The sequence below is a fragment of the Phocoena phocoena genome, chromosome 17, assembly GCF_963924675.1.
Source record: "Phocoena phocoena chromosome 17, mPhoPho1.1, whole genome shotgun sequence".
Lineage (NCBI taxonomy): Eukaryota > Metazoa > Chordata > Mammalia > Artiodactyla > Phocoenidae > Phocoena > Phocoena phocoena.
In genome coordinates, this window is record NC_089235.1 from 53,823,885 (window position 1) to 53,895,973 (window position 72,089).

The following is a 72,089-nucleotide window of genomic DNA, read 5'->3' on the forward strand; positions in this document are numbered from 1 at the left end:
CTCTCGCCCTGTCAAAACTCACCCTTCCCCCTCCCCATATCCTCAAGTCCGTTCTCCAGTAGGTCTGCGTCTTTATTCCTGTCTTACCCCTAGGCTCTTCATGACATTTTTTTTTCCTTAAATTCCATATATATGTGTTAGCATACGGTATTTGTCTTTTTCTTTCTGACTTACTTCACTCTGTATGACAGACTCTAGGTCTATCCATCTCATTACAAGTAGCTCAATTTCATTTCTTTTTAAGGCTGAGTAATATTCCATTGTGTATATGTGCCACATCTTCTTTATCCATTCATCCGATGATGGGCGCGTAGGTTGTTTCCATCTCTGGGCTATTGTAAATAGAGCTGCAATGAACATTTTGGTACATGACTCTTTTTGAATTTTGGTTTTCTCAGGGTATATGCCCAGTAGTGGGATTGCTGGGTCATATGGTAATTCTATTTGTAGTTTTTTAAGGAACCTCCATACTGTTCTCCATAGTGGCTGAACCAATTCACATTCCCACCAGCAGTGCAAGAGTATCCCCTTTTCTCCACACCCTCTCCAGCATTTATTGTTTCTAGATTTTTTGATGATGGCCATTCTGACTGGTGTGAGATGATATCTCATTGTAGTTTTGATTTGCATTTCTCTAATGATTAATGATGTTGAGCATTCTTTCATGTGTTTGTTGGCATTCTGTATATGAGAATGGTGAAGGGCTTTTTCAAATAATAAAATATTTTAATTAACAAATGTCTATGAAAGGAGACATTACTCTCCCATTCTGGCCTGAAATGATGGGAACATTATCAATGTCTTCATTTGTTTCCACTCTCTGTATCAAATCAGTCACCAAGTTTTGCTGATTCTTCATAATATTTTCTTCCTTTCAATTCCCACAATGTATTAAGGTTTCAAACAACACAAATTTATCATCTTACAGTTGTGGACGTCAGAAGTCTGCAGTGGGTCTTACTGGGCTAAAACAGAGGTGTCAGAGGGTTACGTTCCTTCTGGAGGCTCTGGGGAAGAGTCAGCTTTCTTTAATTTTCCCCTTTCTAGTGGCTGTTTAGATTCTTTGGCTCATGGCTCATTCTTCTCTCTTATAGCCAGCAAGTAAGATGTTTAAATCTCTCTCCTGACCTTGATAGTCCTACCTCCTTTCACTTTTATAAGGAACCCTGTAGGGCGACCCGAATTATCCAGAATAATCTCCCTATCTCAAGATGTGTAATTTAAACATCTGCAAAGTTCTTTTTGCCACATAAGGTAACACGTCCATTAGACATGGACATCATTGGGGGCCTTTATCCTAGAGTCCACCATCTGACCCCAAACATTCACATTTTTACCACATGCAAAATGCATTCACTCTATTGCAACATCCCTAAAAGTCTCAACTCGTTACAGCATCAACTCAAAGTTCACCATCTAAATTATCAGATGAGAAGTTCCAAAGCTCGTTACCTAAAGCATCTGAATCAGGTAGAGGTCTGTTTATGACGATTTAAGCATTCTCTAAGAAAGCATACTCTTTTCCTCAGTGCTCTTATCAGCAGTTGTTAACATTCATATTTCTACTAACAGTCTGTTCAAGGCAAACTAGGCTTTTAAAATCATGCTCCTCAGAATTCTTCCAGCTTCTTACCATTGCTTAATTGTAAAGGCACTTCCACATTTGTAGGTACTTTTTACCGCAGCATCCCACTTCTGGGTATCAACATCTATATTAGTTTCCTATTGTTGTCATAGCAAATTACCACTAATTTAGTGGATTAAAACAACACATCTTTATTATCTTACAGTCACCACTATTACTTTACATCATAATCTTACTACATCCTTCTTAGATTACTGAATAAGTGTTCTTCCAACTACTCATTTTGCCTCTGCATTTAAAAAAAATTTTTCACTGCCACCATCAACAAAAACAGCAGCAGTAATGATAAAAACCGTTGAAACTATTGGGAGCTCATAATGTGCCAGACAGCCTTCTAAGTGTTTTATATAGATTTTCTAATCTGTTCCATACAATGGCCTTATATAGTAAATAATATTCATATATCACTTTATAGTTAAAGAAATCGAGGCAAACCAAGATCAAGGAATTTGCCCAAATCATCTGCTTTGTAGGTGTGTGAAAGACGTTCCCTGCCTTATCAGAAAACAAAGGATGCTAAGGCCACCAAGCCATCAGTCACTACCACCAATGGTGTACCACCCCCAGCAGTGCAGCCTGAGGGAAAGAACAGGCTACTGGCCCTAGATAGATAGTTAAGGTGCATGTCAAAGGAATGATTTCAATGAGCCCAGACTTTTGTATCTTCCCTTATACATAGACAAGAAATAAATTCGTTCACTCGTGGTATCTGGTTTTCTTTAATTAACAATAATCTTTTGACGTTCCAACTACCTTGGTCTTTGTTGCAAAAACCCTATATATCCTGGGCCCTCCCTTACCTCTTTGGAGCAGTCCCTCAGAACTATTTGAGAGGCTGTCTTCTGGGCTTAAGGCCTCAGAACATCTGCCAAATTTTAGGTTGTGCATTTTTTTCAGTCGACAGGTGGATGAATACCTAGTTCCCTACAAAAAGGGTTGTCTTCCTGAAACACAGCTTTCAACTCTCAACTCAAATATTATTATTGTTTTCCTTTAAAATAAAATCCAAATTAAGCTATAATATTGACCAAATTTTGGTCATTACGCTCAACTCCAGTCCTATTTATTTGCTGTTCTCTAAACATCTTACTCTTCCACCTCTGTGTTTTTGTCTTTTTGTATTTCTTACTTCAGAAGATATTCCTTAAGCTTTCTTTACCTTCAGTCTCCATTTAAACCCCTTCTCCTTGTGACCTATTCTATCAGGTCCCACAACAGTTTATACCTCTACCATTCACTTGGCCAACAGCTATGCCTATTTTTTGATTTTTAAAAATACACCATAGGTTTATTTCTTCTTTTTATTGCCATATAAATATTACAAGTCTTTTATTTTTCCCAATAGAGTATATATTTGTTAAGGATTAACAGAGTGTACTACCTAACTAACATTAAATAACCATTTGGAGTTGGTGTGTGTGTGTGTGTGTAGGTAAAAATTCAAAAATCTTGCTTTAGAATAACAACCAAAGGATACAGCATGACGGTTCTACAGCACTAAGTAATTTGTGTCTTCATTTCCTGTAGTTTATTTTTATAGATGCCATACACTGAATCGTTGTAAGAATCTTGTAAATTGAAGTTGACTGTTGCCATCTCTAACATTATTTTCTCCATCACAGAACTGTTCTGATTTGCCTTTCATAACAGCATGCAGTTCAGTAAGGCTCATAGGGTATCAATAGGGAAATAAAAATATTTTTGGCATTAGAGAAAGTCATTTAAATTAATCTTCCACAGAATATAACATGAAATTTCATTCAGTGCCCTTTAGAGCAGTGATTCTCTAATCATGGCCATGACCTTTCATTAAACGTTTTCTGCATTCACCAATAGCTGACATAATTCCATCAATGTCTAAAGGTGATTTAAGAAAGAAAATAAATTGCACATGTAAAGTCTGTAAGCTGATAAATGTTAGACTCCAAAGTGCGGGTTTGAACTTTTGTTCTTAATCTTTGTGTGAAAGAATAACATGTGCTAGAAGACATAAATTCATGTAAGACTTCTTTCAAGGAACATGCTTTTGTAGAGAGATACATGTTTACCTAATTACTTAAAATACGTTACAGTTTTTTAAGCATTATTATACAGATACAAATAAATGATCCTCAGGGTTCCAGCAAGAAAGCAGAAGGGAATAAAAATTGGATATTCAAAAGAGTTTAATAAAGGGTGATTTACAAATTTGTGAGTGGTTTGTAGAGAAAGGGCAAGGTAGAACTGTTACCACCTTTGGCTTAAAGAGACGGAGGGAGGAATTGGTCAGTGAAACTCAGAGGAGTTTCAAATTTAATTTTAAAGAAAATTTTCTCTTAATATGTGACACAGATAGACTCCAGCAAAGGAGCTGGCGGAATAAATATTCTACTTCTCCTCCTCCTTCCCTCTGTTCTCCTACCATTATTTCATGTTGGCTGACCCCAATTGCATTCAGAGGCAAGAGAGCCCATCCAGGTAGCTCTGGTGTGCAGGCGCAGTAGAGAAGGGCAGCATATGAAAGGCACTAGATAGCTGCTAATTTCCCTTCCCTTTACTTTTTTTTTTTTTTTTTGAACCACCTCATGGAATTATTGATTCTGAATAGCCCTGACATTGTTACTGATCTGATGTGGAACACACTATAACATCCATGTCAATTGTAAAACCTGTACGACATCCAGCATTTACAATTTAATTCAGGCTCATTTTTTAGTTTGAGTCTAAGGTTGAGGGAAATGAAACCCCAGCATCAGAATCAACAAAGGATCATTTTAAATATTAACAACCCCGAAGCTATCATCAAGTAGTTAATAGAGTTAACTACAAAAATTAAATTCAGGGAAGATAGAGGTTATTATTAAAAGGTACACTACCTTGTCTGAAAAAGAAAGAAAAACAAGCAAGAATGACTGATGTTTTGTAGGACACTCTGTGCTAAAGTTCACCATCTCAGGCTTCCCTGGTGGCACAGTGGTTAAGAATCTGCCTGCCAGTGCAGGGGACATGGGTTCGAGCCCTGGTCAGGGAAGATCCCACATGCTGCGGAGCCACTAAGCCAGTGCACCACAACTACTGAGCCTGCACTCTAGAGCCCGTGAGCCACAACTACTGAGCCTGCGTGCCACAACTACTGAAGCTCGTGTGCCTAGAGTCTGTGCTCCACAAGAGAAGCCACTGCAATGAGAAGCCCGTGCACCGCAACGAAGAGTAACCCCCACTCACTGCAACTAGAGAAAACCCACATGCACCAGCAAAGACCCAAACAGCCCAAAATTAATTAATTTAAATAAATAAATAAATAAAATTCGCTGTCTCAATTCATAGACCATGATGAGCACGACATCACTGGGCAGACCCTGATGACTCCTTGGATGATGTTGTGTAGTTGCCCTGGATACTGCCTTCTAAGGGCACACAAGGGAAAGAGTTGTAGTCCTACTGTGCTCTCACTTTCTTTTGAGCAGTTAGCTGAATTTTAAGTAGGACACGTTCAACGTGCTGTCATGATCTGGCTTTTTTGCAGTTCACCTGACTTACCAAAGACTGATTTTCTAAAGAAAAAGTGTCATTATAAAATATAGTCATTACCTCTATTTTCTTAGCTACCAATAGACTTTATGCAGTAAATACTTTATAATATATTCTTAGAGACACATTTTTTTGTAGATGAAATGTCTCAGATTTGATGTTAAATTCATTTGGCTAGAAGCTGCACAAGGCAGTGTTATTTTTAAAGATGGTTAATTTTTAACTTTTCCTGCTGAGAATAAAAGTACTTGAATATGTTTATAGTAGTTGTATTTTGCATCAAGTGTTTTAAATATACTATCAAATTTTTAATTTTGTGTAATAGACTATTTCTATGTGTGTTCTAAATACTATATTCCTCTTTGAGAAATTATAGCTTTGTGTTAACTAAAAATATGGGCTATCTGGCTTGATTATTATTCTTTGTTTAATCAAGAAATGAATTTAAGGTATCCATGTTCTCTTGCATTTAAATAATCACTGAGAAACTGACTAGACCTAAAAATTTAAATTGTATTTTCCATGGCCTTATGCTTACATGTCCCCTCTCTTGGAGAGTGTCACAAACTAACAAGTCTGCTATTTGTGGGTCCATCATCTTAAAAAGTTTGCAGGCAGATATGATCTTAACCCTATTTTATTGCTTTGGATTTTTATAAAAACATACTTCATGTTCATGTTTTGTGCCATCTGTAGTGCCTTAAGCTTATTTAGGCATTTATAGTTTGAGAGAATACACTGAATACAAGTTGACTTCTAAACTGCCTTCATTCTAAAAAAAGACAAAGAACATACAGTAGAGAAGGTCAGTATTGCTATTCCATGTGAAGTGTTATTCTAGTCAAAGTCATAGTTTTGAAATTAAATGCTACTTCAGGCTTCACAGCTCACCGGATATTTCTGTGAACAAAACAGGACAATTACAAGCTGCTATTATGGCAGTGTAAGGCTGCATCAATACAACTTTTTAAGAGAAAGTGACACAGGTCAAAGACCCTGGTGGCAAATGCATGTTAGTGGTATTGACTTCTTGTTTAGTACTGTCCTATATATGGCTTGAAATGAGTAACCCAGATGCAACAGACTATGACAAATTCTCAAGTCTCACAGACACCTCATTCCATAATTTGTGTCTGTCAACTCTGATGGTCCTTGATGTTTCTTTCATAAGGACCCTCTGATGTCAATGTAGTAGGTAAGACTTTGAGAATTAGAGTATTAGGATGTAAGCTATTCAGGCCTTGGGATGATGTGCTTGGAAGATGAAATACTTCAGTTTCACAAGAATCATAAACTGGGACTCATAAACAGAAAGAGAACAGGTATAGATCAAGTCCAAATGAATAAACATCCATATAAAGAGGAAACAGGGAAAAACATGAGGGCTGCCGCCCTTCTTAGCCATTTGCTCTAAAGTGTCTGAAAACTTCATCTTTAATGAAGAATTTAAAATTCTATATAATTATTAAAATTGTAATATTTAACTAGATAATTATGTATGGGTTTTTTTTTTTTTTTTTTTTTTTTTTTTTTTTTTTTTTTTTTATGCGTTACGCGGGCCTCTCACTGTCGTGGCCTCTCCCGTTGCGGAGGACAGGCTCCGGACGCGCAGGCTCAGCGGCCATGGCTCACGGGCCCAGCCGCTCCGCGGCATGTGGGATCTTCCCAGACCGGGGCACGAACCCGTGTCCCCTGCATCGGCAGGCGGACTCTCAACCACTGCGCCACCAGGGAAGCCCTATGTATGGGTTTTATAGTGCAAGTCCAAAGTGGTTTGCTCCTGAAGAATGAAAAAAAAAGTACACGTTTTTGAAGACCTAAACTAAAGTAGTGTTCACTTTATAAAATTCTCTACTTTAGAATTGTACTTACTTCTGATATATCTTATTTTCTAGAATGCTCTTCAGATTCTTTTTCTCTGTTCTTCTTCCTCAGCTGATCCTTTGCATTATGTGATTTTCCGTAATTTAAACTAATGCAATGGCTTATTTAAAGGAGGCTATTTGTTATGAGATAATTCAAAAATACTTAAAAACATAATAAATGGTAGAATAAGGTTGATATACCCATCACCTATATCCAAAAATATTCTTAATATTTTGATATTTGTCATATATTTTATATAATATATTCTATATATTGTGTATAAACTTTTTACAGAATCACTTGATAATGTATTACAAAAATGGTGATGATTCATCCATAAGTACTTTAACGACTCGCAACATAAAGTGATTCATTTATATAATCATACATTTATGATAGTTTAATAAAATATTTTCTTTATACTATTATTTTAATATATTTGAGCCTCAGTATTATTTTAATATAGTGTGATTTCTATTTAGTACTTGAATACTATGGCAATAAGGTACAGATGGTGAGCTGTTAATATATGTGGGATTCTAGAAGAGTTTATTTAACTCAAATTATTTATATTCCTTAAAGCAAATAATTGTCACCCTTTAAGTCTCAGACATGAGAAACTGAAAATAACAACTGAACTTGAGCTAGTCTATTACTTAACATTCAATGTACTTGGCAAGCTAGGATGAAAAGTGATTGAACTGAGGCACCATAGTTAGAATCCTGGCTCAGTCTTCCGTATATTAGGATGATAACAATAGCAGTGACCTCACCAAGCTTGCTCCAGCTTTAAGGCCTTGAAAATCCATTTATTCTGCCTAGAATGAACAAGATGATGACCATGATGATGACGGTGGTGGTGATATCTAACACTAAAATAGTGTTTGCCACGTTCAAGTACTAATCAAATCTCCCCTTTTTATAGATTAAGTTATTTAGTAATCATAACTCTTAGGTAGGTATTACTATTATTTCCATTTTATAGAAATTAATGAAGATGACATTAAATGACATTAATCACAGCTGGTATATGCGAGAGCCAGTTTTCAAACACAAAAAGTGTATATCCTGTATTTATTTATATTCTTTTCCCTTCACTGTTTCTCACAACTGCAAAAAAGTCATTCTGCTGACTTTTTATCATTCAAAGGTCAGCTAAAATATCACTGACTCAGAGACACTTCCTTTATCAACCAGTCTGAACTGGCCTATCACTCTTTCTACTTCCATTACCACTGATTCCATTATCTTCTTTTTTTGATCCTTTATAGCACTCATCATTGTTTAAATCTATCTATCTATCTATCTATCTATCTATCTATCTATCTATCTATCTATCTACCTACCTACCTACCTACCTACCTACTTATCCACTCCTCTGCTCCAGATTGTAAACTTGAGCAAACAAAAATTCTCAGTCTTTTTCAGCATCCTATTTCCGGTACCAGTGACTGGCACATTACAGATAGTTTTAGTAAATAGATGTTCAGGAATCTATATAATTAAATAAGTAGTTGCTATATTTGTAAATTGGATTTTTGTGAGGATTGCATAGCATGGAACATTTAAAAACCATGGGATTTAGAGTTAGCCAAAACTAGGTTTGAGTTTCAGCTCTATCACTTTCCAGATGCATGATATTTTACTAACTATTGAAATTCTTTAAGCTTATTTAACTCTTCAGAATATGAGGCAGTAGGATAGAAATGAGGTCATGCCCGGACTCCAGTCATTATTCTCATGACCTTAGGCAGCTGTTGAGTGGTTTTAAGCAGAGGAGTGTAATAATCTGACTTGCATCTTAAAATGATCAACCTGGCTGTAATGTAGTGAAGTAGATTTTAAAAGAGACATGTTGGTAACTTGGGCAAGGTGATGACAATGGAGACAGAGGCGAAGGACAGATAGTTGAGAAGGAGAATCAGAATTTGGATGGGATTTTGGGGTGAGATGGAGGTGTCATGGATAGCTCCTAGATTTCTGACTTGTGAGACTAGGTGAATTGTGGTACGATCTAGTGAACGTTAGAAAATAATTTTGGTTGTGGAAGAAAGTGTTTATGAATTAACTTAATGTCATGTTGAAGTTGAAGTTTCTTGAAACAGCCAAGGGAAGCTCTTCATTTACAGTCCTTCCACTGCAATGAGTATTTAATAAATGTTATTATTTTCATGTTTCCCCCACTTTGACTTTTTTTTTTTTTTTTTTTTTTTTTTTTTGCGGTACACGGGCCTCTCACTGTTGTGGCTTCTCCCGTTGCGGAGCACAGGCTCCGGATGCGCAGGCTCAGCGGCCATGGCTCACACGCCCAGCCGCTCCGTGGCATGTGGGATCTTCCCAGATCGGGGCACGAACCCGTGTCCCCTGCATCGGCAGGCAGACTCTCAACCACTGCGCCACCAGGGAAGTCCTGACCTTTTTTATAGAAGAAGGTTTACTTATAATTTGCAAATACTCTCCATTAGTAAAACCTTGAGATACGTTCTTAAGAATTCTCATGCCCTCCAAGCTATTGTTACTCTTCATTAAATCTCAATATGGACGTCCAGTTGATTTGGTATCCTCCTAAGGACACTTGTGTTCACTTGTATAAACTGTCTATTTAGTTGGATCTCTGATATAATACCTATTCTTTCTTCTCATCAAAGACCTTGATATTTTCTTCTAGTCACTGACTTATGCTCTGTTTCAGCTCAGGTAATGCAGTGGTGCTACGAATTAATCAAACTATAATGATTACTTCTGTTCAAAAATTCTGGGCTATAATACTTTACCCACCAGGGCAAAGAAAGTGGTCAGAGCTTAAAGATCAATTGTATCCTGAGTTAAAGTGTGTAAATTCTCCTGGATGTTGGAACTTTATGTGCTGGCTTGGTTTCACAGCTAAAATAAACCATAGATCCTCTAGTCCAAGCTCATCATGCCCCGAGATTTTTCCATCAGCCTATCATGAAGGCTGCTTTCTTCCTGGTGAAGCCTCCATATACTCTGTCTTATATAGTTGATAATAAAAGAATAACAAAAAGAACTCTACCTCTAAATTAATAGAGTTCCTGGTATGTAGTGTAATTGAATGATTGCAGCCAGATAAAACTGTAAATTACTCTGCAAGAAAATTACAGAATTTCACATATCTCCAGTTTAAGATTTGCAGGCACAGTATTGAACGTGCAGGGAGAGGATCATCATATTAGCACTTCTAAATATCAGTGATTAAAATAGTGGCTCAAGGGCTTCCCTGGTGGCGCAGTGGTTGAGAGTCTGCCTGCCGATGCAGGGAACATGGGTTCGTGCCCCGGTCCGGGAAGATCCCACATGCCGCGAAGCAGCTGGGCCCGTGAGCCATGGCCGCTGAGCCTGCGCGTCCGGAGCCTGTGCTCCGCAACGGGAGAGGCCACAACAGTGAGAGGCCCGTGTACTGCAAAAAAAAAAAAGTGGCTCAACCTTATAAATATGATGGATACAATTATAAAATTTCCCTTTAGGGCCTTTCTTAGATAAGCAGTTTTGAGTATGAACAAATTCTTGTTATGTGAGAGTGAAGGAGCTGACTTTTTTTCATACAATGTATTGATCAAGGCCCTCATTGGATGACTTTTGATAGGAATTAACTGGAATAGCAGATAATAGCAAGGGGGTGGAGGTCTGACAGCCTGATTCTAGCTTCGAAAAACTAAACAAGGTGGTTGATACTTAGTCTTCCATGGCCAATTACTGATGAATAAAGCATTATCACTAAAAAGGGACCAACTTAAGGTACAATCACAGCAACTCCCATTACTGTACATCTCATTACGGCATAAAAAGAAAAGTTTTTACTTAAACAAAATAATATTTTTCTTTGAGATTCACATAAAGGAAGTAATAGATTTCCTAAAATTCTGATCTTCAGAGGAATGTATTTGGTATATCATAAATTGCTATAACATTCAAAACTCACTTCGAGAGACATGCAAGTTCCATATGCAATATGTAAAACTTGAGTTTATGTATTATTGAATTGGCTGAGAAGTTCCTGTCAATATGCCCCAGCTTTTACTTTTAAAAGAACTAAAGATAAAATTATAATGCTTTGGACTTTTAATTATAAAGGATCTGGAATTTCAGTAATGTACATTCCAGTTTCGTTGTGAAGTTGGCCTACTGATTCATTTTCTTATTAATGAGGTACCATCCAATTACCTATACTATTCCTTTGAAAATAGGATTTTTTTTTTTTTTTTTTTTTGCAGTACGCAGGCCTCTCACTGTTGTGGCCTCTCCCGTTGCAGAGCACAGGCTCCGGATGCGCAGGCTCAGCGGCCATGGCTCACGGGCCCAGCCGCTCCGCGGCATGTGGGATCTTCCTGGACCGGGGCATGAACCCGTGTTCCCTGCATCGGCAAGCGGACTCTCAACCACTGTGCCACCAGGGGAGCCCTGAAAATAGGATTTTTAAGGTACTTTTCAAATATATAAGAACCAATATTCTCTGTGCTATTTTTTCTGCACTTCAGTTGACCCTGGATGACATACGCTCTTTCTTTCTTTGACAAAGTTATCCATTTTCCAAGACTTTGATAAGAAAAAGGCAGAACAACTCTTTTGTCATCTTGTTTCATTAGCAGCCAAATCAAATATGTTCATTGATATTTACAGGGATAATTATATTTTAAAATAATACTTTCTTTTTAAACTAATGCTATTAACTTTAGGGCAAAGGTCTCATACACATGCACGTATATGCAGTCAGATAAGCCTGAATAACTGCATCTTTGGGGAAAAGGATGAATTACTGGAAATAAGTACTGGATTTGGAGTTAGGGTACCTGGAGTCCAGTCCTGATTCTACCATCATCTGGTGGTACTTTGCAGCCTTATGAATATTAGGTTCTCAATGTCAAAATAGAGATGGTATTTAGTTATCAGTTGTCTTTCAGCTCTGATAATATATGTAACTGTGGTAGATTTAACACATTTCTCTGTACATACATTGATTGATACACTGTACACAGTTATTGTTTGTATATATGTTTATAAATATAGACTTCAATAAAGAGAAACTCCTTTATGTCCAAAAGAAAAATACAAAAAAAAACCCAAATGGGAAAATGAACAATGAACATAAATAAGCAAGTCAAGGAAGAGAAAAATTGGATGGTTAACAAGTGTATTGAAAATGAACGTTTATACTCATTACAGAGAAATGCAAATTGAAAAGTAATAAGTCAAGATAAAGAAAAGTAGAAGGGGGATGAAGGGCAGAGACTATGACAGTTGAAATGCTACACACTGGCTCTTGCAAATATTAGATTTGCTAAATTTTTTGATCAGCCACACTGGCTATTCTCATTCTGAATTAGAGAAAAATATCTCTGTTTTTGGATGCTTTACTGTCAACTCTTCTTTTTCTTAAACTTTAAACATTCATCACCTATTATGCCTACCATTATCACCCTGATTTCTTTAAGGCAATTGTTTCTTTGGGTATATTTCTTTTACAGTCTTAAGCTAGAATTTTACCAAAGCATAGCAGACAGGCTAAAGGACAGAATGAGGAACAGACTTCCTGGGTTCACACCTTCACTTGCCACTTAATACCTGGGTAACTTTGGTGAATTCTTAATATCTTTGTGTCTCGATGTTCTTATTTGTAAAATGGAAATGGTAATACTAAAGATACCTCATAAAGTTATGATTAGGATTAAGTGAGTTAAACATGACAAGTACTAAAAAAAGATTTGCTATATAATTAAAAAGCTCCTAGTAAAGGGACTATTGTTACTGAGAACATTGTGCAAAACTGTTTCTCAGATTCAGAGAAAACTCTTGTGTTCCAAACCCTCAAAAATTCACATTTTCAAACTTTACATGTTTTCAGGTTCAACTATTTAGATATATGTGAATATAATCAACTGTTATTTTTCAAGAGCTAATTGTATGTCAAATATTATGGTATGTACTTTCATACATGCATTAAATTAATTACACAAGGAGGCAGTTAGACTGAGGTGCCTCTAATGCCATGCTGGGCTACTTAAGCAAACTGAAATCTAAGCCTGTAACTGCCTTAAATTTAAAAATTGAAACCTAAGGACAATCAATCACAAACGGTCAACTAGGCTTTAAGCTGCAGCCAATCAATAATTTCCTTGCTTTGCTTCTGCCTTTGTCCTATAAAGTCTTTCCTGAGCCACAGTTGGTGGAATGCTCCTAAACACTGCCAGTTTGGTGCTGCCTGATTCAAATTGATTTTTGCTTACAAAAACTCTTAAAAATGTTTAATGTGGCTCAGTTTATCTTTTAAGACATGTTATCTCAATAATCTCCAAAATAAGTGTTATACCATATTGCTCATGAAAACATGGAGCCTCAAAAAGGTAAATTATTTCACAGTGTGTGATAAATATATTACCACTAAGCAGAATCAGAAAGAAGAGGACAAGAACAACAAGAAAAGGAAAAGGAGAGCAAGAGGAGGAACAGGAAACACTGGAAGGAGAAGGAGAGGAGGGGGAGGGGAAGGGAGAGGAGGGGAGGATGACAAGAGGAAGAGGAAGACTATGCAGAAGATAAGAAGAGACAGAAATGTCCATTACCTAAACAGATGGATAAAACAGTAATAGAACAGAATGGATGTGCCTGCAGAAATACACAGAATCATGTTGACTGATCTCTGCTTCATGCAGAAAAATGCGGCTCTTCTGCTGCCCAGTGATCCCATCACACGGTACCCTGCTTTCCCTGGGACTTTATTCCCTCTCAGAAAAGCTTTGTCCTGAGAAATGAAGTGACATTAAAAGTGGCTTTCAAAAGCACTCTGTCTTCAATCAATTCAAAGAAAGTATGAGCTGAAACCTCCCTTACATTTAGTATCTGAGAAGAGAATAACATTAATCTATGTCTTCCCTTAAGGTTTTCTTGCTTTTCTTAAAATTCAGTACACCACTTGAAATGGAGCTATTCCACAACAGATTGATTTAATACAGTAGCCTTTTTTCTTAATAGCCTTTTATTGGTCCATTTATTCTGAGACTGTTCAACAAAACTTTTACCTGCCTGTAATTTAGTGTGAATGTCATTTAGAGTAATTACATATCCAGCTGGCTGCCATTTAGGACCAGAAAATAGATTCATTTTTTTCCCCTGAATTTTCTGTAACATATGCAATACCAGTAAATAAAATGATTAAAATATCTACACAGAAGAAAATATCACTATATGATTTACTTAAATTGACAAAAATTTAATGGAAATATTATTCTGGCTGCCACTCCACCCTTATTACAACTCATGGTTAGCAAGTTTAGAGAATAGAGTTATTCTGTACAATATTTCCAATACAACTCCTGGAGGCATTTAAAACTAGCCTAGATGAAGTATTACAAAGTATATTGAAGAGGATGATTTTGCACAGGCATGGAGATTTATTTAGATTCAATATATCTTTTTTTTTCTATCATTGCTCCTAATTTTTAAAGGACAATAGTACAAATTATAATGTGCCTGTTCTTTTCTTATTACATGATTTTTAGTTACTAAGAGCTGCATATTTAGGAAAGTGAGAGAGAGAAGAATGTGGATACATACCTTGAAATTAGACTACTTGTCTCTTAAGTAAGTTCTTGGGCAATTCCTAGTTCTTGAACTTCATGCCTTCTGCTCTTTGCCCTCCTCCCCAGTCCATTCAAATACAGCCTAAGGGAAAGTGGACAACTTCAAACCTAGGAATTAAGGCTCTACATTACATTACTAAGGGAATTTAGGTGAAAGGTGCAGAGGAGGGCAGACACACATGGTAGTCTCCCTTCAAAGTGGATACAGATATTCCTCGCTTTCCACTGTAGCCCAGAACTATAAAAATGAATGTATATGTTGAAACCATGCAAAGCAATCTTAATAAGCCGCAGGAAAAATTATGATTTTTCTGTGATCCTTAAATATTTTTGTTACAACATTAAAGACTTTCTTACAATCTGTTATAAATTTATAGGGAATGAAAAAAAATAGTGAAACTAATATTTACTACACTGTGTTCTAAAACATTAGAGACATTGACAAAGTATGTGTTAAAAATGTATGAGGAGTAGTTTGGACAGTTCTTGCCTTTTTCTTCTTGTGGACTAACTTACAATATGGAACCTGCATCCCTTCTATGCCTTGACAAATTGTCATATTCCTTTCATAGTTTGATTCAACTTCCAATATTTTATCTTTTTGTGCTTGAATACTGTGAAATATGCCCATGAATTCCTTTAATGTGGAAGTTGGTGGTTTTTTTTTTGCTGTTTGTTTTTGTTTTTGGCCACTGTCATCTCCTCTGGGAAATTTTCTTTCTCTTCTTTCCTTCTCTCTTTCTTTCTTTCTTTTTTGCATCGCAACCACTTTCCTCATTTAAGTTGATAAGTTTACCTTCACTCAGTTCCTCTAGCTTCATATCTGGAGTCTCTCTAATTGCAGTAATGTCAACATTCCCAAGATCAGTAACTCAATTTACTTTTAAGTTTTATTTTACTTTTGGTAAATTTTTGTTTCTTTTCTTCATTTTCATCTTTATTCACTAACTCTCTCTTTGGATTATTCATTTTTGCATAGTTTTATATATATGTATCACTGGGAGACAAAGAGGCAATGCAACAATATGCTTAGCTGTCTGTGCATGAACCGAATCCATATGTGCAATGAACAACCACCAAAGTGATCTGAAAGAAATGATGTAATTGGTCAATAATTATGATGCATATCTGTTACTTAAGCAGTGCTTTTTGGAACAAAGATCTAGCAGCAAAGTTTGTACTTTATGCAATTACAGTTAGCACACCATGATAATGAAAATTTAAACCATCTTATTGTGAGGACTGTGTTATTTATAAACAGTGGTAACTAAAATTCATGCATACTGGAATTGTGCAAATCAAGGACTAACTTGGTATATTGCTGCTATGCTTAAAATTGCCTCTGTCACCTTCATTCTTATAGTTATCTTTTATTGAATCCCTATTGTGTGCCAGGTGTTGCTTGGCTCTTGCCAAGATTTATTCCATTTAATTCTCACATGAATCTATATGTATATAATATCTATTTTGCTGATGAGAAAACTGGGCTATAATTACTTGAGAGATTTTTCTCAGGCTATTCAGAAAGTGGCACAGACAGCCAGAACGAGACCAATCTGATTTCAAAGCTGACTGTAGCTTGAATTTCACTTCATTAATTTTTTTTTTTTTACATTTGGTCAACCATTGTTTCCTATACCCTGAGCTTTCTTGAACCTTTTATAAATTCAACTAAAGCTTCTGAGATAATTCCTCTTGGGATAAGAAGTTTCACTTATTTGCCATCTGTCTTGTGAAGAAGTATAGTAGTACTCTTCATAACCAATATCATTTATTAAGGTTCAAATGTAATTATGTTTTATTAAAGCTTACTCTAGTACTAGTCATTCTGATTCTCCAAGCCAATGCTACAAAGAAATAGATGTGTTTTATCACAAAACATCTAACTTGGACTATTATGAGGGAGTGATCAATGATTCTCTAGAATCTGAAGTCCACTGAAATTAAATTATTTGGTTCTATTCTGTGTACTGCCAGTGTAGAACACATAAGGGTACAGAACTCAGATGAGCTTTGGTTTAAACAAGGCACTGAGTCACAGTGGTGGTTCTGTCCTAAACAAAGCTTTCTCAGGCAGGAATTTCAATAATACACTTATTAGTTATATAATTCTAGCCAAGAAAATAGAGTATCAGAATTAATAGAACATTTCCATGTCCTGTATCACCCTGTTTGTCTTTTTGTGTTGGTTCAACATTTATAAACAATACACTATATATATATATATATATATATACACACACACACACACACACACACACACACACACACACACACATATACACATATATATTTTCAAAGTCCAAAATGAACTTCATATTAGCTAGGGCAAGCACATTTTTACAACTCGTGATATTTATTAATATATGTTATTTATTTTTTGGTAAATTCTGTTTAAATGTCAACTTTCATTTGAAACAATAAGAAAATGTTAAATGTATCAATATAATAATGTAAAACCAATCTGGAATGTTTTATGATATCTGAGATTAAAAATATCCATCTTCCCTAAATGCCGGTTGCTTTTTCTAGTACTGAATTAATATCTGTATGATTTAATTTAAGTTACTGAGGCTGTGCAGCCCCTCAGACCTAGTGGGGACCTCACAGGAATCCCTGTCACCCAACCAGTCACTGAGCTCACCCAGTGTGGTACATTCAATGACAGTCTCAGAAAGAGTTGCCTCTGACTAAGTTACAGAGATGATAGAGGAATTTTGTTTCCTAGGTCATTGTTCTTGAAGAGGTTATTCTGGGGGATGAAGTGTATGAAATGAGATTCAACAAAAGAGAAAACTTGAGAATGCTTTTAAAACACTCAAACAAAATCTCTTAGTTTCTTAAAAGCAATCTAATCAATGTCTATGAAGTGATTATATCACTGTGTGGGAAGGTCTTCCCTGAAATATCCTTAGTTTTGTACTTATAGTGCTATGTTAAACTGTCAACATATATCTCCTGATATTTGCTGTCACACTTAGTGGAACAAGGTAGTCATCTTATACCAAGTTAATGTGTTCTTTGATAATATGCCCATTTTCAGGGCTTCCACATAGTATATGTCCCTGCAATTAAGTTGATTTCTTTATTATAATCTATACCTGTTTTATTTCTATAAAATTGTAAGCCACCTTACTTTGAAGCACTATCATCATAAGGAATGAAGTGCTTGGGTAATTTCATATTTTGAGTCCATAATAGGGTCTCTTGACCTGGGTAGAATGTGTGGGAGGTCTGTAGTTGCACTTCAGGGCACCTGGGTTCTCCCTGTAATTGCATACACATTGCCGTGTGCCTTTATGCCTGTTCCCAGAGAGAGCTTTCACCTGGTTATCAAAAAGACTCAGAAGGACTGTTCTTACAGGCCTTAATTTTATTCTTGACCTTAATTTTTCTTTTACTCTTAGCAGCACAGTCCGCATCATTGATCCAATTGCTGGTCTTCCATAATCAACTCTGGCCACCACAGTCACCATAGTACTGTTCCCTCTGGTGACATTTGTAGGCTCTGCCCTAGAAATGCTGGCTCAGTCTTGCCTGGATCTCAGTTTCCATTTCTGCCTACTCCTTTGGCAGATCTTTGTTTGCATCCTGGCCTGCCCTCACGTGGGTCTAGGCATTTTTGCTTGGCTACAAGTTAAAAAACAAACAAACAAACAAAAAAAACTTTGCTCTGTCAGCCTCAAGTTTTATATAGTTTGGCTATATTTGCAGTTTTTTTTTAAAAAAATACAAGCATATTTTGTATTTATATTTCAAAGTTCTTTAGGTCTTTAAAAGATAATTTAAAAGAAGAAATCTGAAAAGGAAGCAGAGAGACAAAAAATCTTCATGTTAGGGGAAAAAATCCGTGTTTGTGCTCCTGGTAGAATGTGAGTGAACACCAGTGAGTTGCTCATTCTGCATTATTGGCACATGAATAAAACTGAGCCTTTCTTCTGTTGATCAAGTGAGGGAGTTCGTGAGAGAGATGAAATTTCTGTTTAATTACCTTTCCCAAAACTAAAGCATCCTAGAACTGATAAGAACTCTTAACTATATTTCTTCCTGTGGTAGTAGCTTTATTTTCAGAGCATTGGGATGTTTTCTTCAGTCATTTCCCTTAAATATGTTGCATATTTAAAACCTCAGGCTGCAAATTTTCAAAAATGTTACCCCACGGAGCTCCTCTCTGGCTAACCACCTCGCGCTTCTCATGTTCAAGACTCAAATTGTTTTTCAGTAAGATTGGCCAAATTGAAGTGATTTCACTTTGCCAAATTGCTGTTGTTGATTGGCTCCTGATGTCAGCATGACTTCTCATTCCTATGGAAACAATACGCTCTTGCTATAATCCTTGTTCAATCTCTCAGCTACCCTGATGAAAAACTGCTGTTTTTCTGGATAACCAATAAGTGGGATTTCACTGTTATATCCTAGCAGGGGAAATTAGTTGATCTCTTCTGCCCTTTTGGTTTTACCAGTTAGCAGAAATTTGAAAGGATCAAGTAAATTAATTTCTCCAGTTGAAACAAAAATTTTCAAAGCTAACTTGTTGAGAGATAACAGAAGGTATTTTAAAATGTCATGATTAAATCCGTCAAAATATACATGGTGTTGTGTCAGACATTATTCAGAATAGGTTAATATAGCAGTTTTCTACAACTTTATAAACTTAAAACCTTGCTAGGAGATAGACATCTGTTTTTAACATAAGGTATTTGTCTTGGTTTTTCTTCTACTATTTTGAACTAACTGTACTTTTGAAAATGTTGATCCTTCTCTGTGTTCAGAGTATTTTAAAATCTAAATGCTCCTTTCTTCCAGTTATGTATGAAAAGAAAGAAATTCCATCTCTTTCCATGCTAACTTGATTCTATTATTATAGTTTTAAAATATAATAGGAACTACTATTATATGATTCAAAAATACCAGACTTGTGCTGAAGTTTTATGTCATACTTACTATAGAATTTAAAAAGTAATGAACTAGAGACATGATACTGAAAAATTCCTTTGGTAATTTTTCTTAATGAAAGATAAATTATTTTAATGCCTACCATTTTATTTATGACCAAAGAATAACATACAAGAATATCAGTTTTTAAAGTTTTTCTACTGGCCAGAAAGGACTGTCAAGTAGTATCACTCACCTGGCTTCTTTAAGCTGACTTTATGATTTATTATCAATGCAGAAAAGCAGGAGAGTTAGAGAACAGAATGCTCACATTTTACCACAAATTCTTTTAAATCTTTTTTTTTAACAGTAAAATGCCATTTTAATAAGGTTCGAAACCGAGAAATACAAAACAACATATCATTTAGGGATACATACATATATGGCGAAACCAAGTTTTTAAGCAAGGGAAAGATACACAAAATTCAGGTTAGCAGTGAGCTCTCAGAAAAGAGGATGATGGCACGAAATATACGGGGAGACACAAAGATATCGACAGAGTTCTACACTGAAATAAGACAGTGGATTCAAGACTGTGTGTTCTATTATTGAGCTCAATATATCAGTTCTATTTCATATATTGTTTGTATTTATCAAATATTATATATAATTATTTTAATTAATGAAAGTAGGTTTAAAAACAGGGTATTTTAATTATGTTTCATCTTATTTTTGGTCCCCTACTCTACTTGATCTATCAAATTTTGTTTGGGGCAAAAAACCAAAATTAAAACTAGAAGTTCTGTTCAAATTGTAATGTTATGGTTTTTTAATTGATTTGACCAGTCAAGCAAATGTGATGCTATTTTTTTCTTTTTTTCTCTTTATTAAGGTATAACTGACAAAAAGTTGTATATACTTAAGGTATTACAGTTTGTGCTTTATATACATACATATTGTGAAGTAATCATCACAAACTAATTAACATACCTGCCATTACATCTGCATTGTAAACACTGGCTATTTAGATATTTGGCTTCAAAGTATAACAGTTTCAGAAATGTCATGAGCATTACTTCTAATGGAATCTAGTATACCAAATTTTTCCTAGTTTTTATCATCTTTTAAAATACACCCATGGAACTAGAACTAGAAGCGACTGTAGAGTTATCTCTACTTTATAAAGGTTTTACAAATGGAGAAATTAAAACTCTGCAAGCACATGGTTCAAATTCTACTGTTAAAGTATCTTAACAGCAGCAGAGCCACTCACTGGATTAGTTTACTCTGTAGTAAACTGTTTCCTTTTGTGATAGATGTTTCATTTTATATATGTGGGTATATCCCAGCTTCTAATGAGTAAAGTAACATTGTGTGTAGGATACCACTAAAGACTTGAAAATGTCTACTTTGATGATAATAATTATCAATATAAAACCACAATAATTATTTTATCTCTTGAACCCATACTATATGCTTGGTGCTATCCTAAGTTCTTTCCATATATTCACTTACAGCTACTCTATGAAGCAGGTACTTCATAGAGTATTAATATACCAATTTTTTTTTTTTTTTTGTGGTACGCGGGCCTCTCACTGTTGTGGCCTCTCCCGTCGTGGAGCACAGGCTCCGGACGCGCAGGCCCAGCGGCCATGGCTCACAGGCCCAGCCGCTCCGCGGCATTGCGGGATCTTCCCGGACCGGGGCACGAACCCATGTCCGCTGCATCGGCAGGCGGACTCTCAACCACTGCGCCACCAGGGAAGCCCCTAATATACCAATTTTACAGATGAAAAACCTGAGCAAGTAACTTGCACTAGGTCATATGCGTACTGAGGTGAATGTAGGATTCAAACCCAGGTAGTCTGACACTAGAGTGCACTCTGCTAACCACTGTGATAATGAAGTGAATTCCTAAGTCAGTTAAGATCTTCTGTATAATCTTAAGTAATTAAAATCACCAACGTTTTGGACTCATCTCTGGAGATTTTTCTTCAGTTGATCTCTGAGCCTGGGCAGCAGTATTTTTAAAAACTCTTTTGAGGAGTTTAATGTACAGCCAGGATTGTGGACCCCTGGGATGGAAAAACACTTCCTATTTTAGTACTGATCTCATTTTAATGTATTTGCTCTCTAGTTTCTCTGTTTTGTGTTCCCTAGCCTTGAAGTTCAAAGTTCAATCTAAAAGTACATGTGAGTAGTTATGGAGACTATGAAAGATAATATGATAAATCCTAATGAAGATAATATTTAAAGGTTCATTTATGCAATGATGTTCTACTAATAATGTATATTAAAGTACAAATATAAATACATAATAATGTGTGTAAAATACAAGTCACCGTTATTCTGCAAAGTAAGTAGTTAGACTGAAATGAATAACTGATTCCAGCTTGGGCCTGAAATTTTCTCTTTTCTGAAATAGTTTTTGAATTAAAGTCATTGAGATCTAGCCTAATTGACCCTACACAACTGAATATCATCTACACTCCAGTTGACTTACTTTAATTTTAATTCTTGTAGATATTATAGAATCAAGGATCCTAAATATATTGACGTTTCCTTGCCTTTTTACTGGTTGGCATGTTGGGACTCCAAAATTACGATCTGGAAATTATTTTAGTCTGAACTTACTATTTTTAGTGCCACTTGATAAACGTCTATGACATTATCAAGTATAACTAATGATGATATAAGGAAAATGCAGGTTTAAACTCAGCAAATGAGAGTAAGGAAATTTTAGATGTTGGAAAAATTTCAAAAAATGATTAGTAAAATTTGTCCCTTTTCAAATGTTTTTGAAGATCTATGACTGTTACTTTAGATCTCCTGTCTGGTCATCTGGTCACCATTTACCCAATAAATAATTTTTGATGTACTGTGCTTTTAAATTTGTTTAGAACAAATACAGGTGGCAGCACATTATGAAAAGAAATGCTCCTCTGTGTGCATGTGTGTGTGTGTTTATATGTGTATGTAGTGATATTACTGTATTGTCAATAAAAGAGTTTAAGTTCTTTTACTTACATGGCCATATATTCTATTTTTACATTCTTTTTTTTTTTTTTTTACTTAATATTCAATATAACCAAGAGCCAATTTACAAAATGGATGATCAAAATTAGGAGTATGGTCCCATCCGGTTCACCTCATAAACCAATGCATCTGGCCCATAAAGTCAAGTAACCAGTAATATTGGAGTCATTAGCACCAGATTGTTACCAGGTAAATTTACCAGGTTTAGAAACGCCAGATAAGGAAAGCTGTACTGGATTTAAATTCTTGACTTTCAGATAGTTCTGTAGCTGTGACTCTGTTAGATACAGCTCAAGTGGGAGCAAGTAAGGGGGATGGGAAAAAGTTACCATGGCTTTGCTGCTTAACCTGAGTACATGTATTACAGTTTTGAAAGGACAGGTTATTCAAATGTGTAGCATCTATCAGAATTAGAGGGAAATATGCATAATGAAAGGCAGAATTTGCTCCTAATTGTACAAATTATATAGAAGCCTGGCATACAATTTTGCATGATTTAAAAAGTTGATGAGGAAACTACCCATTAGGGTACCTCATTAATTCACCTAATGGTATGGGATTATTACCTAAGGCATATTCTTAAGTGTTTTAATAAGTTTAATTTTCCATCATCCAAATGACTATTTTTTTAGTGCTTTCAGTATATGATAGTGTTAAAACCACACTGAAGTTTACTCAATGCTTCTTTCCATTCCTGACTTCTCTGTATTTCACGTCCACACACACTCAAGCTATAATTAAAGTGAAGTTAGAGGTTTCTTAGAGGAGAGGACTCTTCAGCTCACCATTGTTATCTGTCCTTATTACTTACCTGTTGTGAGGCTGAAGGAGGAATTAAATGGTTCTGTGGCTTTTCAAGCTGTGAGAGCAAGGGTGTTGCTTCTTTTTATTTCAGTTTGTTACAGTTTTGACCATCACACTTAAAGAGGATAGCTGGATCATAGTCTAAGTCATATATATTTCAAATAACTGTCTTATATAGATGAAACACATGAAAAAGATAATTCACAGATAAGCAAGAGCTGAAGCTACAATGTTGTACAGTGCTACATGTCGGGAAATCAAATTTTGTCACCAAGGTATCCATTTGAGATTTCATTAGATGAAATGAAAATAACTGGAAGAAAAGCTCAAGAATCTTAAAAAATTATGCCCTACAGAACATCAATCTGAAACCATATCAAAGAAAGTAGATCAAAAAAAGGAGCCTTCCAACACAGTTCTGCAATAATAAACAGAAATTAATTACTCTAAATTAAACTCAACTTTCAAATGTCCTCTATCACTGACAATACAAAGTAAGATTACTTTAGTATTTTGCAAGTTGTTTAAAATCTAGAATTTGATTCTCATAAGTATATTCTATTAATCTAACTCTCCCTTACTTTTATTTTCAACACATATCAAATAAGTTTGATAGAATAGATTTATCAACCAGATAAATAAATAAACTCTTTTTCTTAAATGACAGTACCCAGAATTAATTTAAACAAATGTTAAATTTCAGTGTGAAATCAATAGTCTCATCATCATCTGTGTTTGAGGGTGGGAGGGACCTTAGGAAGTTAAGGTAGCATAATAACTCCCAATTTTGCAGCTGAGAAATTATACTTATAAGTAAAAAATGCCTTTTCTTTTACTCAATAGCTAAATATTAGGAAAACTGGATGCCTAATTATTTGTTTCTTATTTTAATCCTATCTATACTTCATAATTCTGCATCTTTAAAACAGAAATTGGTATTCTACAAATTAAAAGGATGAAACATTTTTGTTTTTCTTTTAATCGTCTGTAATTTTGGAAATTTTTACTAAGCCTTTTAATCACATAATTTAGAAATATGTTTGATAGTATCTCTCTACATCCTTAACTCTTCAAAAGGGCATGCTATTAACACCATTGGTACTCACAGGTAAAAAACTTCTGCAGCTTTATGCATTTTTAAAAAACTTTTCAAAGAAACTCTGGAACTACAACTAGATAAAACTCAAATATTTAACAAACTGGAGACAGAGCCATTATTTGTTTAGTTTGGTTTTCTATCTTTTCCCTCCATCAGCAAAATCACCTGCCATTTAAAAATTTCTCACTATTCTATGTGAGAAATGATAAATTTCTTTTATTTGAAGAACCACATTGAAAAGCCTTTTATTACTTTCAGGTAACTACAGTTAGGTCATTACATATAAAACTAAGGAAATAAAAGATAGCAATGTTTATTTGTTAATTCAGTAGTTCTGCCCTCAATTCTTACTTCAGGATGGGCAAGGCCACTCCACTAATAAACAGAAATTAAAATATAGGTTTTTGTTAAGCCAGAAGCTGTGAAGGTTTCTGAGATTTAACCCTACTTGGAAGATAAGAAGTTAGTTGGCTATAGTTATATATATGGACTGTGGACCAGAGAAAAAGAAGACAGTTCATTACTCAATTACTCATAGTAAAAGCAGCATCCAGAGTATTACCTCATGTTGTTTCCCTGAGTCCCAATCCAGACAGGGTCATTTTTTGAGAACCAGAACTTGTACATGAAGTAAAGTACATTATAAGTGGAGAACTTAGAAATTAAAAACAAAAAACAAAACAAAACACAACTCTGATCTCATATGGGGTTGCTGGTGACCTGCCCATTCTCCTCCCCAGAGAGAGAGAACCTTATCTTTACTCTGGAATAAATCTACTCTGGGGAGGGATGGAAGAGGTCGTTATCTTCACTAACTTGAACCATCTCTGGGGCCAGGGGGTGTCGCTAAGATTTATTGTCATGAAATGTTTGTTTCCTTATACAAACATCCTTAAACTGGAAGTAAGTGATTTTGCTTAGAGGACCAGAACTGCAGAAATGTAAGATATTCTTGGAAAATTGTCTTTATCTCCCAACAGCTGGTCTTGGGATTTTCTAAGTTCTGCATGAGTGTGTTCTCCTCTTAGGTAATGACTTTGCTTTTGTTGGTATCTGCATGAGAGGGTCCTGAAGCCTGACCTGCAGATTAACTACAGCTCTGTGCTTGCTTCCCTTTCCAACCATATGGCCCTGGAGACTCTTCACAATAAATATTTTTTTCTCTCTTTCCACTGTCACTCATTTCATGTTTGCCTTTTTTGCTAGAACGCTACTGTTAGGTAAAGGATGTCTCCCTTTCTAGATCAGCGGAAATTTCTTAACTTTAAGTCTCTCTTTTTTTCATTAACAAGTGAACATTCTTTGCAACCTAAGTGCGTGCATTTTTTTATTCATTCTTTTCTTTTATTAGCAATAACTCAGTGCTAGAAACCATATAATCACTGGATATACTGTAAAAAGATAAATACATTATAACCTGTGGCCTGAGGAGCTTATAGTCTAGTAGGGAAAGTCAAATTTGCAAATAAATGGCAACGTGTTACAAGTATATGCTTGAAATCTATAGTGGTTGAGTCAAGTGAGGTGGATTCAAGTCTACCATATGGGTCAGGAATTCTTCAAAAAGGAAATTAACCTCAAAAGATGAAAGGTGTTGGCCCTTTGTAGGGGAGCTGGGCATTATGAAGTAAAGGGCATTTCAGGCAGAACAGCAATGTGGTCAAAACATGGAGGCAAAACTAAATGTGACATTTGGAGAAGCATGAATAAGTGGGCATTCAGGAAAGCAGGACCTGAAGAGAAGTTAGAGAAGGAATTGTGCTAAAGAAATAGATATACATTACACTATGAGGGCCTTAAGTGCCATACTAAGGCATTTCTATTTCCTTCTTCTTTACAATGTTGTGCTAGTTTCAGGTATACAGCAAGTGATTCAGTTATATATATATATATATATATATTCTTTTTTTACATTCTCTTCCATTATCGATATTACAAGATACTGAGTATATACCTTGTGCTATACAGTAGGTCCTTGTTGGTTATCTATTTTATGTATAGTAGTGTGTATATTTTAATCCCAAACTCCTAATTGGACAGTAGTTTTAAGACTTACTTTCTCGATAGGAAAATTATTTTTTCAATGAAAATTGTCTCAGTTAAATTTTAAAACTACTGCTATAGGTAATAATATGCTTAAAGTGGTGATGGAGGGGAACACTTCATAATAGCTGCATTTCAGAAAGATTAATCTAAGAGTAGAGAATTGACTGAATGGGTATAACTATGGAGAGAGAGATAACTGTAATATTTCAAGTAAAAAATGAAGAGAGCTTAGATTAAGGGGATATTTGTGGGGATAGAAAATATAGATATAAAATATTAAGTATGACTAATTGGATATGGTGAGACAGGTTTTGGCATTGAGGGGACTACATGAGTGTTTATGCTATTCACTGAGACAAGTTTGGCTTTGGATTTGTTTACTTAGGATGACTGTGGTCCATCTGTAAGATGAATATAATAATGACACCTGTCTCTCAGAATTGTGGTGACAGTTAACTAATACATGGTAATACTTCGTGATTGAAAGCTATTACTTTTATGATAGTGATGTTATCACACTCAAGTAGAAATCTGCAGTTGGTAAATGAATAACTATATGTGATACTGGGAAGAGAGATTGTATTGCAATAAAGAATTGAGAACAATCTGCATATGGTAGACAAAGTCTTTCCTGTTTCTTTATAACTGGATTTCATTGCTTCTTTTTTTTAATTCTTAGAACAATTACTTGTCAAAGTCACTTACCTTAAATTATTTTCAAATGAAGTTTTTTGCTGGCAATGGTTGCAGCTAACTCATTTGTAGTCTGTGATTTGAATAAATTGCCCATTTACAAATAGTGTTGAAAATGTTTGGGGGGAGTTTGTTGAGGGGCAGAGAGTATTTACTACTGGATAAGGTCATGGTGTGGTGCAAAGAGTTCGTAGCCAGCATAAATATGCCTAGATTCTATCCTAGCTTAGCCACTAATTGCCAAATAATGGCTGTGGAATGATGTTCATTGCTTTCTTTACATTTTCTAGGTTTTAAGTTTTCTCATGTGCAAAATTAGGTGGGTAAAGCATATCATTTCTAAGGTTTTTTCCAGCTCAATCTAAAAAATCATAGTAGGAGGATGGAACTTTTTGTAAGTTGAAGCATGCAAGGGAAATGGTTTAGGGTGAGTGGAATGATGGATGGGATGTCAGAATTGTAGAAGGGAATGAGCTGATTGAAACATACTCAAGCTAGGACATGGTGAGCACTTTGGCAGCAGTGACCTAAGATCAGACACTAAAGTTGAAACAGATACAAGGGAAATTAAATTTACAAGGTGAAGAACATTTCCAAAATTTAGGACAGGCATTAGGCTTTCTTTCAGTTTGGAGGACAATTAAGACCTGGCAGATGGGCCTGTAGAATTTTCTGGTATTTTCTCAAGACTCCTAAGAAAACAGAGACTTTGAAATATTTTGCTCTTGATAAGTGATTTTTTTCTTTAATTTGAAAATTAGCAAGGTTGTAGCAGGTAAGATTACACTCTTCAGTGTCTCTAATGCTATGATTTGAAAAATAAAGGGAAGAACTAGATAAAAGCATGAGGTGATTTACTGAAAATGGCATGAAAAACATCAACCATATGTTTTTGGAAAACAGAAACAAAACACTTTGGTAAAGAACCTTTCATTTGCACTTTTGCTTCTTTTCAGTGTCAGATGCAGATTGAAATATAAGTCAGCACTCTTGAAAAGCCTGATTAAATAAAGTAATCTCTATATAAACAAATTAATACATAAAGTCATGCTAAATTTTTTGATCTTTATAATGAAATCAGAATGATTTTTTAAAATTTTAATTTAGAATCTCCTCTTTGGTTCATAATGCACATATTAAGCAGTTTCTCATTAATAGGTTGTTTTCAAATTCAAAATGCAGATCAGAAAGGGTCCAGTTCCCATTCTCAGAGCATCTCATGGTACTCAACTTCAGGGAGCACTTAAAAACAAACACATGGGATTATTTTAATTTGGCCTCTCCCTCGAGGAAATGGCAACTATTTTGAAAAGTTCATCACATTCTATTGTTTAGGTGATAAGGTGGTAGCAGGAAAAGCATTCATGGAATATGGGAAGCAATGGGACAGATTCTCTGCTTCTTTTTCCATCCGTCTAAGAGAACAGATCTTCCAGATACAGTGACTACTCTTGCAATCCATACGTGTGTCACGCAAGCTAATCATGACAGCAGTCCTCATATAATGTTCAACCTAGGCAAGGCTCAGTTATTGAGCTAAGGAGAATGCTCAGGCTTGTATATGTCCAAACTCTTATGCTTTTCTCCCTGGGCATAATGTCTATAGGCAAAAAAATTATGTGAATGAAGAGAAAGGGAGGCTATTTCCTAGTTCTAAAGTCATTCTATTGGAAAAGGGGGTGTGCTTTTAGGTTGGAGCTACAGAAGTCTTCAGCGCAAAACAAAAACCTGTCAAAAGGTGAGAAGAGGACCTATAGGAACAGCTGTCCTCTTCCAAAATAATATTTCTTGGCATCATCATGCACTTGAAGAATAAATTCAACAGGAAAATTAAGCTTAAATGGGAGCTCTAGTTGAACATTTATTTGGAGCGTGTGAGCAGTAGGTCAATCTGTAAATTGAAGAACAGGACAGTCAAAATACAAGGGAAAGCTGTGGGGTTTAGAACAACGGTAATCATTTTTAGGGAAATCATTTAGAGAAGTGAAGGTCAAGGTCTAATTGTGTGTGGGCCATTGTTATGACTTTAGTCTGACTTCATCCATGAATCATAGATACAATTTTTCCAAGAGCTGGTAATCTATTGATTAATATTATTCTTTGCAGTGTTCTTTGTTTTTCATGGCTTTTTGATGGGAAATGAAGAGACAGCAAATCAGATAGTGATGGTTAAGAAGCACTCAAGAATTTCAAGTTTAAGTTAATTGTTAAAAATGATTGAAGTGAGGAGAGAATGTTACTTTTGTTCAATGATAACTCATACTAAAATATTAAGCTAGTCATTATTATTCTCAAGGGATGGCTGATTTTAAGATATAATTAGTCTCAAGATTATGTGATTCATTTATTTTAGTTTTCATTTATTTTCCTTAAAAAATGTTGGCATTCTTTTCTTGTGTCTTTTTGTTGTTATATAACGCCCTGAGACATATTTTTCTTACTGTTTGATAAACTTCTGTCAATTTTAATACAATTTACCTAATAGAAATTTGAATTTCTCTACCTTTCCCTGGTGCTCTAACCTCTAGTGAGTGCTCAAGGCAGCTTTCCTGATATTTCAAACCCAAGGAAGAGCAATGCTCTTAGAAACTGGAGGTATTTAGGCACAATGCTAGGATAAAGAGTTCTTAGTTTGATGAGAAAAATGATGAATGAAGTCTCTGCTGTATCAGTCTTCTCTTTTGAATTCACTCTTCTCTTTGGCTTGCTTCTCTGTCTTAGAACTCTATGTAAACTAAGAAGGTTTTAGGTATCCCTCCACCTTTGGGCAGGGTAGGGTATAGGTGAAAGATTCATGATTTAGGCCACATTGATTTGTTACGTCTGTGTAAAATAATTCCTCATGCCATCTCTGATTTGACCAAGTTCACCAGAAAATGGTATTGAGGGTTTGGAGTCAAAAGTTAAGTAATATTTATTTTAGGTATCTTGTCCCCATTCTACTTCCTGTATCTGCCTGTTATAGCAATAGGCAGTTAGTCATGGGTTCAGGGTTTTGGGAGTCCAACTAACTAGTTTTCTATCTCATCATAATTAATTTCCAATGGAAAGATACCATAAAATATGTAAGAAACTCTATGTAAGTATTATATACTTAAATGTAACATGATACTTACATTGGGGTGTGTGTGTGTGTGTGTGTGTGTGTGTGTGTGTATATATGTATGTATGTATGTATCAGGATAAATCAAGTATAAACATCAAATTCGTTATCCAATTTATCCAGCAATTTTTTAGCGTGTGGGAACTTTATGTCAGGTAATGAACTACTACTGGTACTTACGCTGCTGCAGCTGCTATTGTAACTGCTACTATATGCAAACTTCCCATGTGTAAGGTACAGTTTTACACACATTATCTCATTTAAGGCTTCATACAACTTTATGAGGACCATCTTATTGTGTCCTTCTTAAAGATGAGAATCTAGAGGCTCAAAATATTAGATGACATGCCTTATCACACAGTTAATAATTAGCAGAATCAGGGCTTCGTAAGTCTAAAGGTCAGCTGCTTAACTACAATGCTCTACTTCTAGGTTCCCTAGAGAAAAAGAAACACAGTGTAGAAGCCCTGTCCTCAAGAAGTTTATAGTCTAGTGAAGAGAGACTTTATACAAATTCAAATATTCAATAAAGTGTTATTGTATTTGATTAAAGTTTGTTTGGAGTATAGTAACAACACTAAATGAGCTTTCAGGAGTTGAAGTATTGGAACATTTAGACAAAGGCTTACTTAATTCACTACTACTCATTAAGTCACTGTAGGCTGCTTCTTCTGCATTCGGTAGTCCCTCAGTATCCACTGGTGGTCCCAGGACCCTCTGGGTATGCCAAAATCAGCAGATGCTCAACTCCCTTGTATAAAATGCCATGGACAATGAATATAGTCGTTCCTCAGTATCTCTGCCTTTCCATCTATTTCCCACCAACTGATGAAAATTTTGATCCATAGTTGGTTGAATCCACAGATTCAAAACCCACAGATATGGAGGACCAACTGAATATTTATTGAAAAAAAAATCCACGTATAAGTGGACCCATGCAGTTCAAACCCATAGATGTTGAAAGGTCAACTGTGTATGGTAATAGGCAAACATAACACTGTCAGGCATTTGGAGATCAAAAATGCTACCTTAATTTTTGATAAAAGCTTAGAGTAGAGAATAAAGTTCAGGCATATAGCCAAATGGGCTTCTGAATATTGTACCATAGAATAAGAACTACTCACTCAGTGGCAGAGTAGAAGCCAGCAGCTTTCTGGAGGTCTACCCCTGAGGTAGAGGAGAAGATCATGCATTCTTCCTACTGGGTGGCTGTCTCTACAATAAAGAAAGAAAGTGAATGGAGCATACCTGGTGCATTATTTTCCATCAACAATCAGTCAATAAGACCTTCCTTCTCCCATGGGTAAGAATAATTAGAAACGGAAAGAGAAGCCAAAGGTATTATATTAGGTTAGTTCATTTAAAAACATGAGGAACAGAAAGTAAATGTAACTGCTTACATATCGTCCTGGGTTCCCAGCCTGGTTGTCAGTCAGTTATCTGGGTAATGTGACCGGCTTTGCTAGAAGCCCATGACCTCTCTGTCATTTATTCTTATTTTTTATTAAAGTATAATTGACATAAAATATTATATTAGTTTCAGGTGTACAATATAATGATTCAATATTTTTATACATTGTGAAATGTTCACCACAGTAAGTCTTGTTAACACCGGTCACCATACATAGTTACGAAAATTTTTCTTCTTGGGATGAGAACTAAGATTTACTCTCTTAACAGCCTTCAAATATGCAACATGGTATTAGGAACTACCATCACCATGCTGTGCATTACATCTCCATGACTTATTTATTTTATAAATGTAAGTTTGCACTTGGCTCGGTTTTACCGCTTTAGCCCACCGTCACCCCCATCTCTCTGTCTGTCATTTCTAAAGTCACATTCCATTGTGTTACTTGGTTGAAATCCCTTAGGATGCTCATGTTTAACTATTTATGGAGTGTTTAGTGTGTTCTAGGCCCTGTTCTAAACCTGCTATAGACATCTATTAACTCATTTAACTCTCACAAGTTCATAAAGTTGGAGTTATACACTGGTAATATTACCTTACAGATTTTACAGGTAAGGACACTGAGACATAGGGTTGTTAAATAACTCACCCGACGCCAAAATCTAGTATGTGCTAGAACCATAACTGTACTCCAGAAGTCTAGCTCCAGCATTTCATTTTGGATCACTAATGTATATCATGTCTAGGACTAAAAATATTTACCATTGCCTATTTGTACTTCATCTATGTGATTGTCTGGCCCTTCCCCAGGACCACCATTGCTGCCTGTTCTGTCCCATATTGCCATTAGCTCCATTTCCCTCTCCCTACCCTTTCCACTCTGCATGCTTGTGACAAGGTGCCATGGTTGTATATTAAAAAAACCATTGACCAAAACCAGAACCAAAATAAATATTAACAGCAATAAAAAGCAATGAAGGGAACGCATTTAACAAAATAAGCGTAAGATTTGTAAACTAAAAATTACAAAACATTGCTCAGAGAAACTGAAGATCTAAACAATGAAGATACATTCCATATTCATGTATAAAAGACTCAATATTGTAAGGTGAGTGTTCTCCTCAAACTTATCATAAATTCAAAAATCCCTATTGGAATTCAAGCAGGATTTTTCTTTTTGCAGACATGGACAAACAGATTCTAAATTTTATGTGGAAATGCAAACACATAGAATAATCAAAACAATTTTCAAAAAGAAGAATAAAGTTGGAGGACTTTCACTTCTCAATTTCAAAACTTACTATAGAGGTAGAGTTATTAAGATAGTGTGGTGCTGGCATAGGTTAGACATATAGATCAATAGAATAGAATTGAGAGTACAGAAATAAATTCTTATAATTATACTCAATTGATATTTTTAAAATGTATCAAAGGAATTCACCAGGGAAAGGATAGCCTTTCCCAAAAAAATGGAGCAGGAACTGTTGATATCTATACAAAAAATGAACTTATACCCTCACTTTACACCATACACAAAAATTAACTCAAAACTGATCTTAGACTTAAGTAAAGTTCTAAAACACAATAAAAAATTTAGAAGAAAACATAGGAAAAAGTCTTCAATACTTTGTAATAAGCAAATTTTGGGGGGGTACTCTAGCAAAAGCAAGCCTATAAAAAATAAATTAGGCTCCATCAAAATAAAAACGTCCTTTAAAAGACACCAATAAAAAATTAAGAGATAAGCAACCCACTAAGAGGAAATATTTGCAAAACACATATTTGATAAATGATTTGCAGGATATGAACAGACATGTCACCAAAGGAGATATATGAATGGTTAGTAACCAGATGCAAAGATGCTCAACATCATTAGTCATTAGGGAATTACAAATTAAAACCACAATGAAATACCATTTAATGACCAATAAAATGCCCATAATAAATGACAGGCATTAAAACATGTTGGCAAGGATGTGGAGAAACAGGAATCATTGTACATTGCTGGTGGGAATATAAAATGGTGCAACTACTTTAGAATGTATTTGCTCAAGGGAAATGAAAACGTGGGCACATGCACACAAAGACTTGCACATAATGTTCATAGTAACATTGCTCATAATATTAAAAAAACTGGAAGCATCCTAAATGTAGACCAACTACTGGATAAGCAAAATGTGGTCTCCACATAATGAAATGCAAATTCAGCAATGAAAAATAATTAATTCATAGCCCATGCTATACCATGCATGAGCCTCAAAAACTTTATGCTAGGTGAAATAATCTACACACAAAAGGCCACATTTGTATGATTCTATTTATATGCAACGTTCCAAAAGTAAATTTATAGCATCAGAAAGTATATTAGTGGTTTCCTGACACTGGAGGTAGAATGAGGCTTAACTGTAAGTGGTCAGGAGAGATCTTATAGGAGGGATGAAAATATTCTAAAACTGATTTATGATGATGGTTTTGCCACTCAGTAAACTTACGAAAAGTCATTGATTTGTAAATTTTAAATGGGAGAATTTCATGATATGTAAAATATACCTCAATAAAGCTGTTAAAAATTATGAAGAATTCCACCTTGAATTGTGTGAACTTGCTCTCTGGCTAGTGGCCAAGATAATTAAACTGTATTGGCATGCCTGTTAGAACCGTATGAGTTGGGTCAAGTTTTACAATCTATGGTTGTTCTGATTTGCTAAAGAGTAGCTTAATACTGCATGAGAGAGAAGACTGGTGCTTCAGAGTTCTGGCCAAATGGCTTGATGAAAGTTGTAACTGAAGAAAAATACAAAGCAAAACAAAACCAAAAACAGACATTCTAGTTTTCTTTAGGAGCCTTTCTGTATCTGAACTAGTATAACATTATCTCAGTTAGTTTATTTCTACCCTCTCTCTCTTTGAATGAAGTATTTGAGAATTTAAAATAAGCTTTAGATATTTATAAAATAAGCTTTAGTTATTTATAAAATGAGCTTTACAACAGAATCCAAACTGGTCCTTTGGAAGGAAACACAAGGACCACAATATATAGTTTTCATTCATTAAATACTCAGCCTCAAGCTAATGAACAAAATCATTCTTATGAAAAGGAGATTTGGCACAATTTGTCTCTCTAGAAACTTTACTAAAAAAATGTTTAAAATCAATTGTTTGAAAGGATTCTGAGGATCTTCAAAAACAATGTAGGCTACTGTCAACCTGTTAATTATTTTTGGAGATTAATTAACAAATGATTAATTTTCCAAGTGACTTTTCCTAAACCCAGGAAAGCTGTGATTTCTTTATATCTCATACTTTCCACATAATTTTCATGGAAAGAATCTCTGAAGAGCAACACATTTCACTAGCTAGAAAACAAGAGATGGAAAGAAATCAGCCAATGCATATCAAATAAAAATTAAAGTGAGGCAAACATATTGTCTAACCCACAGCAATCAAAATGTATTAGGCATGTAAAACATTTTTGGAAAAATGTCTTGAAAGGGATGTGACCACTCTTTTCAAAAATCTCTTTGTGTTTTTGATGCCTGGTTACATGACTCAGTGGCAGCCATGCTTGAATAGCTGTCAAGCTGACAGTAATTTTTGGGTTACTAGGACCTTAGCATGCTCTTGGGATTAGAAAGTTTCAGTAGGAGACTCACTTGCAGATGAGACAACTGTTGAGATACCAAGGCTAAGAGGGACGTGCCACAGAATAGCTTCATAGCTACTGTGAAGTGTATAAAGCACCTTTCAACAATCCCTTATTATGAAAGATCTGCTTGATTTCCTCCCAAGCCCCTCGTGCCAGAATCCAACAGCCTGGAACTCTCTGAAAGCATCTGCCAGAAATTACATCAGATTCTACGCAGAGAATGCTGAAACATATGAACAGTGCATTTCAGTAGCCAAGAGACAAAAGACAGAAAGGATATAAATATAAATTTAGCAGCTGTCTGCAAGGAAATATCCCTGCATAACTCCTTAGCTGTGGAGAAAGACAGAGACTGAAAGGGAATTTTATTGTTTCTTTATTTACAACACTTGGTCAAGAAACTTTGATTTGCATCAAGGTAGCCACAGTTCAAATATAGTTGAATGAAAAATCAAACCAGCAGAAAAGTAGTAGATTAGAAAGAATGTAAATGGTGATATTGGAAATAGGTACAAGCCAAGTCTGTGTGTGATTCCTTCGACCTGCTAAAACTTTCTGTGCCTTAATTTGTTGATCTGAAAAATAGGGATTCTTTTAACTTAACAATTCAGATGTTGCATGTGTTAGTAATCATTTGTTACAAAGCTTGAGAAACTAATTTTAAATGGAAAATACCAACAGAATTTATTCATGTTTTATGCACAGATGTCAATGTGGAAGAAATGTTCAGAACTGTGAAAAAGTGTCAGACACACTTTAGGTGAATGTTGGGCTACCAGGAAATTTATTTTACTGAATTATAATTTTTTACTCTTCACTTAGCAAGTATTTATGCCCCTTTTCTTGATATTTGGAGAAAATAAAGAAGGATAGTGATTAGTACTGAAATCCAGGAGTATAAAATTTATTTTGTGAAAGTGGAAATGACAAATATATGTGGCAGGCATATTGTACTTTCAACCTGAGGATAAAAACTAACAGCAATAACATCACAGTGCCATCACAGAGTGGTTTAAGGGCCACTAGAATCTATACGTTAAAATAAGGTAGTGAATGTGAAGTCTGGTGCACCAAAGATGTTCGGGAAAGGGTGATTCCCCTCCACCACAGATAGTTCTAAATATATTTGTAGTGTATATTTAGACCAAGAGCATCTTACCAATGTGACTCATCTACCCCTCTTCCCACCTTTCTAACCTTCTTCTCTTCAAGACTTTGAAGAAGGCAAGATGGAAGAAGGGGCAGGAAATTGATGGTCAAGAGTCTTTGGACTTAGCCTTGCTTTAGCTATTGGCATGACATGGCTATTCTCCACAGACCTCATTATTCTTCTAATAGCATCAGCCTCAGTATCCACGAGTTACTCATCTGTGGATTCAACCAACCATGGATGGATTCAGAACTTTCAGGTACAGCTACTGGACTACACCATTTTATATAAGAGACTTGAGTCTACATAGATTTTAGTATCCTGGGGGATCCTGGAACTGATCCCCCATGGATACCGAGGGATGACTGTAGTTTTCTGAAGGATTCCATTAAGCCATAAATTCTTTCTTAACAAAAACCAGGTATTCCTGAGTTAAGGGTATACCTCCTTTTTTCCTCATACTTCAACACTGGCTTGAATGTACTTTGTGAGGCTTTCCATGTATCATTTCTCATAAACCCAATCACTGCCATCTTTATGAGTCTATCAAATTTTGTTCATTCTAACAGAGCATTGCAGATCATCAGACCAGATGTTTACTGCTCTGTCTCTCTAATAGACTGAGCAATTCTTGTTGGGAGAAAATGGTTTCTTCAATTCTGTATTCTCAGTCCTTACCATAGTGCCTATCCTATTCTACAAATATTTGTTGAACAGTGTGGAGGTATAGGAAGAGATACTCATTTCTATAGAGACACAGTCTGTTAACCTCTATTTTTTTTCTCTTTCAATTCTTTTATTGACTTTTTTTTTTAGCTCTACAGAGGTATAATTGACATACAAAAAATTGTACACATTTAATGTATAGGCATACCTTGGAGATAGTGTGGGTTTTGTTCTAGACCACTGAAATAAAGTAAATACTGCCATAAAGTGAGTCACATGAATCTTTTGGTTTTCCAGTGAATATAAAAATTATGTTTACATTATTCTGTAGTCTAACTGTGCAATAACTATGCCTAAAAATGTACATACCTTGATTAAAAACACTTTATTGCTAAAAAATGTTAACCATTATCTAAGCCTTCAGTGAGTTGTAGTAAGACCATCAAAGATCACTGATCACAGATCACCATAACAAATATAATAATAATGAAAAAGTTTGAGGTATTGTGAGAATTATCAAAATGTGACACAGAGACATGAAGTGAGCAAACGCTGTTGGAAAAATGGTGCCAATAGACTTGCTTGACGTGGGGTTGCCACAAATCTTCATTTTGTAAAAAACACAATATCTGTAAAGTGCAATAAAATGAGGTACGCCTGTATACATCATGATGTGTTTGGACATATGCATACACCCATGATACCATCACCACAATAAAGGTACTGAACATATCTGTCACCTCCAAAAAATTCCTGTGCTCACGTGTGTGCATGTTGTGGTTGGAACATGTGACATAGCTATCCTTTTAGCATTTTATTTACTTAAATATTTGTGCCTAAAGCTTTATTGTAACTTTTAAAAATTGAAGTATAGTTGATTTACAATGTGTTAGTTTCAGGTGTACAGCAAAGTGATTCAGTTATATATATATTCTTTTTCAGATTCATTTCCATTATTGTTTATTACAGGATATTGAATATAGCTCCCTGTGCTGTATAGTAGGACCTTGTTTGTCTGTTTTCTGTGTAGCGGCATGTATCTGCTGAGGCCTTCTTAATATTTTAGAATACACGATACTGTATTGTTAACTGTAGGCGCTGCGCTGCACAGCAGGTCTCTAGAACTTATTCATCTTGCATAACTGAAACGCTTAAGTCGTTTTTTCTTACCCCGTTCTGGAGTAAGGATGAGAATAAAGAAATGGATTTTTGTAATAAAAAGAGTCACAAACATTTTGCTGACAAGGGCTCTTGAAACAAAGGAATGTGGCGCAGACAGGTAATCATTTTGCTAATTCATGTTGATTACAACCCATTACTCTATTTCTTTGTCTGAATTTTTGAGTTGCGTATCTCCAGGATCCTGCTTTAACATCAAACAAGACAGAAGCATAATGCTTTCATTTTGCCTTTGGCTTTAATATGAAGCAAAGGCTTTAAAACATCCTCACATGGCAAATTAGCCTACTGTTGTGTATAGCTTTCCTTGTTTTACCAAGTAATCTCTAGTTGCAGGTTTTAGTCAGGCAACAATTTTTGCTTTGATAAAAATCTAACATATAAAATCCATAACAAACAAGTAATTCAACTCCCTCCTTTCCTCCCTTTCCTTCCTTCCTTCTTCCTTCCTTCCTTCCTTCCTTCCTTCCTTCCTTCCTTCCTTCCTTCCTTCCTTCCTTCCCTCCTCCCTTCCCTCCTCCCTTCCTTTCCTCCTTCCTTCTGTTCTTCTCTTTCCTTCTATTCTTCTCTTTCCTTCTTTTCTTCTCTCTTTCCTTCCACCATTCATTCATTAAATATTTATATGTCTGACAGCAAAAGAAAACTCCTTAATTGTTGCTAAATGGATGAAGGAATAAATTTAATCCTTAAAAAAGTTCTAAATGGTAGGTATTATTTCATCCATTTTAACGATATAAACAACAAGGCTCAGATAAGTTTAGTGAACCAAAGTTAACATAGATATTAAAGAAAGAATCTGGACTAAACCCAGCTCTTACTTTTTTCTTAATCCTCTTCTCTTGACAGTTTGCCACACCATCTCACTATCTCCTCTAAAGATGCATAAGACAAGTTGATTTTTCCCCCTAAGAGATCGTTGTCCAAATTTCATTGTAACTATAGTCTTCTTATTAGTTTGCAATTTTTCTATCCTAAGTGATAATATTAGGATTTTAGTGTGTGAAATGTAAATGTACAACTACTATGACATTTTGAGAATTTTAACTATTCAATTTGGGTACTTAGTGCTACATAAGTACATACACCCATGTATGAATGTGTGGGTGCACACAGACACACATGCACACACAGAGAGATTTCTTAATGTGTAGTATTGTCCTCTAGATCCTATTCTACCAATCATGAGTTTGTGTCTGTGTAAAAAGAGGAAAAATCTATAAAATCTCCAAATAGTCTTGCCATTGGTGAACTTCTGAGGTAGCCCTAGGGAAAAGAAAGATGGCATGGGCTGATGAGTGACTGGTAAGCTTGCGGACAACTAGTGCATTGCTTAATAACTCTTACAAATATACAGATATTTGCTAGAGCATACTTTAGAAATAAGTTTTATTTACATACATAATACGTATGAGTGAATATTTTTGAATGCATATATTTCATGCAGAATTGTCATAGGTTTGCTGCTTACCTAAGCTCATTCTAGGCATCTGAATCTTGACTTGAGTTGTCATTTGGAACTACTTGTTTCACATCAATAATTCCTGAAGGAATTATTTTTCATGAGAGCTTATGACAACAAAAGAATATCTTTACAATGGCTCAGCTCACTGAGTGGAGTAACCTATATTTATTGATATTTATTAAGCCATTAATGTTAATAGAACAATCCTTACGTTAACTAGCATACTGTTGGGATTCTTAGCCAGTACATTAGTTAGAACTTTTGGCTGCAAACACAAGAAACCTATTTTCACTAGCTTATGCAAAAATCGGGGCTTTATGAGAAGAGGCATGCTGTGCTCGAACCTAGGGTGGGATGTAGGTGAGGACCAAGAACTATTAAAACCAATAATTTGAATGCAGTCAAGATGACCTTTATTTCACCTAAGCACATTTTGAACATCTGCTTCCTTCTTCTCTCCTTGATTTTGTCGTACACTCCCTGCAAATTAGCTAGCCCACTTTCTGTTCCTGATGGTGGTGGAATAGCAGTCAAGAGTTTGAGGTTCCCATGCTATCTCTTTATCAGTTTCAGTTCCAAATTTTAAGAGAAGGGCTTTATTGGCTTGGTCATATTCCCATCTCTGGACAAACACCTCTGCCAAGGAGTCATATTGTCAATAATCACTTTGTTATTACACCTGTCAATTGTTAACACAAGGCAATTTGGGGTGGACGTATGTTGCAGTGGAGGGGTGGATTTTTATTTCTCCAAACTGTAGGGAGCATCAGGATGTGACGTTATCTACCATAACAGGATTGATCAGATGAATTTTCACTTTTTGGAAAGCCTTTTCCAGGTTTTGTTTTAAATTTTTTTTTTTTTTTTTGCGGTACGCGGGCCTCTCACCGTTGTGGCCTCTCCCGTTGCGGAGCTCAGGCTCCGGACGCGCAGGCTCAGCGGCCATGACTCATGGGCCCAGCCGCTCCGCAGCATGTGGGATCTTCCCCGACCGGGGCACGAACCCGCGTCCCCTGCATCGGCAGGCGGACTCTCAACCACTGCGCCACCAGGGAAGCCTCAGGTTTTGTTTTGTTTTCATTACTTGAAAAAAAGAAGTATTATTATTATGAGAACATGATATTTTATTTTGTGAGTTGCACTACCCCCTCCTTCTGATATCCTCACCCCTAATTTTACCATCACTGCTGATACCTGAGATATTACTGCCTTGCAGTTTCAGGTACAGCAAATTTAGACAAGTTATTCAACTTGTCTGCATAAAAACCCCAGGTAACAAAATGTTTCCATGGCATTGATTTAATTGGTTAATATTTGTGCATCTGTCAAGCACTTTCCCTAGATACTAGTGTGCTCTTTACTCAAGTAACATGATCTACACTCAAGTACACAAGTCAAATTCTGGTACACCTCCCTGCGACTGCTTTTTCCTCTAGGGTCTGACTTCTTCTCTCTGGGAGATCGATCCCTGTTTCACTGCTGTTAGGAATATCAGCAGTGGCTTCGGCAGGTGAGTGGCAGGTAGTCGCTCTAATGTCTGCCAGCTGCGTTTGTGATCAGCTGCAGTGAGAAGGGCCCAAATGTGTTCACAGCTGGCATATACTAACTCCACCACAATAGATATTTAGATCATTTACACACTTACATAGGTATATTATCCATATATAGTCCAAACATACAGTGACTACCTATATATCAATTTAGATATGATAGAAGATTTTCTCAGAAATCCTGTGCTATGTTTATGTGACAGATACGTGTCTACCATTTTAAGAGAGGCACACATGTTGCCTTCTTCTGCATGGCATTAGTCTAGGTGGCAGAGTCCGATTATGTAACAACTGGGCTTACTCTCCCGAAAGAAGGCTACTCTGACAAACCTATTTGCGGTGTGTTCTGGATTGGTGCTCACAGGCAACAAGTTTCCTAGCTGCTCTCCTTTTCTCACCAAAATGACATCAACTGTTAGATGAATGTGTCAGTGGAAATTATGGTGGTTTTCCAGAAGCCTCAGGAAACTCCTTTCATGAATATAAAACACCACTGGCAGAAGTCTAAACCTCTATTTCTTAATAGGAATAGGAATTGTTTGAGAATAAGTGCTATTTGATGCTTTGTAAATTGTGGGCATTTAAAATGGCAAATACCCTCAGAAGCTCTTTTCCTGAAGTTATGGTATACATCTTTCTTACTTTTTGATAAAAGACAAGGCTGACCAAAGTGAGCAATTCAAGGTTCTAATTTTACATGGTCATGTTGGCTTATATGGGACAATTTTGCAAATAACGTACCTTTCACTTTGCCAACATAAACTTACGTGATCAGTTCTAGAAAGATTTATTCTTTCCACAAACTATCTTTTCTATTATGACTCAAACAAGGGTAAAAATGAGCTAGAAGAACTTCAGTTACAATTATGTGAATAAAATAATTAGTATAATAACGTTCACTTTGGAAAGGAAAAAGAAAGGCTTCCTCAGAGAGATAATGGGCATAATACATATAGGAGATAATCCTACTAATAACTATAGGAAAACAGACGGTGAAACATTGGCTATAAAAAGACAGTAATTACCTGTTTTACTAGTCAAGCAGTTCCTTTCTTTGATCACAGGAGAGCACTGTTCATCTATGATACAATTTGTTTTAAAGGAATAACTAGAGCCTTTGTGATGCAGAAGATGTTTGATGTGGCAAATTACATAGCCTTTATTATTGAATCATAGCTATAAAAGAGAAACACATTCTTCTCATAGAGAAAATGGATACATATGTACACAATTTTGTAAGCTGTCAGTGTGTTAGTCTTGAAATCAATTGACAAAGATTCACATATATGAATCTTGGTAGTGAAAGGTGTAAGACCCTAAAAATCCCCAATAATAGGCAAGATGTATTTCCTCTCAAAAAGAGAAGTAATTTACATCATCTTTTGTAATTTGTGTTTCATTTAAGAACTGATCTTAACTAAGCTCAAACCAGCAACATAGTATAAATACTCAGTAAATATGAGTACCCAAAACAACCTGGGAACAGTCCCTGTGGACGTGGTATACACGTTTCTTGGTCAAGAAACGTTATGAGATTGTATTTCAAACTAATCTTTTTCCTTTACAAGAATCAGGGGGATTTAGCAAAAGATGTGATTATTTATTATGAGGATGTTTAGCAAGAGATTTGGTTGTGTCTCACAAGAGCTATGAACAAGGAATGTTATCTTGAGGATTTTTCACATCAATTATATAAGAAAATTATAGTATTTCTAAATCTTTTTCTAAATCTTTTAATTTACAGATGGCAATGCTAACAGTAAATGCTAATTTACTTTAGTGTTTTAAATTTATCATATCAAAAATTCTAGATAGAAACTAACTTGGCGCGTAGAAGCTGGGTTTTTTTTGGTCTTTTTTTTTTTAATCACTTGCTAAACTTGTCCAGATTTATCCTTTGTGATCAGAAGCTTCAGAACCAATCAGGAGATGGCCAGGAGAGTAGCTTGAGGTTAGCAACTCTATCTTTCCTTCTTACCTCCTTAACCTATACACCACCCCCCAGCCCCATTTCTTTCTCCAGCCTGGATTTCCAGTTTCTTGGCCACAAAATTGGTTTTTTCTATACTTAAAGTAGCCAGTGATATTTATTGATAATTCAGCTGACCGAGATGAGTGTCCAAACCTCTCCCCTCTGTACCTGTCCAGGAGCAGGAGAGAGGAATGTTTCCTAGAATTCTCTGGAGTACACCCTTGCAAGTAAACATCACCTAAGGCAATTAGAAAAGATGAAGCTTCTTGCTAATTTGCCATCATCACTGCTGAAGTCTCCATTTTCTGGTCTCTCTCATCCTTTTAAAGAAATGTGTAGTACCAGGCAGTGAGCTTTAAGTAAGTTCCCTCAAGACTAATTTTCCTCAAATATTTTATTAGAAGAAACCCACCTATTTGTGAATTTGGCAGTGCCTAAAGTGTTAATTTTTAAAATTTTAATACAGATGTCTTATCCTGGGTAGGTAAAGTCTGAGAGTAGTACACAGGAAATGTCCACTGAAAACATTTTATATAGCATGAATAAATTAGGCTTCACCTTCATATAAAATCATCTAGAAGAAAAGCAGATAAATAAAAATCCTTAAATAACTTGGTCTACTTTTTTGGAAAAAGAAACCTATCCTTCTTTATTTGGACATTACTGATCATGGATTTCTAGTTGTGCCTTTTCAGCAGATATCATCATTACACTGTAGATTTTTCTTTTTAAAGGATAATGATTAGTACACTAAATTGATTATTCTAAGATTTTTGAAGGTATCTACAATTTCAAGTGTATTACCTATAAAATGCAAATCTGAAGAATATTGAAGGCAATTTCCTGAAAAAATAATACATTTTAAAAGATAAAAAATAATACATTTAAAAGTATCATGTATTAGATTTTAAAAGATAAAAAATAATACATTTAAAAGAAAAGTATCATGTATTAGATACAGATAAGTCCAAGAATCTTATTCAAGTAGGTGAATTGAGTACTCAAATCTAAACTGATACATTTCTTGGTATGAGAGGAGCATTATATACCAAATGTGATATTAAACTGAATACAGAAAAAATCTTTTTGACCATGTAAAAATCTCCCTGGTTTATGTTGAATGGAATAGATTTAGAAAATATTCAGTGAGTTAAAAATAGCATACTCAGAATAAGGCCTTTGGAGGATGAAACTTTCTCTCAATATCAGAGAATGAGTTGAATGAATGATACTTTTTAAAGATTTTTTTTTTCCTGTTGTAGGATTAACCACTGGCTCCCTCTTTGTAAGAATATGCCATATTTCCTGTATCAACATATTATTACCCTGTAATGCTCATCCTTATTTAACTAATATTTAGTTTCAAAATTACTTTCATAGAAATGATAGTGTTTTTCCCCACAGAGACTCTTTTTAACCTAACCCCTACCAAATCTCTTTCCCTCCAGTATATTTCTCATTTGACTTTATTATGATTTTTTAAAAGTATAAAAGTTGAGATCTTCTTAAAGATGCAGTATTCAATCAGAAATCAGGTGAGCTATAGAGTCAAACCTGCTTTAGCTAAATTCTTAAACACCCTTCATTTAAGGAAAAGCATGTCATGTGGCCTTTGTAGTTAATGTCTGATTTAGGCCCTTAGGGATTAGTTACTTGTAAGATGATGATTTCCTTTCTTTTATCTCTTTCTTATATATGAGATCTATAATTTAGGGACTTGTTTTATTTTTTATTCCTAAATGCTCAAAGTTAGATATATTTGAAGTGTCATACTGGGTGGTCATGTACAACATTTACTGTCTAATTTAGTGTTTTAGACCCTTATAAATTAAAAGCTCACCAAATGGACTCAAGTGCACAGACAGGGCTCCTAAACAGAAGTTAAAAAAAAAAAATCTCTGAGTCAAGCAGGTTTAGAGTTGTTTCTCAAAAATATACAAAAACAGAAATAAACAGACAAAAACCTGAATGATTTAAGCAGAAACAAGTGTTATTAAGAGAATATTGGTACTCACAGGATCAACAGGAAAGATGGAGACCTAGACTGAGGATGATGCAGCTAGAAAAACTATGATCCAGAAACGGTCGGGGTAATCATCCTGCCGCCCTGTTAGTCCAGGAAGCCTGTACCACCAACACCACTAGCTCCTGACCTCAGGTAATATCACTACCTCCGCTATTCCATCAAATTTTGTTTCACTATCTCTTGCTTCAAAGTTTGGGATAGTACATTTGATTGGTGAGCCTAGGTCACATGTTTACTAACTATATGTTTGGGAGCTTCAGACTTGTGTTTGGGGCATTTTTAGATTCTATGAGATGAGAACATTCATAAGGTGGGGAGTTTTGCAATCATTGGAAGGAGATTCAGCCAATGAACAGCCAAAGAGAAGGACATATATCGTTCTACTCCCATACATTTGCTTCTCCTCATTCTGGCCATCTGTGATGGGATGTTGGTTTTTATGCCCAGATAAAGTTGGGGTAATTGCATAAAATAGTATTATATAAAACCTCTCTTTTGGGAAATATACAGATAGTCACTATAAGTTCTTATTATAGTAATGTGCTGTGATGTTAAATTGGGGGGGGGAATTAAGTAGGTACATTTCAATCTTCTTGGTCCCTTAATAATAGTGAAAGATGATACAATTATAATTCTGAGACTGAAGAGAAAAAAAAAAACCCTAAGGAAACAAAAAATGAATAGGGTATCTAGAATATAAATGGGGTTTATAAGTTATGTTAAAACTCTGATTATTATGTTAAAAAAGATATACATCAAAGACAAACATGTATCATATGTTCCAAGTCTTACCAAAGAGAAGAGGGCAAGTTTTTCTGTATTCATTGAAGTGACTCTGTTAAACAAGTTTCTGCTTTTAAAATATAAATGGAGTTAGTTTCCCTTTGAAGTTGTTCAGTGGTATGCTAAATATACTTTCAAAGTACTTTTTAATACAGGAGTCTCATTTTCTCTTCACAAGAAGTATAGCTAGGAGGAAAAGAGGAGGAGAGTCTTGCAGTCCCAGAGTCTTGTTTAATCCAAACTAGAGTGTGAGGTTGCCAGGCTACTGGTGTCAAAGGGGGAGCAGGTCCTCTGCTGCTTTTCTCCCACTAGGAGAATGCATTCAAAGTCCCACTTGGTCTGCCATTTTCAAACTGTGTAGCAAAATGGAAGCTATTGCCTAGCTGCAAATGGATCTCCATAGTTTGGCCTAAAGTTGCTGAAAAACAGACTGGTAATTAGGGACACCCAAGCTCCCACTACACTCTGCCTTGAGAGAGTATAGAACAGCAGTGTATGTAAATGGATAAGAATCTTTGTCACTCTCTCATGTTTTGAACCACACGCTCAGTTTGTGAATGACTCCACTTCAGAGAAGCTTGTAGAGATAAAGTTTATGATGCCTTGTACTACTAACTTGTTGAATTAAAATGAGCTTTTGTGTTAACATTCCTACATGCAAATGGTAAAACTAGCTTTGAATTCAAAAAAAAAGAATGAGGGAGAAAGCATTTGCTATAGCCCCTACAAAAAATTTTCAGTTAGATCTTGCTTCCTAAGGCTAGTGATAAAACCATGAAGCCAGCATTCTTTTTTCTTTTTATAGGACTCTATATTTTCATATGCCCCAGGAAAAACAGCCACTGGTTATTTCCAAGCCTGATTTTCAATACCATGATCAATTTAAATATATCCCTGTTTTTGTAGGCAAATGCTTTAGCCATGGATCATATGGAGGTCTATCAGAAACAAAGATGTCTTTCTTATTTTTTTTGTTTTTTTAATGTAAGTGATTTAACTAAACAAAATTTTAAGTTATAAAAGAGTATAAATTGCAGTAAAGCATGGTGTTATATTAGAAAGAGCTTCAAGGTAAGAAGTCTTCAGCTGAAAATCTTTCACCTCTTAGTATGTATGTTGAGTAAATCACTTATCTATTCTAGTTCTGAATTCCTAAATTTGTGAAATGGCCTGATAATAATATTAGATTATTGTGAGGAGTAAGAAAAGTTGAATATTTGGAAGCACTTTGGTAGCTCTAAAGCAGTATGGAAAGTTACTATTCCATATTATTACTACTTATTACTACTTCTAAGAGAAAAAATAAATACAACATAACTCCAGAAAAATATTACTCCTGTTTCTCTGATGTTCACAATATTCTTGGTATGATGAGGCGTAGATAGATAGATAGATAATAAAGCAAAGGGACTATCTCTTTTTTTTTTTTTTGCGGTACGCGGGCCTCTCACTGTTGTGGCCTCACCCGTTGCGGAGCACAGGCTCCGGACGCACAGGCTCAGCGGCCATGGCTCACGGGCCCAGCCGCTCCGCGGCATGTGGGATCTTTCTGGACCAGGGCACGAACCCGTATCCCCTGCATCGGCAGGCGGACTCCCAACCACTGCGCCACCAGGGGGGGAGCCCCAAGGGGACTATCTCTTGATAGAGTAAAAAGAAAGATAATGATTACTGCGGCGGAAAATAGTGCCATTGTTTTGAATGCTATTTACCTCATTATATATAGTAACATCTTTTAAATCTTGAGCAAATGGAAGTATCACAGTAACAGAACAAATGATATGGACTGCCAGACTAGTACATTTAGAGCGGTGTCTCTGTATCATACTGCCTGGGTTTCAAATCGTGGATATGCTACTAACTATCCATGTAATCTCTGCAATGTTTTTTCAGGTCCCTCTGCCTGAGTTTCTTCATCTGTAAAATGGACATATTGCTAATACCTAGCCCATGGGTTGTTTTATGAATGAAGTGGAATAATGCAGTTTTAATAAAGTGCCCTTGACCAGGACATGGCACATAGCACTCAAAAAAATATTATTTTTTATCATTATCACATCTATGTACTTACATCACCTAAATATCTATTTATTTTTCTGGGTTATCCTATTTTTTCCCAATTAGACTTTATATCTCATGATAGATATCTAAGTTGTCTTTGCATTGACTTAAAACACAAAAGTATAGAATCTCTTTACCGTAGTCAGAGGTTGTTTTTAAAATTTCATTCTTTCCCATCCCTCTCTCCTTCCCTCCTTTCCTTCCTTCCTTCCTTCCATATATGTAGTTCTCTTGTAAATGCCAAATATAAGTATAAGCCATTCCTAACAATTGTGTGATGTAGTGAAAACCATTTAGCATAAGAGATCTGGCTTTAGTCATGGTTCTGAACAACCTTACACAAATTGCTTTACATTCTCTGACACTCATCTTTTTCATCTGTAGTATGTGAGCACAATATACCCATTTTTGAAAGAATGTGGGTAAACTGCCTGACAGATAGCCACTCTGAAAATGGTGGCTATTATTACTATTACTTTTTTTTCATGTTTATAACATTTGAATTATTTTTCTGAGTGTTTCAAAGTGAGTTATCACATTTTACCATGTTGAACACAGGGATAAGAATGCTTTCAGAACTCTTGTAATAAATTGCCCATAGCATTGGTCTTCAGCGCTTAGTGTGCTTGTACAAGCAGGACACTGTTTATACAAGAGATGTAGCATAGTGGATCTTGTGTTTAGGCCACTAGAAAGCAGCTCCTTTTGAAAACAGTTGACATTTCTTAGCGGATTATATGATGGTGTAACTTAGTACTATTGCTGTAAGATGGAGTCTTTTATGACATTTCTTGTTTATTTAAACTACATCTAAGAAAATTTATTATAGCCTCCAGAATACTCTTCCTACATGGTAGCAAAATCCCCATGAGTTGATAACGAATGCTTTTGAAAATCTTTGCAAACTGTTTCACTGAAGTATTGCCGTGGATCCTGTCAGCTGCTATTTGGTAACTCTGAAATACCATGGGGTATATTTTAGCTCATGATCATGTTATAGAGGTGACCGTCTAACTTCTGCTTCATTTGTGAGGGCTGGTAGCAGTCTGAACCATGCCATGAATAAGTAGAGCAGTGACTTCTGATAATAAGAGATTTTATTTTAGATTCCATTTTACCATAATGAATTTGACCTCATGCATTCTCTCAGGAAATAAGTGCAGTTCAGCGGCATCAGGGAAAATGCATTTTATGGACTGTGCTGAATAGTTAACATGGACCAACAGCCCACTCACCATACCGCCTTAAAGCCTTTCCCCATGGTTTTTCATTGCAGAATTGCCTTCTAGAAAATGGGAAATAAGTGTAAGATGGTAGCTTCAAGGAAACCCTCAAAACCTCTGTTATTTAAGGGAAACGTGAAGGCATTCTTTGATCTTCAATGTATCTCATTTAAATTGACTTTCAAATAGTTTTGGATGCTTTTAAATACAGTCTTATAAACTTTTAAAAACATACTAGAACTATTTAGAAATAATATTTCTTGTAAGAATAAAACTAAAAGACAGGGAAAGGAAAACTAAGATAAGTTGCAGTTAATATTTACTGGTCTCTCACTATAGTTAACTCATGTAGAGAAGATACATTAGGGAAATAACAGGAGATTGGTATCCTAATACTAGTACTACTGAGTCACAAGTATTTGGTAAGGTTTTACCATATGCAGGACACTCTAAGAGCATTTTCTAAGCTGAAAGATACACAGGTGAAGGTCTGTCTTTCGTACAGTAGGAATTTACATTTTCATTCCCCACATTGTAATGTCTGATTTATGAAGGTGTTTGAATTAATTTGCTATTCCAGACTAGGATGATTTGGACTATATTTTTGCATTTATTCCTGGATCCACTTCTTGTGATGGACTTCATTTAGGCTCATTTTTACCTGATGATATATGTAGGGATGAGGTCACTCTTACGGATTCAGTAAGGTTTTTCAATAAATGAAAACATTTAGATTTAATCACTAATGAAAAAGAAATCTGAAGGAAAGACATTTCCTTTTTATTGAATGGGGTCAAATAGATTTTTGACTAATAGCCAATTACTCCCACAATAGAGGGGAGTGATATAATTCTGAGATAAAAAATCAATTCTTTATATAAATACTAGTTCATCCGTGGCTATTTTGATAGGAACATTTTTGTGTGCACTTATTACAAAAGACTTTGGACAGTACTTCCAGAGGTTTTCAGTCTGTTTCTCTGACATCTTGGTATAATGTCTGTGGGAAGAGAGGTGCTGACAGTGAGGTTTCTCTGTAGAACAGTGTTAGTGCTGGGGCTGCCCTTACCACTTGACTAGGTATCTTGCAACAGAGAAGAGGGACAAGTAGAGGATGGAGTAAGTCTGTGGTCAGCACCTTGGAGAGCTCTTACGAAGAAACTTGACATCACCTGAGGGGTGTGCGTGTACATATCTACACATAAATATAATATATATGTATACACACATATACACATATGTACACACATATACAATGGACCCTTGAACAACAGGGCTTTGAACTGCGTCGGTCCACTTACACGCAAATTTTTTTCAATAGATACATACTATAGTACTACAAGATCTGTGGTTGGTTGAATCCTGGGATGTGGAACTAGGGATATGGGAGAGGCAACTGTAAAATTATATGCAGATTTTCGACCGTGCAGGGGTCATCACCCCTGCCCCTGCATTGTTCAGGGGTCAACAGTATACAATTATGTACATACATATATAGACACAAACATACACATATGTGTCATGTGTATATAAATACACACAAATATGCATATATAATATATTTATGTATTTGCAGGTAGACATGAACAATTTTTAAATTGAATCAATGTTAGCAAGGGCTGCACTATAGTTATCAACATGTGCAGATTTCAACTGGACTGAAGTAATGTTTTACTCTTCATTAAATTATGTCCCTCAGGATAAGATAGTGTATAACTTTATTGTTCATTTTCAAAACAGTGATGCTTTTAGATACATGTGCCCCTCGAAAATTCATTGTGATAATAATAGTATTAACTAGAATTTGTTGTGTTCCTGCTATATTCCAACAAATATGCTAGGTATTTCACACAAATTTATGAAATCCTCACTATTATTGCCATTCTAAAGTGTAGAAGACTGAGGTCTAGATAATTTGAATGATGTGTACAGGATCACGTATGTGGCAGTTTGTAGATCCATGCTTTAGACCCAGATACTAGTTGTAGAATCCATGTTCTTTTTACTACTCTAGGATTTGTCATTTGTCATTAATATTCTAATATCATATTGTTTGGTCAGATCTCATTTCTCTGTGGGAGCTGGATGAGTGGGAAAAACAATTAACAAGTTGTCTGAGATTAATTTAGTAGAGCTGCTATGTAATTCACATCATAAGAAAAATAATTCCAGTAGTCATAACACAACCCTGTGGATAAATAAATTTGTGTATTACAGATATTTAGTGATTACCCAGCAAAAGAGTAATACTGACTACTGAGAAGGCCCAAGTAATCTTCCATTTGCTTTATTTCCTCCCTTATTTTAACCATCTGAGAGTTGTGAGGGACCACCCATCATAATTTGCATAGATGAGCTGCTGTAGTAACATTTGAGCACATTACTAAAGAGGCAACCTACTAACTGTAACCTTTGTCTTTATGAGAGCAATATACTTTATGGGTTATGAGAGCTATGTGTCACTAATAGCCTCAAGGTGTTTGACTATATTATGAAGTCAGAATAGTTTAACTTTGAGACTATGGTCTCTTATGAAACATTTCTATTTTTTGAGAAAATAAAAATGATGATTTCATTTTTAGTTTAGGCTATTAGTGAATAGGACCAAATACGATGATGCTACTTTATATGCCCTAGAAATTAGCACACGAATAGGATTTTTTTCTTTTTCAATTTTCTGACTTGAATTGACTGAACATTGCCTTCTCCCACTTTTCAGCAGAATCATCATAAAAATTCAGGTGGAGAATTGAATTTTGAGCTTTATAATTCAAGCAAAACAAATGCATTTTTACCTCTACATATTTTAAACATTCTCAGTTTTTCACTGCACTTTGGTGTATAGTAGACAGGTTACAGTTAAGTAAAATAATATTAGTTGATCTTTTACAAATCCACCTCTTTCATTAAAATTTCCCAGATAACATATGAATTAATGCTTATTCATCTAAATGATTATATCATCCAAACAGAAAAAAAGCATAATATACACATAATAACAAGCGCTTCCTATCTCCCAGAAATGAGAGGAAAATTTCTTCAGTCTCTGGGCCTTTAGTTATTATCTGCCTCCTGCATAGAGTGCCCTGATCACTGTAATTTACTTTTCCTATTTATCTTTCAAATATCAGTTTAAGTCCCACCTTTTGAGGCAAGGGTCCATTCAACTGTACTCATCACCTACTCCACATTCTACAGTACTTATAATCTTTAACATTCGTTTTCTAAGTATATGCTTGGAAGTCTTGGAAGTATCAGATTGCAAAGATACCAGACCAAAGACTCAATATCAGTTGGGAAAGTCTTATCTGAGAAGTAAAAATTTTTCACTGGTAAGATTTGTACAATGTTGTTTCCATTCTAATGCACGTGGAAGACTTAAACCCAGGTGCTCTTTGTTAATGCAAGTCAGGTTGAATAACCTTATATCCAAGTCTCTTGTCCTTGATTCCTTCTGAGGAAGTCTCTGGTTGGGACTATATTCTGACCCTTACTTTTAATTCTAATTTCCTAAGAAATCTGGCTGCTTACCAATCTCATCTCCAAATCTGGACACACATTCTATAAGCCAGATTTGGATCTCTTAACTACAGGAATTGTGTTCATAAATGATGTTTCTGCCTATATTACTGGATATTTCACTTCCTTCTAATCTCTTGGATGGTGAAGCTAGCCCAGATTAGAATAAACTTGGATTGGCTGGCTTAGACTGTTCATTCTTCACTGAAAGTTTCAAGGCCTCTGTTATGTTTCTCATTTTGGTCCATTCCCCCAATTTTCAGTCAGATTCTTTCTCCTCACCAGTTGTGTCAAGTAGACAGGCAGGAAAGACTTTAGGGAGACAGGCTAGCAGGGGGAACAACAGATCATTTTATGGGCATCTGGGCCCTGGTATCATTACTTGAATTAGGAGTATTGCTCAGTCCTTGAGCACTGTACTTGCCAACTGAAGGTGCCTTACCGACCAACCATGGCATGAAAATCAGAACCCATCAGTGTACCTAATAGGATACAGACACTATATATCAAGCAGAAACTTACCTACAGGGGGTACCTTAGCCATGGGGTTCAGCACAGGCAAGGAAAACTCTATACCAGTAGTCACCATAGGGCACACACTGATTTTGATGTCAGCCTAATAGGAGAGAGAACTGAAATAATAATGCAGGGACTAAAGGGTTAACACTGAGGCATCATGTTGCTGAGCACTGGGTACCCATGTGTGGAGATGATTTTTGATTATAGCATCCCCCCCACCAATGGCTTTACTTTCTATGGTTTCAGCTATCTGTGGTCAACTGCTGTTTGAAAGTATTAAATGGAAAATTCCAGAAATAAACAGTTTACAAGTTTTAAGTTGCACGTTGTTCTGAGTAGCACGGTGAAATCTCATGCCATTCCTCTCAGGATGTGAATCATCCCTTTGTCCAGCATATCCTGCCCTTTAGTCACTTAGTAGCCACTTCAGTTATCAGATCAACTGTGGCTGTATCACAGTGCTCATGCTCAAGTAACCCTTATTTTACTTAATAATGACTCCGAAGCCCAAGGGTAGTTATGCTGGCAATTTGAATATGCCAAAGAGAAGCTGTAAAGTACTTCTGAATGAAAAAGGTGAAAATTCCTGACTTAATAAGGAAAGAAAAGAAATTGTATGCTGAGGTTGCTAAGATTTATGGTAAGAATGAATCTGTGAAATTGTGAAGAAGGAAAAAGAACTTCATGCTACTTTGGTATTGCACCTCAAACTGCAAAAGTTCTGGCAACAGTGTGTGATAAATGCTTAGTTAAGATGAAAAAGGCATTAAACATGTACAATAAGATATTTTGAGAGAGAGAGAGACCACATTCATATAACTTTTATAACAGTATATTATTATAATTGTTCTATTTTATTATCAATTATTGCTATTCATCTCTTATTGTGCCTAATTTATAAATTAAACTGTATCATAGGTATGTTTGTATAGGTAAAACAGCATATATATAAATATATATGGTTCAATACTGTCCGTGGTTTCAGGCATCCACTACGTGTCTTGGAATGTATCTCCATGGATAAGGGGTAGCTAATGAACCCACTCCCTCTGATTATGATTGGTCAGAGAAACAGGGAGAAGTAAGTCAAATAAAGTGACCTTCTGGGGACTTGAAGACTACAGAGCCAGCAGAAAAGACATAGATCTATTTGACTAATAAAGTTCAACTTTTTATTTTTAGTGGAGTTTTTTTTCTTTCATATTTATGTACACTAGATTGTATTTTACTTATGTTCATGTTGATTTCTTGGTATTATGTTGTAAACTTTTATTATTCAACTGACTTGGATTTATGCTAAGCCCAGAGCTACATGCATGAGAATATTCAGGATTATTTGGTGGGGATGATATAAATATAATCAGTTCTCAATTGTTTAGGAACGATTGGATGTTTTCCTCTGTGACTAACAGCTGGTCATTTTCCCTAACCTATTAAAAGAGTATGTCCATACTGACACTGTTTGCAGATGACATGATGCTATACATAGAAAATCTTGAAGTAGCTACCAGAAAATTACTAGAGCTTATCAATGAATTCAGTAAGTTGCTGGATACAAAATTAATATACAGAAATCTGTTGCATTTCTATACACTAATGAAATATCAGAAACAGAAATTTAGGAAATAATCCCATTTATCATCACATCAAAAAGAATAAAATACTTAGGAATAAACCTAGCTAAGGAAGTAAAAGACCTGTACTCTGATAACTGTAAGACACTGATGAAAGAAATCGAACATGACAACAAACAAATGGAAAGATATACTGTGTTCTTGGATTGGAAGAATCAATATTGCTAAAATGATCATACAACCTAAGGCAATCTACAGATTCAGTACAATCTCTATCAAACTACCAGTGTCATTTTTTCACAGAACTAGAAAGAAAATTTTTTAATTTGTATAACAAAAAAGACCCCAAATAGCCAAAATAATATTGAGAAAGAAGAATGGAGCTGGAAGGATCATGCTCCCTGACTTCAGACTATACTATAAAGCAACAGTAATCAGAAAAGTATGGTACTGGCACAAAACCAGACACATAGATCAATGGAACAGGATAGAAAGTCCAGAAATAAACCCTGGCACCTATACTCAATTAATCTAGAATAAAGGAGGCAAGAATATACAATGTTAAAAAGACAGTCTCTTCAATAAGTGGTGCTGGGAAAACTGGACAGCTACATGTAAAAGGATGAAATTAGAACATTCTTTAACGCCATACACAAAAATAAACTCAAAATGAATTGAAGACCTAAATGTAAGACTGGATACTGTAAAACTCTTAGAGGAAAACATAGGCAGAACACTCTTTGACATAAATCACAGCAATGTGTTTTTCACGCCGTCTCCTAGAGTAATGGAAATAAAAACAAAAATAAACAAAGGTTTTATACTCAAAAGCTTTTGCAAAGACAGCAAAGGAAAACATAGACAAAGTGAAAAGACAACCCACAGAATGGGAGAAAATATTTGCAAGTGATGCAACTAACGAGGGATTAGTCTCCAAAATTTACAAACAGCTCATGCAGCTCAATATCAGAAAAACAAACAACCCAATCAAAAAATGGGCAGAAGATCTGAATAGATACCTCTCCAAAGAAGATATACAGATGGCCAAAAGGCACATTAAAAGATACTCAACATTGCTGATTATTAGAGAAATGCAAATCAAAACTACAGTGAGGTATCTATCACTTCATAACAGTCAAAATAGCCATCACGAAAAAGACTACAAATAATAAATGCTGAGAGGGTGTGGAGAGAAAGGAACCCTCCTGCACTTTTGGTGGGAATGTAAATTGGTACAGCCACTATGGAGAACACTATAGATGTTTCTTGAAAAACTAGAAATAGAGCCATGATATGATCCTGCAATCCCACTCCTGGGCATATATCCAGAGGAAACCATAATTCAAAAAGATACATGCACCCCAATGTTCACTGCAGCACTATTTACAATAGCCAAGACATAGAAGCAACCTAAATGTCCTTTGATAGATGAACACATAAAGAAGTGGTATATATATATATACAAGGGGGTATTACTCAGCCATAAAAAAGAATGAAATAATGCCATTTGCAGCAACATGGATGGAACTAGAGATTATCATACTAAGTGAAGTAAGCCAAACATAGAAAGACAAATAACACATAATACACTTATATGTGGAATCCAAAAAAAAAAAGAGATACAAATGAACTTATTTACAAAACAGAAAGGTACTCACAGACATAGAAAACAAACTTAACGGTTATCAAAGGAGAAAGGAGGGTGGGGGGAGGGATAAATTAAGAGGTTGGAATTAACATATACACACTACTATATATAAAACAGATAACCAACAAGGACCTACTCTATAGCACAGGGAACTATACTAAATATTTTGTAATAAACTATAAGGGAAAAGAGTCTGAAAAGGAATATATCTATATATCTATATGTGAATCGCTGTGCTGTACACCTGAAACTAACATGATATTATAAATCAACTATACTTCAATAACCCCCCAAAATTGAAATGTACACACCAAAAAGAAAAGCTATATCATAATTTATAGCTGTTTAGCTAAAGAGACTATGCTCTTGTAATGAGCTAACTTCTGTATCTCATTCCTCATTCACCAATTATTCTCCTAAAGTGAAACCAGGAATAATTTATATATATGTAAAATTTACCATGGAGATGATTTTGTCATTAGCTAGGAGATCCAGAAAGTGAAAATTACTTATCTATTACTATCATTCAAATTAAGTGACAAATACATGGACACAGATGGTGTAGATACTAAAATACAAATTACAACTTTTCAACCCAGGCATTTTATGGTCTTAATAAAAAAAGTTAATAACATAAATAAGAATATGACATCCTGAATTTAATTGCTGCTGCTCAGAACTGTTGTCTCTGATGCTCACATAATGTTTCATCGAGAGAACAGAGAATACATTAATCAGCATTTTTCTTACTACTTTTTAAGGCATAATCTGCTAATAGGTAGTTAGAGCATAAAAATAGAGCTCTAGAACTAATATCTCTTTATTCCTAACTCAGGATCCTTTCTAATTACAATAAATTTAGATAAAGTAATTTGCCTTTAAGGAATATTAATTTTTCTGTTTTCCCTCTATACTTTTGTAAAACCTGATGCCTTTAAGGGATTTTAGCTACTCTGAAATCACTTCTTAAATGTTGAATTCGGAAATTTTGAGACCAATTAATAGTAAGATCCATGCCTCATAGTAGGTAACTTCAAACAGATGTTGTTTTAGTTTAAAATTTCCAGGACAATTTAATTAATATTTAACTCATGCATTGAATACCCATGTCTTTGGGGTTCCAGGACCCAATTCCAACATGTATATGTGGAGATTCCCCCAAACCAGACAAGCAATTCTTGGTATCAGAATTCAACTCAATTCTGACATTACCTACCCAGAGATTTAGCATCAGATTCCATAGGTAAATGCTTCAGTTCCATAAGATGGCTCTCCATTTTGGATGTCAATCTCAAACCTAGGTTTTTACTTGAGCTTCTGACCAACGGGTTACAAACTGGATGTTTCAAGGAGCCCTTCCAACTCAAGATGCCAATCACACGTCCAGGTGGTTACCTGTACTTCTTGACAGACTGGCTGTAAATCAGAGGAACCAGGATCCTCTCCTTGGGTTCAGTTAGCTTGCTAAAATGGTTTGCAGTACTCAGGAAACCTATGTACTCACTAAATCACCGATGTATTACAAAGGATATTAAAAGATACAAATCCACAGCCAGATGAAGAGATATATAGAGGGAGGTCCTGAACATAGGAGTGTCTGTCCTCATAGACTGTCAGGTCAACATAGTGGCACATGGAAGTGTTTTTTAATTCCCTAATCTGGAAGCTCCCTGTATTCCCTCCTTTTGGATTTTTGTGAAGGCTTCATTGCATTGGCATGACTGATTAACTCATTGGCCACTGGTGATTGATTCAACTTTTAGCTCTCTTTCCTCCCTGGAAATCAGGGGGTAGGACTGAAATTTCCAACCTTCTGTTAAATGGCTGGTTCTCCTGACAACCAGCCCCCATCCTTAAGTGCTTCCCAAAAGTCACTTTCATTAACATGAGTTATGAATAACAACACACCCATTTATGGCTCTGAAGTGTTTTCAGGAACTGAGGACAAGAGACCAAATATTAAGACATGCTCCCGTTGCTCTTGTCAAATTCCAAGGGTTTGGGGAGCTGTGAACCAGGATCTGTGTATGAAGACCAAATATATATGAGAAGCATACTTTGCTTATCTGAATGAAAATATATTTATACATTTCTTATAAATCACAACAACCCTGGTCTTCAAAAATGGATCCCTTACAGCAAAATAATCATACTGTAACTGAGCAGAACACTATGGGGCCTTCCCAGGACAGATCCCTCCCCCATATCCTCTGCTTTATCTCCTCTCCAAAGTATGTACCGAGATAGTAGTATCTGATGCACATTTCCTGAGTTTTTCACATGCTAAAATCACCACCAAAGGGAAGAAATTAACTACTTGATGATCATGAGCAGGTAGCCCCCAGACCTTCTGGAGCCCAAGGACTGATCACCATCAACCACTCAGAGAATTGTGCACGAGTGATCATGTACCCTGGTATGCCACCCCCTAACCTTGCTTTTAAAAATGCTTTGCTGAAACCCTTTGGGAAGTTTGGGGTTTTAGAGCACAAGCCACCTGTCCTCCTTGTATTGGCACCTTTACAAAAAATGCTGCATTTTCCTTCACCACAACTCCGTGCCAGTAGATTGGCTTTACTGCATCCAGGTGAGCAGACCCAAGTTTGGTTTGGTAACAAATTCTGTCACAGCACTTATATTTGCTGTAGCATCTATAGAGCAAATATAGCAATAGTTCCAACAAAATATGCCTATTGTTTGGAGAAGCCAGTGTGGGGTAGAAATAGATTTAAAGAAACAACTCATTTGTCCTATAAAACCATTACAAACATTTTTATACTCTTCTACTACTTTGATTATTATTTCTCCCTCTTCATCTACTGCTACTTGAACTTTATGATAAACTGAATGATCAAATATATACATTTCTGATAAATCAGAGTATCACACCGTGTAACAGTAATGACTTATAACCTGATTCCTACTGAGAAATGGAATATCGCCTGCCCTATCAGTAAACAAAGGATGTCACAGTCATCAGGGATTGCAGCCCTCCAATGGTGAGCAGGTGAGCCCTGAGGAAACTCAGGACATGAAAACACAGGATACTGGCCCCAGATAACTGAGGTGCATATAAAAGGAATGATTTCAGTGAGCCCAGACTCTTGCATCTTCCTATACATAGAAAAGCACTAAATTCCTTAACTTGACATTTCTAGTTTTCTTTAACAGTAATCTTTTGTTCCTATTACCTGCCTTTTGTTGCAAAACTCCAATATATGCTAGCTCCCCCCTCGCCTCCTTGGAACCGGTTACGTGAGATGCTGCCTCCTGGGCTTGAAGTCCTAAAAATTCCCGCCGAATAAAACATAACTCTCAACTTTGATGTTGTGAATATTTTTTTAGTCAACACTACAAATAATGATGTATTTCCCAAGCATTGTGAAACTGCAAAATTCTTCAATTTGTATTTCTTCAACTCTAAGATAAAACGCCTCGTGGGCATAGCATAGTTCCTTCATGATTTGGTGGTCCCTGCTTACTTGTCCAGTTTTTTCCTTAGGCATTTTCTTTGATGCCTTTAAGTTGCAGAAACATCATACTATTTTTAGTTCCTTAAAGATGAAATGCTCTGTTATGTTTTCACATTGTGCTCTTCACCTAACATGGGTTCCTGCGTCACCCTCTCTGTGGTCTTCCTTGATCCTCATGAAAGAGTCAAGAATAAAACTTAAAGAAGATGAAAAAAAGGATAAAGAAGGAAAAATTAATAAAATATTATGCAATTAAAAATCAAAATTAAAGACTCAGGAATGCTTTTCTCTCTTTTTCCACTTCATCTTCTGCTTAACTCAATTACAACCCTTACTATTTTGTTGTAATTGTTTACTTGTATACATGTCTCTCCAATGAATTTAAATTGTATGAGAACAGGGGTCATACTTTTATATACATTTTCATTATTTTAAGATAGAAAAAGATTAATTTGCCCTAACTTCAGAAAACTTATCCAACATGACACTTTTTTAATGCATTAAATGGTGACATGTTTTATTAATAGTGCCTGAGGTGTTTTATCCTAGGTTTTAACCACAGAACATAAAGTGAAACAATAAATCTTTTATTTTATGAGTCTGTATTTCATTAAATGAAAACATTTTTTAAGTTTTAAAATAATTCTTTTTTTAAAAAAATATTTATTTATTTGGTTGCACTGAGTCTTAGTTGAGACAGGTGGGCTCCTTAGTTGTGGCATGTGAACTCTTAGTTGTGCCATGCGTGTGGGATCTAGTTCCCTGACCAGGGATCGAACCAGGGCCCCCTGAATTGGGAGTGCAGAGTCTTAACCACTGTGCCACCAGGGAAGTTCCCAAAATAATTCTTTTCTTCATAAAGAAGTGTTAGGCACTAATCTACAGTTTAATTTTTCCTGAGTCATTGACTATTTTTCCTTTTAATATTTTTGTTAAGGAATTCTTTCTGTTATTTGGCATAATTTCATCATGCCATGATCCTAGTATATAAGTTCTTTCAAACATATCTATCTTTATTTTCTTTAAGAAAATGAAGGAACTTAAGTAGCCAAGACACACATAGTGTCACTTAACGTTCAGTAATTCACAGGTTTAATTTTCATTCAGTATAAAAATCATTATTTTCTTTTTCAATGTCACTGCATGAAAAAAGAATTTTAGACTCTATAGTCTTTAAAAATGGACTTACTTTTGGACACAAGTACATGGCTTTTCAAAAGAGGCTCAGCTATAATAAGCAATCGCCTGTGGAAATTCCATTGCATTATCTGCTCCAGACCCTAACAGTTAGTCTTTCTCTGCTGTCTTTTGCTTTTTGACTTGCCCCCAGCTCTGAATCCTTTTTTTTTTCTCCGAACAGCAGTACCTATGACTCAGTGGCTGAAACTGTGTAACTCAGATGGGGACTTGAACCCACGGTCTTTTAATTGAGATCACACACCTGGTCTCAGGACTGAATGAAGCTCAGGTTCTTGATGTCTCATCACAGAAAGATTTCAGTGAGAGACAAAGTGGTAAGTAAGAAGTGGATTTATTTAGAGAGAAACACACTCCACAGACAGAGTGTGGGCCATCTCAGAAGTCAAGAAGCCTTGGGAGAAACTCCACAGACAGAGTGTGGACCATCTCAGAAGATGAGAGGCTGAAATATGGAGTGGTTAGTTTTTATGGGCTGGGTAATTTCATAGGCTCACGAGGGGGAGGATTATTCTAATTATTTTGGGGAAGGGGCAGAGATTTCCAGAAATTGGGCCACTGCCCACTTTTTGGCTTTTTATGGTTAGCCTCAGAATCGTCATGGCACTGGTGGGTGTGTCATTTAGCATACTAATGTGTTACAAGGAGCATATGATGAGGCTCAAGATCCACTGGAAGTTGAATATTCCACCGTCTTGGACCTAGTTGGTTCTAACCAGTTTTTGTCACGTCCTATGGCTATGTTGTTCTTTCAAAGGTTGTGCCCTGCTCCCTTCCCTCTTGTTTCATGGCTATGAAATAATCATACAGAACACTCTTATATTGTTTTCTATGTGCCAGGTTTAAATCTAACACTTCAGTGAAGTTAGCTCATTTAATTGCAACAATTATATTAGGTATATGGAATTATTGTCCTATTTTACAATGAGGAAATTGAGACATGAAAAAATTATGTATTGCCCAAGGTCACATAGTTAAATAAATTTTGGAGCCAAAACTAGATCACAGAAACCTCTATCCTTCATCATCATATTATCCTGCCTGTCTATGAGTGAGTGATGTATGTGTTAAAAAAAAAATCAATTGTATAAATCTGAAGAGCTAACTTACTTTTTCAAGGATTCTTGAATCAGGCACCATCCCATCTAGCAACCAGAAGGATGTTCTAAACATTGGGAATTACCAGTAGGTGAGCAAAATTTGCCTGCCACCCCACAATGTTTCTTTTTGACATGTAGATTATTTTGAGCTGAAAACAATCAAGCCACAAAAGACTCAGGAAGAACCTTTGATCTTCCCATTAACTGTTTAAAAGGATGTAGTTAGAGGGAAGGGAGCTATCACCTTAGATAACTATAGAAGAACATAAACTAGGTATGGTAGACAGCGAGGAACCTAGCAAAGTATGTTGGTTAAAATTCCTGTGTCCCATCATCTCTGCATGGCCCAGCAAACATTTGTTTACCAAACATTTGCTTTTCATCTCCCTGTGAATTGTCCTCCCCTTTGAAGTCCCACACTACTACCCCCAACATCCTCTTTAGTCTTTACCTGAAGTTAGTATTTAAGGTGAGGGCTTCTGACATTTTGGCGAGATACTCAGATTTCTTGAGCCTCTCCCATGTATACATGTTACTAAACTCTGTTTGATTTCCTCCTATGAAAGTGTCTCATGTCAATTTAATTCTTAGACCAGCCAGAAGAACCTAGAAGGGTAGAAAAACAATTTTTTTCTTCTCAACATCCTGCTTATTGTAATCATAATAATCCCCTGGTGTGTTGTATCCTCTCAAAAGCTTTAAGTGCATGTTCACAGCTGCTGACCAGCAGGGAAAAGATCTTCCTAAGACTGGAACATTGGAAAAGAAGCAAAAACAGTAACCAACTTAAGAATTATAAACCTGGAACCGTAACCTGTGAATGTCACAGGGATTTAGCAAAACCATCATGGCCTACAGATAGCACATCAAAGATCAACAAAACTGCAAAGCCATAGCTGAGAGTGACATTAATGACTTAAATTTTGATCACATCTCTCAGGCTGAGAGTCTGATCAAAAAGGAAAAATTGTTAAAGAGAGAAACCACAGGCCCAAGATGATGTCATTTGTGATAAAGCCCATGATACTAAGCAGAGAAATTGCAACTTAATTGCAATTTCAACCTTCACCGGAAACGTAAGCTTAATCAACCAGTTTGGAATTTTCTGGTCTGCACCAGTGAGGTAATCTGTTATGTGGGTCCTCTCTGTCCCCTAGAGGAAGAAGAGGCAATAATGGGCATAAAACCCATGCTGTTCCGTTCCCCACCCCTCTGCCAAAGAAGATGTCCTGACCTAAAAATAATCCTTAATCTTTTTTTTTTCCTTTGCTAATGACTTCCTTTCCCCAGCCTCCTTTCTATAAAAGCCTTTTATTTTGTATGGCTCCTTGGAGCACCCTTCTAACTGCAAGATGGGATGCTGCCTAATGATGAAGTTTTTTTTTTTAAAGGGAACTTTATTATTTTTATTTATTTATTTTGGGCTGCTCAGGGTCTTCATTGCTGCTCAGGCTTTCTCTAGTTGCAGTGAGCGGGCGCTACTCTTCGTTGCGGTGTGTGGGCTTCTCATTGCAGTGGCTTCTCTTGCTGTGGAGCACGGGCTCTAGGTGCGTGAGCTTCAGTAGCTGTGGCAAATGGGCTCAGTAGTTGTGCCTCATAGGCTTTAGAGTGCAGGCTCAGTAGTTGTGGTGCATGGGCTTAGTTGCTCTGCGGCATGTGGGATCTTCCCGGACCAGGGCTTGAAGCCATGTCCCTTGTATTGGCAGGCGGATTCTTAACCACTGTGCCACCAGGGAAGCCCTGCCCATTCATGAATTGTTGAATAAAGCCAAATGGGATCTTCAAATTTGGTTGAATTTTTGCTTTTTAAGCACATGTATGAAAGTAGGCAAAAGAGATAACATCCTGCTACACTTGTATCAGTTTCAGAGTTGAATTCCTACTGGTTGCATATGAGGCTTTGGAATAAGCAATTTATGGGAAATATATTGGAGTAGCTAATAGAATTAAGGGAACAGATAATAACTGAGTCTCAGAGCTCTTTTTGTACTAGAATAGTAGAATTTCAGGGCCCTCTTCTTTTTCCTTGAGTGCAGGTGACTCAGTGTCAGTGACTTTAGGTCAATTTCAGGTCCACTGAAGTTTAAATTCCCATAGGAGTGGTGAATCAACTTGGCCTGAGTCAAGCAAGTATCTATGCACTCCAGGGTAGAGGTGATGGCACTCTGGAATTACCTGGCCATTTGTAGAGAAGAAGGGATCACTGTGAGCCAGCCAGCCACCTCACATGATTTGTATTCTCCCAATACATAATACACTTTTCTATGACTTATGTAATATGCTGGGATTTGAGCTGAAATAAAATAGCTTATCTAAACCACATATACATTAAGACAAACTTCTCCATTTACTCACCTCTCCTTAATTTTACCTCCTTCGTTTTAAAATCTGCTTCTAGTCACATATTTAAGATAAATTAGATCCATATAATGTTGAAAAAAATTACTTTTGATGGTAAACTATCGGATTAATTGAACTTCCAGGTTCCACATAGGATATACATTGTGTGACTTTGGTTTAAAATTATAAAATAAATTTAATTAAGAAAACAAACATATCCCCTTTGCTTGTGATCGTCACAATGGTGTTGTCTGTCTCCAAGGTTGGAAAGTACACTCGTTAGATATTAAGAAAGAGAAATATTCCCATTTACAAAAGCGCGTTTAAAGGTAAGTACATTCTACAATAAAGCAGTCAGGAATTTTATGCATTTGCTAATGACTGTAAAGAGATGTACAATAGATCATCTCCAGGGTTGAGTGTTTGCCCTCTTACATCAGTGAAAAGTTATAGAGGTATCATACTAACGTCACAAGTGATGGAAATCATTTGTAAACTTGGAGGAGGTCAAATGTGGTTTGTAGTAAGTAAACTGCATTTGCTGGATTAAGCTTTTCAATCTAATTAGTTTAAAGGCACTGGGTATACCTTATGACCTTTGGAACAGTTATCCATTTGAAAAAGATATTTGCCCCCTAGACCTCTGCAAACTCTCTTCAGTATGTGACAAATTTACTACATAAAATCTTTCCAAACTCATTTGTTTTTTTTTAAGTTCTGGCCAAAAAGATAATACTTAGATTGGGAAGACTACAGATAACCTGAGAAAACAGCCTGAGTTTTGAAGATAGCGATATAAAATTTATTATCTAATTAGCAAAATAAAGACAAGATCATGAATCAGGCAATAGTAAAGAGGCTCAAAAATCTTTGTTTCCAGGCTCTGTGAGCTTTAGAATTTCTGTTCTGCCAAATCAATTTAATTAAACTGAGACTGTCAAGAACAAATAATGTAGATAAGCCATCGAATATGCCATTTACACTTTTTCTCTCAGAATATAACCTATTCCAGTACTTTGAACCAAGGCACATCAAGATTCATCCTAGAAGAACTGAGAAGCTACAATTGTACTCAAGGCAGAGTAATATGAAAATTCCTTACCTTCACAAATTTGGTGGAGTAGAATATTTCCATTTTCCTGACATTTGAAATAAAGTGATTTATTAGTTGTGGAAAACTCTATTTGCCATAGCGTAAACAGAAGGGTCCACATAAAGTGTATCATTATGTTTGCTTCAAATTTTGTGTGTGTGTATGTGTATGTGTGCTCCACATAAAGTATATCATGTTTGCTTCAAATTGTGTGTGTGTGTGTGTGTGTGTGTGTGCTCCACATGTGTGACTTACCTTGCTGCAAGTGAAAGGAACCAAAACATGAGCTATTTAACACCTCCTCCATGCTTCCTTTCCAAATTTTCCTTCTTCCTATATCTGCTATCTTGGTGAAAGATTCTATCATCCATAGTGTAACCCAATTAGAAAGTCTGAATTATTTACTTCTTTTCAAGGACCTCTAAATAAACCCAGCTACTGGAACGTTTTCACCTTTTGGTTATAATGGAGTACTTTCCTATAGACTAGTTTCCCTGAAAACAGTATCTTTGAAGCCTGGACAAAATATAACATCAACTGATAGAAGCATCAGAGAACAACCAAGGCAGCCAGCATTAAGGGGCTAAGGTCCCAGAATAAGGGCTAGAACTTTGAGGTGAGCCTCACAACTGCCTCCATTTTCCTCTTAGACACTTGCCTATTTCTGATGCAGACAAAATAAGCTAAAAGTCTTAAATTCTGAAACTTGCTGCAGCTTAACTGGGCAAAGCAGCCAGGATTCAAAGTGTCAATAAAAAAGAGAGGGCGGAATTGGAGAAAAATAAAACTGACACTTCTTTTGCAATTTACCTTCTAGGTCAGCTTCTTAGCTACTCATGGATGAGCAAGAATCCAAGAAACAAAAGTGGAAAGCAGTTGCTGACAAGCTACAGAGGTTCCATGTTAAAAAAGGTGTAAGTGCTCCAGATTTTCAGCTGATGTCTCTGAAGCCCTCTGAATGCAACCTATATAGCTATGAAGGCATCTCAATCAAGGAGGGATAGAGTTCTCTACTTGGTAATAATATCTTAGTTCCTGTCCATTCTCAAGTCAATTATTTCAATTTCCATTATCTTTGTTAGCCTCTAGAAGATTTATGATTGTCTCCATCTTTTTAAAACTTAGCCATAATTTTGTTTTTGTTGTTATTCTTTTGTGGAATCAGAAGAGCCACCGAAGGGGTTTTGGATCAAGATGGCTGAGTAAGAGGACATGGAGCTCACCTCTCCCTATGAATATATCAAAAATCCATCTCCATGTGGAACAATTCTCACTAAAAACTAACTGGAAACTGGCAGAAGGACTCCTACACAATCATGGCTGCAAGATGCACACATAACCAGGTAGTAAGGGAAGAAAAGTGGGTGGGTCAGCCCTCCACCCCTGGGAGGGGATTCAGAAGAAAAGAGAAATTACACAGGGTGACATGCTCCCTGGGGAGTAAGCCATTCACAGATTGGACATCTTAGTCCTGGGTTCCTACTCGGGGGACACAAGCCCCATTGGCTGGTTGGAGAACTGCTGGGACTAATAGAAGGGCTGTGGGAAGCCTGGGCTCCACTCATGAGGAACATGCATGTGCAGGCTTGCCACTGAGGCAGGGTCGAGAGAGGTCTGCTCTAGCAGCTGCTGGGTTTTTCACAACTGCCTCACTGCACACCCCAGCCCAAGCTGAGTGAATGCCCTGGCCCCACTCACTCCACATCACAGCATGGCACAGGATCTGGGGTGGCCACAACAGGGGAAAAGACCTGACTAAGACACAGAGGTGACCTGTACTGGGGCAGAGCCCAGGTGTTCCAGTGACAACTACTGTTGCAGCTTACTCAGGCATTGCCTCAGAAGAAGTCCAGATCTCTAACAGCAAGCCACTTCACCACAGCTCACCCCTCACTACACACCAAGAGGCCATGTGGGCCCTGCCTAACCTGTGCAGTGATTCCACAGCAGGGTGGGAGCAGCAGAGTCTGTGGGCAGTGACTGGCTGTGAGGAACAAGGGGATTTGCACCATATGCTGTGTCTGAGCAGAGCTGTGGGCACCTGAATAGGCAGCACATTGGACCTCTGTCTGTAGTAGAGCAGAGTCAGGAGCCCACATGGACTCTTTGTTTCAGCACTGCTCTGCTGTGGGGCAAGGGTCCTGGTGTGGGGAGATGGAAAAACACACGCAGGGAATAGAACCAGCTAGGGCTGGACCCTCAGGGCTTCTGCTCCAGCAACTTGGGATCAGACCCTGCCCCCAATAGGGAGGTGATGGCCACTGAGCAGAGGGGAAGTCCCACCTCACTCATGAACCCAACGCCAGCTCTAGTCCCTCCAGCCCCAGGTCCACCCCCTACCAAAGTGTGAGTCAGCACAACTTGAGGAAGACATGACTTGCATCCAGCTCTCCCACTGAAGGCACTGGACACACAGTATGTATAGGGATACCCCCATATAAGATGACCCCTTCAAAACTGCAATAGGTAAGTGTTTCACCTAAATTCACAGAGGTGGATGAAGTTAAGCAAAAATGAAAAGGAAGGGGAATTACCCTCAGTTGAAAGAGCCAGAGAAAAACCCTGAAAAATGAATAACAAAACAGAAATAAAGAATTTACCAGAAAAAATTCAAAACATTGGTAATAAAAATATTAAATTAAAGAATTGATGTATACAGCAAACACATTAACAAAGACCCATTCAGAAATGAAGAATTCAATAGCTGAAATAAGTTTTAAAATTCACTAGAAGGAATGAAAAGCAGACTAGGTTATACAGAAGAATGAATAAGTGATCTGGAAGACAGAATAATGGAAAGCACTCAAGTATAACAACAAAAAGAAAAACAAATTTTAATACGTGAAAACAATTTAGGAGATCTCTAGGATAACATTATGCATACCAATATTTGCATTATAGGGTCCTAGAAGAAGAGAGTGAGAAGGGGATAAAAAATGTATTTGAGGAAACTATGGTTGGAAACTTCTCAAACCTGAAGAAAGAAACAGATATCCAGGTATAGGACGCACAGAGGGTCCCAAATAAGATGAACCCAAACAGACACATACCAAGGCATATCATAGTTAAAATGGCAAAAGTTAAAGATATAGAGAGAATTCTAAAGGCAGCAAGAGAAACATAAACTTGCCAAGACTGAATCAAGAAGAAACAGCCAATTTGAACAGAGTGATCACTAGAAATGAAATTGAATTTTAATTTAAAAAATCTCCCAGCAAACAATAGTCTAGGACTGGACAGCTTCACAGGGGAATTCTACCAAATCTATAGAGAAGAACTAATACCTATACTCTCAAACTATTCCCAAAATTGAAGAGGACAGAACCTTCTTATATTCATTCTATGAGGCCACCATTACCCTGATACCAAAACCAAAGCCACTACAGAAAAACAAAACAAAACAGACTACAGGCAAATACACTTGATGAATATAGATGCAAAAACCCTCAACAAAATGTTAGCAAACCAAATGTAATAGCATGTACAAAGGATCAAACACCATGATCAAGTTGGATTTATTTCAGGGATACAAGGATAGTTCAACTTTCACAAATCAATCAATGTGATACAACACATTCACAAAAAGAAAGATAAAAATGACATAATCATCTCTGTAGGAGTAGAAACAGCACTTGACACAACTCAACACCCATTCATGATAAAAACTCTCATCAAAGTGGGTACAGAGGGAACCTATCTCAGCATAATAAAGGTCATTTATGGAAAACCTGTAGCTAACATCATACGAAATGGTGAAAAGCTGAAAGCCTTTCCTCTAAAGCAGGAACAAGACAAGGATGCCCACTCTCATCACTTCTGCTTAACACAGTATTGGAAGTCCTAGCAATCAGACAAGAAAAGAAATTAAAGGCATCCAAATTGGAAGAGAAGAAGTTAAACCATCACTACTTGCAGATGACATGATACTTTATATAGAAAAAGTATAAAGTCTTCACTCCAAAGCTTACTAGAACTAACAAATGAATTCAACAAAGTGGCAGGATAAAAGATTAATGTACAGAAATCTGCTGCTTTCCTATACACTAATAATGAAGTATCAGAAAAAGAAAGTAAAAAAAATTCCTTTTAAAATTGCATCAAAAAGAATAAAATACCTTGGGATTAACTTCACCAAGGAGGTGAAAAACCTATACTTAAAAACTATAAACCATTGATGAAGGAAATTGAAGATGATACAAAAAAAGGAAAAATTCCTTCCTCTTGGATTGGAAGAATTAATATTAAAATGTCCATACTACCCAAAGCAATCTACAGATTTAATGCAATCCCTATCAAAATAACCATGACATTTCTTACAGAACTAGAACAAATAATCCTAAAATTCATATGGGACCACAAAAGACCCCGAATTGCCAAAGCAATCTTGAGAAAGAAGAACAGAGCTGGAGGTATCACCCTCCCAGACTTCAGATTATACTACAAAGTGACAGTAATCAGAACAGCATGGTACTGGTACAAAAACAGTCACATAGATCCATGGAACAGAATGGAGAGCCAGATGTAAACACACTCATCTAAGGTCAGGTAATCTACAACAAAAGAGGCAAGAATATAAATGGAAAAAAAGTCAGTCTCTTCAATAAGCGGTGCTAGGAAAATTGGGCAATTACATGTAAAAGAATGAGATTAGAACATTTCCTCACACCATATGCAAAAATAAACTCAAAATAGAATAAAGAGCTAAATGTAAGACCTGAAACCATAAAACTCCTAGAAAAGGACATAGGCAGAACACTCTTTGACATAAATCATAGCAGTATTTTTTTGGATCTGTCTCCTAAGGCAAAAGAAATAAAAGAAAAATAAATAAATGGACCTAATTAAACTTAAATACTTTTGCTCAACAAAGGAAACCATCAGTAAGATGAAAGACAACTTACTGAATGGGAGAAAATATTTGCAAATGCTATGGTCAACAAGAGGTTAAGATCCAAAATATATAAACAACCCATACAACCCAATATCAAAAACAAAAAACAACCCAATCAAAAAATAGGCAGCAGGCCTGAATAGACATTTTTCCAAGGAAGGCATACAGATGGCTAACAGGCACATGAAAAGATGCTCAAAAATGCTACTTTTCAGAGAAATGAAAATCAAAATAACAATGAGATATCACCTCACACCTGTCAGAATGGCTGCCATCAAAAGTCTACAAATAACAAATGTTTTGGAGGATAAGGAGTAAAGGGAACCCTTGAACACTGACGGTGGAAATGTAACTTGGTGTAGCCACTATAGAAAACAGTATTGAGGTTCCTCAAAAAACTAAAAATAGAACTATCATATGACCCAGCAATCCCACTCCTAGAAAAAACAAAAACACTAATATGAAAAATGCAGGCACCCCAATGTTCACAGCAGCACTATTGACAATAGCTGAGATATGGAAGCAACCAGAGTGTCCATCTACAGAGGAACAAATCAAGAAATTGTGGTATATATATACACAATGTGTGTGTGTGTGTACACACACACACACACACACACACACACACACTGAAATATTACTCAGCCATAAAAAAGAATGAAATGCAGCCATTTGCAGCAACATAGATGGACCTAGAGAATATTATGCTTAGTGAAATAAGTCTGACAGAGAGAGACAAATACTGTATGATATCACTTACCTGTGGAATCTAAAAAGTAATATAAATGAATGTATATAGCAAAAGAGAAGCCGACTCACAGATACAGAAAACAAACTAGAAGTAACTGTTGGGAAGAGGGAATAGGGGAGGAGCATGTTAGGGATATGGGATTAAGAGATACAAACTATTATGTGTAAAATCGATAAGCAATAAGAATATATTGTATAGCACAGGGAATTATAGCCATTATCTTGCAATAACTTTTAATGGAGTATAAACTGTAAAAATATTGAATCAGTATACTGTACACCTGAAACTTAAATGATATTATACCGACTATACTTCAATAGAAATAAAAGCCACTGAAAAATGAATTGATACATAACATGGATGTAGGCCAGCCAAAGACCCTCAAGTTAATTTGAGTAATTTTAAATTCTTTAGCCAAGATGGGACATAAGGTGGTGAAACTACCATTTGCATTTTTGATGAGAATCTGGCAACTTTGTTCTCTGTGGTGGAGAAAACAAATACAGTATTACTCGGAAGCTAAGCCTCTCTGATAATACACAGCTTCCACAATGTTATGAAGGCCGTGGAGAATTTAGGAACT